This window comes from Fringilla coelebs (genome assembly GCF_963513975.1).
Source record: "Fringilla coelebs genome assembly, chromosome: 4".
In the NCBI taxonomy this organism is placed as follows: Eukaryota; Metazoa; Chordata; class Aves; order Passeriformes; family Fringillidae; genus Fringilla; species Fringilla coelebs.
The window spans coordinates 21,177,995-21,250,083 of record NC_140032.1 but is presented as its reverse complement, the minus strand read 5'-3'; positions in this window follow the sequence as shown (position 1 = coordinate 21,250,083).

The window sequence follows — 72,089 nt, the reverse complement described above, 5'->3', positions numbered from 1 at the left end:
TCAGTGCAAAAATAAACCAACATCAAAATAGCTGTCATGTTTGTTACTCAAATTATGTAAGTCAACTGACAATTGCTGAAGCCATCATTTATGTCAACAGCTATGAAATGCTACTGTAGTAGGTGGTTAGAAACCACTGGTATTGTTAAACATTAAGAATCCCTTAGGCAGCTGTTAAAGAGATGTTGAAATAATTCACTAAATTTAATACTAATATTCTGTTGCTATCTAAACAACTATGTTAAGTGTTTTTAAAAAATAATTTGATATCTTAGTTACAGCATCTTTTACATCTCTATGTTGGATTTGGATTTAAATCCCAATTCATACTTTTGCTAGATAGAAAACTTCTAGAGTGTTTGCAAGTGGCTTTCCCACTTGTTTTGACCAGGAAGCAGCCAAGAAAGATGACAGTCAGCTTGTTTTCTCTGTGGCAGCTGCTGTTAAAATATTTAGCTCTGTACTTGTATCATGAGAAAAAAAGAGCAACAACCGAATAGAAAAACTAGGAAGAGTTTAGTAATGAAGAATTTTGATAAATAAACTGCATTAAAGCTTTTTATTTGCTGAATCTTTCAGAAGAACTGATTTTTCATAAAGAGAAAATGTCATTCATCTGTTGGATTACGGTCTCAGCTCACCAAAACAATCTAATTTCAAGCTGTGGCCCTTAGCTTAACAGGGAAAGTCGTGGTATGGGGGTTAAGGCAGTAGAAAGAAAATAAAAGCATAGCAAATATCCTATAAAATCTAAAAATATCCTATAAAGTCTAAAATTAGTCTGTAAGATACTGGATGAAAGGAAAAGAAGAAAAGGAAGTGAAAATTTTCATGCTCCCATTTTAATATAGGGAAAAAAAATCAAAACATAAACATTATTTCCTCTTTGAAAAAAATATTGTAAATTATTTCTCTTTTGTGAATTTCATGTGAAAATTGTCAATAACATAAAAAAGTGTCAAGAAAAGGATTGTAACACTGATTAGAACCCTTGCTACTACTTATTTATGTTGGTATAGAACAGAAGATTAAACTGGAACATATGTTTCATTTCTCCCTTTACAAAATTATTTTTCTACGTTGCCTCTCAGGCTTATCTCAAAATCTTTGAGCCTTCACAAATTAGTGTAACAGTCTGCACATGAAGCTATGTGTTGCACGAGAAAAAAGCACAATGGGGAACGAAATGGTGCAGCAGATCTGCAAATAGGTTTTCCATGTATGAGATCCCTATGGAATAGTTGGTTGTAGTTACAGAAAAATACAATTACATGACCTGCCTCAGAACTCTGTTTTTGCCACTGCTTTATGAGAAGTAACAAAATTTACATTTTCTTACTCCTTATTGTGCAATTGATGTGAATAATTTAAGATCTAGATTTTGTTGTTGCTTTCTGATTTTGTCTTTCACAGATACTAAAGATTGCTTTTCATTTCCCTTTCTTAATATTATATAGTCTTACTGGGATGGAGCATTTTTGTCCCAAAGCAGTTAAAAATACAAAGTAAAATTGAAAGTTTTGTATTTCAAAAAGGAGGTGCAATCTTTTATTTCTTTTAATTGTTTAAATGACAGTAAATTTACAGAGAACATGTCAAAAGGGATCAAAGTAATTTTCAGATCAGAGAAAAATATTACAGGAAAAGGGTTTTATTGTAGTTATAAACTTAACATATTTAACACCAACAGGTCAAATAAAATAAAAATATGATTCTTTTTTCCAGGATACTTATTCCAGTCAACTTAAAAATTACCTCAACTTGATCTAGTTTTCAGTGAAATCAAAGACAGCATGAGCATGTGTTAGAATGGATTGTGGATATTTTATTTTTTATTTTATTTTATTTTATTTTATTTTATTTTATTTTATTTTATTTTATTTTATTTTATTTTATTTTATTTTATTTTAATTTTGCTATTTATTCCACAGTATTTTTTTAAATTTTAAGGTGGCATGATAGAAATTTTAATTGAAAAAGGGCAGATTAAAAAAAAAAAACAACCTTTCTTTTTGGATCCAGGGTTAAAAAGCCTATGCCCTTTCCTTTCTTTTCCTTTGAGCTTTCCAGTAAATTTTCCCAGGATACTTTCCAAAAAATTGCATTGTTTTTTATCTAATCTTAGAGTTTGACTTTGTTCCTGAGTGACCAAATATGTTTTGGTCATGATTAGGTCTATTTTACAAAGTAACAGGAATGTTCATAATAGAGCTGTTTGCAGAAATATATCTAATATATCTATATCCTAAGATAGATGTCTCTAAATATATCTAATATATCTAATGCATATTTGCACTGCTAACACAACATAATTATTTAGGAATCTAAAACCAAATATCTAATTTGTTTGGGTTTTTTAAAATATCAATAGAATTCTTTAGAGCAGCCCTGTAACTGACTGAAATGTAAGACATTATTGGAACAAATATTTTATTTAAGTTTTTAGTCATAGAATCCCAAGATGGAGTACAGTTTTGGAATTTATTATTCAGGCCCTTTCTGAGCCTTCAGAGAAATCTTGTCATGTATTATAAGGTGTCATATCTTGTCATGTCTGTAAGACATAATGCTTCATCTGAAATACCTTTGGTTCTATAGTGCTTTTGGAAACATTGCTTTACATAACATGGCTTCTTAGCAGTCAGGGTATAGAATTTATCCATTTTAAATTATTTTTCATTATCTACTGAGAGAATCCTTTCACTTCATTTTCTCACTTCTTAAAAATTTTTAATCTTTTTTGAACCCATTATTTTTACTTTATCATTTTGAATTACAGAAACACATTCTGAAGTTCCTGCCTGGCTTGGGAAATACAATTCTATCAGAAGTTTGATGGATCTTGTTACTGCTCAAGGACACTCATCTAAAAGGAAAAAAAAAATTGGCCAAAAGATAAATGTTAACCAGTCCAGAGAAAGTATGGAATAGGATTAAAATAGAGATACAAGGGAAAAGATGACTTTGAAAAATTGCTAACTAAATGACAATAATATAATGGCATACTGTTAATTGTCAAAGAAAATGCTTGACTGAAATACAGTTCTAAACTAACTGTGTTATGGATTAATGAACTGTCATAAAACCAAATTTCAATAATTCATTTAAACTTTACAGATTCCCGAAATTTCTGTTGGCTGGGATTGCCTGTTAGGCACGTGTCCTATCTGCTAAACAACTGCTTCAGAATTAATTTCTTGCAGCTTTTACCAAAGAAACTAAAAAAATTTACTCTTCCTTTTTTAATTTTTTTCCTAACTGTAATAATGGAGGATAAACTCCCCTATGTCTGTCTGCAATTTGTTCTCTGTAATGACAGAGATAGTTTTGAATAGATATTTCTTTCCAGTAAAAAGCAAACCAAAATAATGCAAACAAAGAATGTCCATTTTCAAATTCAGAGTAGCTCAAAATGCATTTGCCTGCTGAACAACTCCTTATCCTCAAACTTGAACTCCCTTTTGAACATAAATACTTTCTAGCATGACCCATTTTGCCACTGACATGTCACTTAGCCTCTTTGAAATGACAGTTCCTATATGCCCTTCACACTGCAGTTATTGCAAGGCTCTTTTATTTTATTCAGAGCCCCCATCATTGTTTTGATTCCTTTTTATCACTACTGGCCATCCCTGTCAAAGCTTCCTAGGACTAAAAGTAATCTTAGGAGGACTGGCAGAAGTAAGACTGAAGTCTCATAAAATTTTGTTCTTCACTTTAAAGTATTTGATCATTTGCTTGGGATGCATGATTACCTAAAATTCTTCATGCAAATAAAGACTGAATTCACAGAGGATCTGGCATTTTAAAATTTACTGGTAAGACATTTTTATAGAGAACATACAGAAATGGATGAAGAAGCAGAAAAAATATTTTCTAGAATTTTAATTCTGTTGCAGATATTTCTACTGTCATGTAAATAGATAAAGCATTCAGGTATTTGGGTATATATGGGTATATATGGGTGTGCATGCAAATACTTTCCTTTTACATACTTAAAGATTTTTAACTGTCTCGATATGAGTGCTAGAGTACATATAGTATCAGGAGCATCTTTGTACTTCAAAACTTCCTAGTCTGATGCAAAAATTTTAGAGAACACCTGATACTGTATCCATCCAAGGAGCTCAAGCCCATTTCCATAGTATAAGAAGTAATCCTAATTATGATATTAATCCTTAGTAGGAACAAAACCAGTTCAAAGTGCAGGATATAAAGTCACATGCTAACAACACAAACCAAAAAAAAAAAAAAAAAAAAAAAAAGAAAAAAAAAAAAAAAAGAAAAATGGACTCAAAATAATGGATTTTAATTTTGCTAGTGATCATAGAATGCTAGAATGCTTTGGGTGGGAATCAACCTTAAAGACCATCCACTTCCAATCAACCTGCCAGAGAAGAGGACACCTTTTACTAGACCAGATTGCTCAAAGCCCTGTCCAACCTGGCCTTGGACATTTCCAGTGATTTTACTGCTACTCTCCCTACTACACACACACGTACACACCAAAGCAAAAAAATTTTTCTACTCTGAAAGCCAGTGAGAACTTGATCAATTTCAAGTATAGTATATGTGTAATTCAAGAGTGCATGCTTACCCAAATGTGTGAATAAATATAAACTGTGTTCTTTGAAAGGAAATGCTTTTTAAATGTAAAGAACTCAGGTCAATGAAACAAGCCAGAGAACTTTAGTGCATCTAAGTACTTATTCTAATTTAGATATGAAACATTAGATTTACTAGGAAATACTTCTCAAAGTTGTTAATATTTTGTTAAAATATATTACATCTTTCCAGCAAAATGCTATGAAGTAGTTGGATACTGTGTCTAACTTTTAATGAGACAACAGGTCTTTAATCTTGCTGCCAGTAAAAGATGCAGACTTGTAAGTAGCATTTTTTATTTTTAGCTTTTTTTCCCCTTACAATTACTCATAGATTTCTTACCTTCTGCTACCATCATGTTAGAACAAAGATGTGAGGAAAAAAAAAATTGAATGTGACATCTCTTCATCTGTTTGGAACTAATAATGCCTTCACAGCAAACAGTTGTTTTGGTACATGCTGGATACTGATGTAAAATAACAGTGGATGAAAACATATGGAATAGTTACCTAATTTGTGTGTGTATTTCCTGACATAATTGGGTCATTCTTGCAAGTTTTTCGGAATAAATTAATTCAGAGGGAAACAGTCAGATTATTTTAAAATAAGAATGCTTGCTCTATAAACCAGGAAATAAAAATAGAATGGTTTTTTTCTTTGAATAAAATTGTCACAGTTGAATGCTACTTTAGTCTTTTTATTACTATCATTTTATTAACTTTCTATGCACTAGAAATATATTCAGTTTTCGGTAGAAAGAAGTACAACATATTCCATAAAAACTAGCCAAAACCCCCTATTTAGGTTGAAATTTTATGGATCAGGAGTGTAAACGTTCACGTTGGCAGGGAGACCTGCTCACAGGGTTTCACCATACAAGCTACCCCTTTAACAACTGAAGTCTGCTTGTTGTGCTCCTGCTCACCAGCTCTACAGAGGTGTCCACCTCAGCAGATATCTAATAACCAATCTGCCTTAATCAGCAGTGCAAAAAATATACCTGCTATTGGAAAAGAAACACTGAAGGTTCTTCCCTCTCAAGGTGTTGTTGACAAAGACCTGTGTCCACGAGGTGGGAACAATTGCACAGACACTGCCATGCTGATGACCCTACTCAGCACATGTGAACATGTGAACCTAGACAAAAGATTTATGCACAGTATAACTATGTCCACTGGTTCTTAATACCATCAGGATTCAGGTGGCTTTGAATAACTAGAAGACTTGAGGAGACTGTAAAAACTTTGGTTTGCATTAAGAAATGTAATGCTCTGCTCTGAAGCCAAGGAAGGAAATGTTTAACTTTCCCCAAAGGGAGGTCACATTTACCAGATAACGTAGGCATATAGTAAGTATATGTTCTTAAGGGTGAAAACAACATTTTATCAAATATAAAATTATTCTTTACTCCACATTTATGCAAGTTAAAACATTTGTAAAATGAAGAGACAATATCATAGTTTTCTTAATTGCTAAACTTGTTAAATTAATTTGCAGTTCTAGCTAGCAAACAAACAAAAAGGTAAAAAACCTGATTCTTTTCTGGTTTTTTTAAAATTTTATTAGTTAAACATGGTAAAACTTGCAATAAATGCATTATAAATAGGGTAAGGATATTATTAGTAACTACCAGAGAGTTGAAAGAAATAGCTCAGTCTAAAAACCTGAGATCATTGTCTAAAGGAAAAAAAAAGAAATAGCTTTGAATACCTTGAAATGTCAAAATGAAGCTAAAGAATATTGAGAACTGTCTTTGCTATTTATGACCAAGTAAATAGTGAATGCATAAAGACACATTAGGAAATGCACTAAGACCCATTATTTTCTGATGCTATCAGTGTTCTAAGTATTCTGCATTTTTTTTCTGAAGTGAACAAATAGTTTAACTTGTGTCACTTAGTTTGGGATTTCATAACCATGTTGTTATAAAATAATGGGAGATAATGTTCAGGGACAACGAAAAAGAGTCATCATTCTACTCTTTGCAAATAAATATGTTTGTGTGTGGATATATATGCATATATTAGTTAGGGAATACTAAATCTGTATTTGAAGTGTTCAGAAAACTAATAAATAATTTCCAGTTTTAAATTTTTAAAAGTGACTTCAGTAAATTATTTTATTATTAACACTTTTCATGATAGTGTTTGTCTTACATGTTTTTAATTATTGTCACTATGTGTTGAAAACTATTAATCCCCATAACCATATTTGAGTACATATTCAAATGTAATACTATTCTTACAATGCCCTCAGCCTACCTTACCATAGAAAAACTGAAACAAACCCTTGGATCACAAATAAATCCTCCTGAACATCAGTCATTTTGTAGAAAAGTTCTACTTTCCAATGTTTGAATCAATTTTTCTCCCTATTAAGAAAGACTTTCCTGAAATGTTTGAGAATAAGTGTCTAGTTACTTATATTTTCTGAGGGAGGAAGAAAATGAAGAGTATTCATAATATTTCGCTGTGCAATAAAGATCTTTTTATCCTTACAGGTATGTCAGACCAAAAGAAAAAATATAAATAGACATAGAGGGGAAACAAGAAACCCTGAAAAAACTTGAAACAACACCCCAGAGATAGGAGAAGTTTAGTACCTACTACTTGTATGTTTGATTGGAATAAGATTCCAGATATTGTGGTAACTAGGTTGCAAAATATGGAGCAGAATTGTGCTATCATTCTTTCCTACATGGGAAAATTCCTGAGCTCTTCATTAAAAGTGGCACTGCACCCTTCATTAATAATTACACACAGCATGTTCTTTAAGAAAAGGTTTTTGTCAGTTGCTGTAGTGGGTGAAAGGCTTTTTGGCTCAGGTGGGAGTGCCAAGGTACCTTCCCCAGGGGGCAGTTTTAGGATGGGGATCATGCACAGTCCTCTGGTGGAAGGCCCCAGAAATGAGCCTCAGGGTGCTTCTGTGGTCACTTTGTGTGGCTGGTGATAGCTGAGCCAAGCAACTGTGCTCTTGAAGAACTCACAGAGACTGACCATGGACATGAATGTGAAAGTCACATAATGGCAATTTCCATCCTAGGTATTTATCACAACACATCATTCAACACAGAATTATAAAGACCCTTATTTTCTGTCTTGAGAAGATCAGGATACACAGATAAGAGAAGTTCCATTACTGCATTTTTTTAATACTGTGTGCACAGACCAAAGCCAGTGTGAATATGTTTGGTTATTTCAGAATTGGAATATGCTTCTTCATGGGTTCAATTTCATCTATGGATTTTTTGAGTCTCTAGTGCTTTCTGGACACTTCTGAAGAGTGTGTGTGTATGAAGAAAGACAGAAATATATATATGAAGAGCTGTTTTACCATGACTACACTTCACCTAAATACTTACAAGTTTTATTTCTTCAATCCTGTATAAAAAATGTAAAATGACAAAAAATTTCCAAAGCTGCAATGAGTTATACTCTAAGTAACATATACAGCTTCCTTGTGACACAAAGGAAGAAATAAAAATTGAAACATGAAGGACACCAGACATTTTGTAAGTATATTCAAGGAATTAATGTCTCTAGGGTTAAAAGATATCAGCAAACTGTAAAAGTGAAGTACCTCAGTGGTTATTTGAACCTTTTATTTCATATATGATGGGAAGAGTTATGATATATTGAAAGTGTTGAATTTAGAAGGGAAGTTAAAATTAGCCCTAGGCTATGCCTAGAGCTTGTAATATCATAGACACACCTTTGGAGCAACCACAGAGTTTCTAGACCTCAGAACTGTGAAGAAAGTTTTCTAAGTGTTAAATGACTACAATACAGCATTATAGTGGGTCAGCTGCAGACTGAGAGCCTGAGGCTGGGTTTATATTACAAAGTTTTGCTGCCAGAGCTATATCAGCCTGTGCTACAACAGCAGCAACAAAGAAAACAGCAGAAACCCTCTGTGACACCTGTAGGCTGGCAAGTCCTCCATGTAGCTCTGTCCACAGAAGAGAATTTATGGCTGCCCACAGCAATGCATTGCAAGGCATGTAAGAAGGTAGAAGTGATATAGTTTAGTGGCAGGAATGTAGTGATGATTGTTAGATTGTAAACATGTAGAAAAATCTAGATTGGTGTAGACAAAGGGCAACCTGCCCCCCTGGGACCCACTTAAGCTTCGCTGCCCACAGAGTTTGCAAAGTTCACTCTGAAAACAGTTTCTAATTGGGAAGTGCAGCTTTTCCCAGCTCCTGTAGTTGCCAGTCCAGACACCTGCCTGAAGCAGCTTTTCCGAAGCAAAGTCTCTGCATTCAGTAAGTGCTGCCAGGCCAAAGAGGGAGTCTGCTCAGGTGCCCTGACCCTCTAAAGGGACAGGCACCTCCCAGCTGCCCCGCGATTCCAGTTCTGATCCCACCCATGAGTGTTTTTGAGACAGTAACAATTTCGGAGCACAGATAGGTATGGAATACAATAACATTTTGGGTTACCCAGGATACCCTGAGATCTGGTTTGCCCCTACAATAGCATATATTTCTAAAATGAATTTTGCTAAAACCATCTCAGAGTTGACTCAAGCTATTCTCCAAATGAAAACTCTGAAATTTTTATTTCCCAGTATTTGATAAATTTGGAGATAATTATAGGCGAACTCCATGTATTTATTTTTTATAAAATTTTATGTATTTTTCAATACACCCTGAGCTTAATTACACACTTCATTTTACCTATTTTACATTAATTGAGCTATAAGCTAAGCAAAGAGTCCCTTATGGTGTGATTAGTTCAATATAACAAAAATTAAAATACATCTCTGACCAATATTAAAATATGTTCTTTTTAATTTGAATTTTAACAATAATATGAATAAACAGCAGATAAGAAAAAAAAGAGGGAGATAAATATTTTCAATTAACTTTATATCTTATTTCTATTTCTAAGAAGTTAAACTATCATTTTCTATTATCATGTAAACTACACGAAATAAAAGCCATAGGCATAATGAAGGAAATAAGGAAATTAATATGACTGATGCTTCCTACAGTATAGAAATTATAGACTTTTTGAAAAACAATTGTGATTTTAAGGGTTGGGGTTTGGAGGGAGTGGGGTGGGGGCACAAAATTTTTTGGAAAAATCACAGGTTTCATTAGATCTTTTAAAATTATTCTTTCTCTATACAGTTGCAGTGACCCTACTCAGAAAATCATTTTACATGAGGAGTTAGTGGTCCACACAGTAGTGAGTCTGGGTAGGCACATGTACATGTATGTCTGGGCCATCAAACATGTAGCTTTTTACTTCAAGATAAGCTCAGATAGCAAATCCTGGTGGGAGAAGCCCATAGGTGTTCCCATTGGGTACCAGTGATTTTGTCACCTGTGTACCTATCTTCCATCAAAGCAGCATTTTCTCATATGGACACTTTACTTGACATTAAAAATTGTTGATAAAATTGTTTTCTACTAAGAAAGTCCCAGAAGGGGTTCTAAGTAGCAAAATGCTGGTGAACCTTTCTGTGGAGAGGATCAGCGCAGCCTTGCTCTGATCAGATGTGCCTTGCCACTTGATGCTATCCACTTCAGGGTTCCCAGAACATGAAGCAACTATCTGTGCTGTTTCTCCTTTTCATTCTATTGTTAATTGTCATAGAAGTTATCAATATCTTTTGGGTTATCTACAATCTGTCATTTTTACTCAGACACTACCGTTAGTGTATTACAGTAATCACAGAGAATTAATTCACCTATAACATACTTTTCTGCAACCAAAACAAATAAGAAAATGTGGTTAGTACATTTTACTGTACAAGTAAGATATAGAATAAAAAACATGGCCTTAAAATTGAGTTTACACTTTTAATGAATCTTATGATAAGTGATTTAAAGCACATTGATAGTCATCATCATCATCATTCTTACTTTCTCAATAATTGAAGGAAGAGAAAATCCAATTCTTGGTTTAGCAGCTATGGGAAAATCTCCTATCTTCAAAAATATGTTTTCTGGTCATACTCACTCTCTGAAGAACTCCATCTCAGTATCACTTCGAGGCACTTAAAATGGTATTTTTCTTACTGTCTTCTAGTTTCCAGTCAGAAGATTTTTTTAGCCTTATTTTTCATGATATAAGAAACATGAAAAGTGAGATAGTAGAAATGTCATTTTTGTCTGGATTAAAATAAATGATGAAGATTTAGAATCGGTATTAGAAAAATTGAGATTAGCTGCAGCTCAGAGCATAACTGTATAGCATTAAATATTCTATTGTTTGAGGTTTTTGGGAAAAAAATGCCTCTATGTACCTTTGGTCAGAGGCATAGATATGGTCCTTGTTCAGGGAATGGAGGAGATCTAGATAAAAGAAAGGGTTTTTTGCCTACTTTGTAATGAATTTTGTTGAATTATCTACCAATTTAAGAATGCTATAAGTAAAGATGGGCAATGCGTAGCACATTTTTATGAATACCTATACATCTATATGAACATGCACTTCTGTTTACTGGTAAATTATTAACTCAATAAATTAGATGGATACCTGTAATTTACATGCCTAATAACAGCCTAATTTCAGAGTTTGTGGATAAAGGTACAATGACCAAGGGGAAATCTAGAATTATTTCTCTAATTGTTTTGTGAGCATGGTCCTCTTTTTTTTTTTGTAATGTCGACTCTACTATATTGACACTAATTATTCAAGAACATCATGTACATATCAGAACAGACACTAAGACACATTTTACTCACATCAAAAAAAGTGGCCCCAATTATAATAGCCATTTTTTATTAATGTATTCTGTAAACCATGACAAATCCAAAAAATTGTGATAAAACAGAAGACTTTCCTGGGAGAGGAGAAAAGAATAAATATGTGATTTTTAATTTAAAGAAGGCTTTAACACTGTCTTTAAATATGGCCCAGGTGAAATCACTCCACATTTTCAGTAATTTTCAATCATTTTCAATTAAAAAAAAAAGAAAAGAGCAGAAGAAGTTATATGAAATTTAAGGGATCATAAAATGAGCCACTTTTGTAAATCTAGTCACATTTTATGATGGGTTAGTAAATAAACTGTTGTGTCCTCTAGTGTTGATTTAAAAAAAAAAGTTTGAGGTTTTCCTCAAATATAAAACTTTCTCAAAAGATGAAGAAATTAGAGAGCATAATTCTTGAGAAAAAAATTAGAAAATATGATGCATGATGAAAAGGTAAAGAAGATGTTGACCTAGGGGGAAAAAAAGCATGGTGAAATATTTTGACAATGTAAAGAGTTAATGTAAAGAAAGTAATCAATCATTTGTCATACCCACTGTGTGGGTAGCACATGAGGAAATTGTTTTGTTTTCAAACCCATAAAATTAATGTTAAAAATTTCAACTGTAAGGAATGTTTAGTGATCTAGGGAGGCTGGGAAATTGCCCTTGTGAGATATTTTACAAAGCATGCCAGACAAACATCTACCATTGATTTCTTTATATAAAGTACTGAAATAGTTCCCACAGGACACTTCTCATCAGAAAATATATAAACATTAAGATCTTTCTTTATGTTGTTGTAGTTGTAGTTTGTTTCACACCACGAGGATGGGTATTCATCACTTCCATATCCTTTGGCAGTGAGAAGAATTTCTTGGAAATCCGTAATGAAAATGTATTGGCTTCATGCTGATCTCTTGTTTTCAGTGAAAGTTGCCTACCCAATTGATTATTCTGTAAAATATGTTCTTCCCCTTGAGTGTGCTTGAAAATAAAATGGTCATACAGCCATCCATATAGGAAGATTTTAGAAGAGTCAGTGCCTATGTATACAATCTGGTGATAAAGCCTTGAAAAGAAATTCCAAGCAGATAAACAGTGACAAACCCCCAAAAGTCAGAAATGGCAAAATGAGTTTGATGTCAAATAAGGCTAGAAAATTATAAAATTTCACCAAAATTCTCTAGAAACTGTAGGCTAGTTTTGAAACCCTACAGCAATGGCCAGGGCAATGAAGTAGTGAAGCATCCCTAGGATTTGAATGTTAAGTGAAGAAATCTTGTTAACAACTAATTGTTTGAAGAGGTTCAAGCAGAAGCTGTATTAGGGTATAAGGTTAAATAATAACTTGGTGATAGCTAAGAAGATGAAAATATAGCCCGGAATAACCTCAGAAGACTATACAACAAAACCACAAACCCAGGAGAATTTGTATATATATGTATGCCTGTATAATGAACTGGACCAAGATCAGCACATGCACACTAGGAATTTTGTCATAGGCATGGTCAAGTGTGAGTGACTAATCACCTCTGATATTATGATTCTTTCGTTGTTACCTTTTTGTGTAAAAGAATATGCTTGTTTCCTAGGAGGTGGGCAAGCTGTATTAGATGCCTGGCATCCTGTTCCATAATAAAATAAAATATTTTTTCTTGGTGAGTTGATCAGCTCTTACAAGCCAGGTGGAAGAATCCCACTTTAGGAGTAACAAGTTGAAAACAGATCATAAATTTGTCAGTAGCACCTCCCATTTCGCTGATACCTGTCAGGCTCTAGCCTCTTGTGTCCTTATTTCCATGCCTTACAGCACAGCACCTTGGCTGCAGAAGGTAGATCATTACCTTCCCTGCTGAGTTCGGGAAAGACTTGGTCAACTGCCAGGCACCTCTGTGTGTTGGATGAAGGGATGAGAGTGAGTAAAGGACTCTTTATTCTGGCAGCTGGAGTGGGTCTGCAGCTTTGGCAGTTTATATATTCAAGAGGCGCGGACCAGGGAGCCTGGCTAGGGTAGCAGACGAGCTACTGGGGTGTCTGAGACCAGCTACTGGAGATATAGATATATAGATATAGATATAGATATAGATATAGATATAGATATAGATATAGATATAGATATAGATATACACATACACAAATACAGTTGTTGGGGTTTTTTTTAATACTGAAATCCTGTATCATGAAGCAGAGATCCGCAAACTCCCTAGACACTTTTTACATAAACCAACAGAGCAGGAAAACATTCTATACCACAAAATTAACTAAACTTGAAAATTTTTATTATCAAATTCTGTGTATCATTGTAGAGAAATGCGTTAATTTCTAAACTACTTACTATGCCATTGTTTTTTTCTTGAAATTGAAAGACTATGATGTTTATCAACATGCAATGCTGTTTGTTCATTATGTTGATTTTTATTACAGGATCCCACAATTTGAAATAATTATGAAAGAAACAACAGAAACAGATTTTTGATTGTTCATTGTTTGTGGCATCTGTAGGAAATATGTCGGCTTGACATCAACTGTTAACAAGCTTTATTTAAAATTTAGGGGAAAACAGTTGTAAATTATAAACATTGTCTATAATAGAGCTTTGTAGTTTACATAATTATATTCTGTGAAAGAAGGGAGGCAAGCTTGGTCTGACTTCATTTTTCCATTAGAAAAGATTCAACTGTCTTCATCCCATGATACCAGCTGCACTGTGCTTTGTATGAGATCACTGTGCTTAATTTCAATAGCCTGCAGAAAGAGTTTGTTTTTTCAGTCCTGTCTTTTGCAGATGTGCCAAGGGAAAGATAATTTTGGTTTCTCTAATCATATGCAGAAAGCTAGCCCTGTTCTTAAGCTTTACTTTCCATGGTGCTTCCAGAATAGCCTGTACAGAAATCATAGTTTCAAGTTGAAGTACATTTTAAGTCAGTCTGTTTCCCAAAAGGATTCTCCTAAAGTACTTAAAATTTGTACTAAATATGAATACTTTTTTTTACTCATGGGTATACTAAGTGCTATTTGAAAAGAATGTGTGTGTGAAGATTTTGCAAATATAAGACCAACATTTGAAGTAAATGTATTAAAGGGTAATGGTAGGAACATAAAATTTGATTCAACAAAGCTTTTAGATACAACACCCCTTGCACCTTCATCAAGAATTTTCATTGGGGCGCGAAATGCAGGTATACAGCAAATACAACAGAAAAAAATATTCTTTTTCAAGATAAATTTTCGTCTTGCTGTTCTAACTTAAACTAAATGCTCATGAAGAAGTCTATGAATTTGAAACCATTTAACTCCCTTTAATTATCTGAAGGCGTAGTGTATGTATTTCCCTCTTTACAAATCCTTAAAAATAAGCCCATAGTTTTATTTCATGTTTCCATTAGGCAAGGGATAGTACTTAAAGTAATGTCTCTTGGAACTGAAATTCTGTCTTGTGAATGTTAAAGAAGGTTTAAACTTCTGTCCTGGCAAGACAGATGCTCAATTAAATAATTTTTTGCTCACAAACTTTACTCATCTTAACTGAAAATCAACTTTGGATGAGTTATTTCCTAAACTTTGGGGAACATTGGCAGTGTTAATTAATTAACTAAATTGCCCAATTGTCAAATCATTTAAGATATTTGAAGTGTAAAACTATCACATGTCATTTGAATAAATTAATAATCAGTAACAATGTTAAATGTATTAAGATAAAATAATCCCTGTGATTTTTTTCTGTATGGCAAATGAATATTTCTGTTTGTATATTTCTTTATATAAAGGCAAATTCATTACCGTTTTTATTAACAACAATCAGACTTTTAGTGCATATGCATGCGCTTGGAAATATTTTGAAATTATCTGATTAAGATAAGGAAAACAGATTAGATTAAAGAAAGGGACAGCAATTGAGCCAGCCAATTTTATTGTGGGGATCAGAAAGCAAGACTGACCTGCACCTAGTGGGAAAAATCTCCTAAGAATTCACAAATATGAATAGGAGCAGTAAATGCAGCTATATACAAAATACACTAGAATCTTAAAATTATTATGTGAAAATACTACATTAGCTTGTGCAACATCAATAACAAAGTAAGCTCTCTAATCTTTAAATATTATTTGTGCCTTGAAATGAAGGAGCAGAAAAATAATTAGACCATTTTTAATGTTAATCCTTTTTTAGAAGATTAGAAAGTAAAACTAGCCAAGCAGATCCTAACTATTTCTGAGAGCAAGCCTTTAATCACATTATAATATAGCTGAACACAGCTTGGTCAGGTGCTTATTTAATTATAATTAAATGCTTGCAACACACGTGACAGTGACAATATCCCTATTCCTAGACATCAACCCTAGGATATGTGTCTATTGATGATTCCACACGGAAGATGTTGGGAAGTGTCATGAACATAGTCTCCAATGGATTATATCTGAGAAAAGAGATTGCAAAGAAAAAGGAAAAAAAGTTCAAAACAACCCTAGTACTGTATTACAACTGATTGGGAAAAGTGCTGGAGTACAGTCTGAGACACCTACAGACTTTATTGGTACATAGATCTATCACTGAGAAAATTTCTCTAAATTGAAATCTTCTATGCATTTTAGATTATTATTCAAAAGTTCAAAGCCCTAGTCCAGTTTAGGTAGACCTATAGAGATGCCACATTTACTGCTAAATTTTCCACCATTCTATGATATAGCACCTTTCATTTTTATTCAGAAAAAAGATTGAAGTATCTTAGTTTAATCCAAGTTTTAAGTATGAATATTTGAAATTCTGCATATGATTCTCTTCCAGCTTCAGTAATAACCTAGAGATGTTTTTATAAATCATTTTACTTCTCCCCAAGGACTAAACTGTTCCTGTGTCACAAGATCTTTGATTTCAGTGGGTTTGATAGTGACATAAATAAATTTAGTAAAACAGCTAAGAAATGGCACAAAATCTGGCAGATCAGACAAATGTATGTGTAAGCAGACTATATATATCAGCTGTAATCCATATACAGAGCTGTTTGAATCAGCTGTCTATTCACCATTGCTCAATGCACCTAAGACATGCCAAATTGCCTAACGGTGTAGACAGCTCTTTCACAAAAGTCTGAGCAGAACTTCCTGCAGGCTAGCAGATGTGTCAAAGGCCTCTCTGAAGGGTGACATCTGGTAGACACTGATCTACAACAGTTCAACAGATACTATTGAATTCTGGACAGCCCCTAATTACCATGTGACTGACACTGTAAATACTGTGTGTGCCTTCTTCAGATAAACAAGGAAGGGGAAAGTTCCATTCCCAGGAAGGCAAACTTTCTTTTCATATTTCTGAATTGACTCACTACAGCATCAGTTTATACTGTTCTACAGTTTAGACTGTTCTACCTACCTTAGAACAGTATGAATTGTTCTAAGGTAGGTAGTCTGCAATCTTTACCAGGCTTGGCATCTTCTGTTACATCACATATGTAAGCTCCCAGAAGGCTTTCTCCCAGAATTTTCTCTAAAGGTATTGTCTGGGCAACAATAGGCTCTTTGGTGTCTCTTGGGAAGGAATCTTCAGTTAGAGAGCTTCCAACATCCTGTTCTGGTGACAGTAGTTGTAAAGCAGGTGGTTGTCAGAACAGCTTTATGTGGCTGGTCTTTCCTGGTTCCAGCCTGATGCTAACTCTCATTCTGCAACCCCAAGGCATCTTATCTTTTAGTTACATAGTGGCATTTCAGGAAGAAAGGGAGGATTCCTCCTCCTATGAGCAGAGAGGAGAGTTCAGTCTCCTTTGTCTCATAAGCAGTTGAGTCTGTCACCACATGCAAGCTTACCACCCTTTTGAAAAGTCTGAAGTCAGGGTTCTCACTCAGCTTCTGACATTTGTGGATTTGACAGGTGGATCACTTGGTAGATAAGGAAATGGCAGGATGGCTGTACTCAAAAGAGCTGCAGTCTGTGTCTTGATATCTGGGAGGATGTCAGTGACACATAGTGTTCCTCAGAGGCCTGACTGGGACAAGAGTTACTTAAATTTTTGTCAGGGACATGGGCAGTGGGATTCAGTGCACTCCTCAGCAAGTCTGTGGACGACACCAACCTCTGTGGTGAGGTTGCTCCTCTAGAGGGAAGGGAAGGGAGGGGAGTGATACCATCCAGAGGTACCTTGACAGGCTAGATAGGTAGGCTCATGAAAAACTCATGAAGTTAGTAAGGCCAAGTAGTGCAAGATCTTGCACCTGCGTTAGAACATGCCCGAGCACAAGTACAGATGGGGCAATGAGTGCATTGAGAGCAGCCCTGCAGAGGACTTGGGGATATTAGTGGCTAAAAAATTGTAAATGGGCTGGCAATACGTGCTAGCAGCTCAGAAGACTGACTGTATCCTGAGCTGCTTCAAAGGGAGCATGGCCAGCAGGTTGAGAGAGGTGATTTTTCCCCTTTACTCCCTTCTCATGATGACACCTGGAATACTTGATCCAGCTCTGAGGTCCATAACACAAGAAGGGTATGAACAAGGTTAGAACCAGTCCAGAAGAAAGCCACTAGATCAGTAGAAGACTGATCTCCTGTCAAACCTCTGATAAGAGAGTACCTCTCCTATCAAACCTCTAGGTTTTGTTCAGCCTAAAGAGAGGGTCTGGGGACACTCTCTAGAACCTTTCAGAACCTAAAGGGAGCCTAGAAGAAAGCTGGAGAAGGACCTTTTACAAGGCCATGTAGGGATGAGAAAAGGGTGATGGCCTTAAACTGAAAGAGGGGAGGTTTTGACGGTATATTAGGGAGAAATTCTTCACTGTGAGGATGGTGAGGCACTGAAATAGGTTGTCCAGAGAAGCTGTGGATGTCTCATCCCTTGAAATGTGCCTAAGCCTAAGTCTCAGGGAACAACCTCAGCTTTGCATGTCCTGATTCTCAAGAGGGTCTTCAACCCCACTGCTATGGTTACAAACCAAGGAGGTAGATCTTCAGTGTTGAATATTCAATACCAATTTTTTATGGAATTGTGAGCATGGTGGTGTTGGGGGCCAGGGAGGTGCAGGTTTTGACAGAGAACACCAAGACACAGGAAGTGGATTTTTTTTTTTTGGTTTCCCCCATTTGCAGACGGGGAGTGGTAGTATGTCTTTTAAAAACAGGGAGCAGAAACACAGGGAGCTATTCTTGCTCTTCCTGGCTGCAAGGCCCCAAAAAGCTTTCTTGATGAAGCTATTAGAAGAACTTATGTTTTTTGGTATAATCTAAGTTAGAAAGAAATATTCTTAAGAGGTCAAAACAATATCTTGCCTTTTTTCCGAGGGGAGCATATGCAGTTACTTGGGAACAGAAGCCATCCTTTTTTGTTTGTGCCTTTTTTGGTTAAAAAACACCCTCTTTTTTACAATTTTCTCTTTATTGCTGTATTTATTGCTATCTTCTTTAGTAAATTGCAATTCTGATATTTTTTCTTCTTGTAGTTTGTTTTTCTTTCTTTTTTCCCTACACAATTATGGAGGAGGGAGGGGGACATTCAAGCAGACTTAACCTTTTCCCCACTGAGGTTTTTATTCATTTGTACACACATAGCATCTTCTGGAGGGAAAACTCAGCCAAATGTGAGCAGGCCAGGAAGTTCCTGAAGTGCACTGTTGAGAAATTTCTCCTCCAGGCACTTAGTTTTGCATTTTCTGCACACTTGATGAAAATGCCCCCTACTGCAATGTCCAGGTCCCTACTGAAGAGCTGAGCAGTATTGGACCAGTACTCACTCCTGGGATATACCACTATTTACTTGTTTCCAACTGGACTTTTTGAAACTGTTCACAACACTGGAGGTGCTGCCAAACAGTTCATTTTCCATTCACCTCACTGTCCACTAACCTGAGCAGTACTTTCTCAGCATAGCTAAAATTCCTAGTTATAAAAAGGAGAAATAGAGTACTGACATGGTTATCTTCATTCTTCTGAAGCAGTTACAGAATTTGGATTTCATATTTAGAAGAGCTTTCTTTTCTCTTTTTCTTGACTAAAGGATTCTCTTCAGTAAGTGTTTTCTCTCAGAGAGTTCTAGTTTTGGAGTCAATCCATGATGAGTTGTCAATTATTTGATTTGACAATACCATATATATGAGAAAAAAATATCATTTACACAAGTCTAAAAATAATAACCTTGGGTATTATTCTGTACTTATAAATCAAGAGCTATAGTATAACCTTGTAGCAAGCATGAATAATGATTTAGCCTTTTTTTTCTACCCCATGTTTTCTAGAAGTGTGGTCTCTTGTCCTTTGGTTTGTCATTTAGTAAAAGGACAAATAACCAAAGACATAAAGCTCTTATACCTGGATCTCATAGGAGAAGAAAGAGCTTTCTAAAAGTCTGTAGCATTTTTGGGTGTATTTTTAAAAAAAAATAGACTTTATTCTTTGACACTTTTCAGCTAGTTACATTTTCACACATTTCAAGACTTATCACTTTTTTATATTTTCAGTTTTTATTCTAATGAGTGTTAGATAAATGATTAACCTGTTAAAAAAAGAAAAAGAAAAAAACAGGTTTACTTGGGGTAAATGATAGTCTAGAGCATTTTCAAAGGGTTGTCTGAATCCTCATTCTGCAGATCTATTATGACAGACTGATGTCAGTACCTCACATTTGGCTCAGAGGTACATGTAAGCAAAAAAAAGGAAACCAATCTGGCTTCAGACTGACTGTTTCAATCACCAGCTGGCTAAGAATACTAAACTATACATTTCCCAGGGAAAGATTATAGACTAGAAAGCCCTAATCCCCATACCACCTCCAGATTCTCATGAATTAATGCATTAGTTTATAAATAAATTACATACTCAAACCTCTGCCTAAACTATGTTCAGTCATTTCCTTGCATCCCTATGGGTAGCTGAGTGTTCACTCAGATTTCTTTAATTACTAGTTGACATCAGAAGGAACATTGAACTTTCTCTCTTGCCTCCCCCCATATGTATACTACACAATGATATATTTTTAGTAAGACCAAAAGAATGGTAATGAATGAGCTACATTTTTGCTATTTCCTGAAATAACACTTATTAATTATTGAGATGTAAATGTTAAAGTTTCATATTCTTATGGCAAATAGATAATGATACTTAGGATAAGTTTTAAAAGGCATTTTTCTTTTTTTCTCTAATTTTTTAGGGGCCAGTAGTGCAATATTTTCTGCTATTTTTCATGCTTTACACTATCTGCTAATTGAGGACAAATCTGCCAATATCCAGTTACTCAATTCTCTGGAAGAGTTAATAGAATAGGCAGCCTATGATATCAGCAGGCACCATTTCATTCACTGAATGTCATAGAAAAGAGTAACAAGACAAATTCTTTGTACCCATTTGTATTGTCAGGGTCTGGAAGAGATTTGATGATTTAAACAACAGTTTTACTGTGGCTCTCAGACTGAGAAAGAAATTTCAGGTTCTGTGGAAAAGTAGAATTTCATGTGTTTTCCTTTTATTAACATTACCACATGACTTAGGCACCTCTACATGGTTGGTGGTTTTTTGAGGCATCAAATTATGTATTTACCAGGTAGGCAGAACAAGAAAATAATAACTGAATAAAGGTTCTATTCTTTTCCAAGAAAGCTCAAGAACTGCTTCTGTTTTTTGGGGTTTTTTTTTAGTAGAATAAATGAATAGAAAAAAAGTACTAAGAACTTCATATAATGTCTTAGATTATCCAGCCAGTTTCATTTTGAACCACAAATAACTATATTCTTTTGGATGAGTCTGAAGAAAGTAAGTCAGTGAATACTTAAAGAGATGGGAGTGTTTTTTCAGAAAAAAAGTAAAATAGATATTAACAACTGCATTCAGGCTTCCAATCTAGAAAATTAAGATGACCTCAGGACTGGATCACCTCTCCTATGAAGGCAAGCTGAGAGAATTGGGGTTGTTCAAGGTGCAGAAGGCTCTGTGGAGACCTTACAACAGCTTTCCAGTACTACCTAGAGGGGGCTTTAGGAATGGGGCCTACAGAATAGTTAGAAAGCTCATGTTAATTTTTGCTGTAAAGTACAAATTCTGTCAATTCATGCTGTATAGGATGTACCTTAGACAATTTCCTCATCATTACTACCTCAAAAATACTTTATTATAATACATTCAAGAAAGGTTGCGTCTAGTTAAAGTAGTTTATTGTTTGGGTCTCTCAAGTGGATAATAATATCATCTGCCATTATTGCATTCGTAATTCATTATCGTTATGTAGAGTCTGTGCAGAATTTTTAAGTAAGGGATTAAAAAATACAACTGCTATAGAATGATAGGTTTTAAACTTTGCACATAACACAAAATAAGCGGATAACTATACAAATATCATAAAATAATTTTTGTGGGTGTTTTTCTTTTGTACAATTGTAATGACTTAATTATAATGTAAGAAATCAAAAGTCTATGCTGATAAATATATTAGCAATAAAACATTAAGATCTATACATGTATAAATTCTGCTGAAAATTTATAATGAAGATAACTGTGTATTGATTATGAAAAGACTCCTCCTCTGCTATTATTTAATTATATTAAAGTAAATAGAAAAAAATCTTGGTGAGATCAATGATATTAGAGACTGTTTTGTTAGAGAAAAACTGTTAGATATAATTCATGTAGTGCTTTACGAAAATACTTACCCTTAAATGTAGCAACTTTCCTGTGGCAAGAATCTCCCCCCAATCCATATGTTGTGCCATTTGACCACTGAGAAAAGCTTCTTATTTGTTATAGCTGAAAGCATTTTAAATGGACAGAAAATAAGTTGGTCAGAACTCCTTGGAGGAGGAATACAGCCATATCTTGAGCTTACAGTTGTCTGCAGCAAAGTGCCTATAAGCTACCGTGAAAACTCTAAATTACTAATCTTCAGAAAGCTAAAGCCCTTGGCTCCAATCACTTCACCTAGTTAGTGAAATTTTATAAAGCAAAAATTTAATTTATAATCTATTTTCCCTCTGTTAGACTCTTTCACTTTTTTTTAAGTGAGTGAGTGATGAGTTTTCATGCAAACATCTCTGTCAAAATAATAAATTAGAGATGGCACATCCCCTCAACCATAGGTAGGTAACCTTAGGACAGGAAGATTTTTGGATGGGACTTATGCTCTCAGTAAATACGTATGATGTTCATGCATGGTTTTGATTTCCACACACTTAGCCATCTGTTAAAATGACACCTTACCTGTTAACAAGCTAGTCATATTGTGCTCAATATATATGGAAATCAAGTAGAGATAGTGGGAGGTGGAACACCTCAATAAAGAAGAAAACTGGCTGCTTCCACTAGAAGTCTCTCCATTTAAACTGTACTGTGTCATACTCATCTATAAATCTCTGAACACCTTAAAAATAGTAATTGAATAAAACACCCATCTCTGTGGGCTTTGTTTTATTGAAAAATATTTTATCATATCACTTATTTTGTATATGTTCTGTGTTTTTGAACAGCATTTAGAATTTATAATGTCTTCAGTCAATATCAATAGCTTTCTTATGTGCATTGATGTCTTAACAGGACTTGTGCATTTGACATCAAATAAGTAATATACTTAAAATTCTGTTTGTATTTTGACTTAAGGAAATCTTATCAACATTTACATATCAAATTTCAAATCACATTATTCTGTAGAATTTTTAATATTAAAGAAAGAAAGGAAAAAAATCAATAATTAATGACTTTACACCTCTTTTTACCATTTGCTGACAAGACAGTGATTTCTCTTGTGAGATTCATGTTTCACCATGTTAAAATCCAGTCATGATCTAGAGACTTGACTACTGACATTCTTAAAAGCTAAATATGCAAATGCAAACCTAAAAAAAATGTGGAGGGTTTAAGATGTAATAGTCTATGTATCTGGGTATCCACAAAGGGTTATCCTATAATCTGGAAATTTTCAAATTTGATTAGATAAGCCCTTTGTGATATGATTTGCCTTGGAAGTTATTCCTAAAAGGCATCCATAGGCCCCTTTCTGACTTTAATTTTTTCTATGAAGAACTGTGAGAAGATAATGTTAGAATAACCCTGATAACCTTAAATTTACTTTTCTGTTGTTATTGCTACTGGTTGTGTTTGAATACTTTTTATTATGAGGGAGACACACCCCTTAATAATTATATTACACTAATTATTAAAGCTTAGCACTTCACCTAGGAACTTGTTTGTTCAGGGCATCAGAATCAACCAGTAATCACACAAAATCTCTGTACTTTGGATGCCTTCAGCTTTCAAACAGCTCTAAACATTAAAGTGCAAGAAAGCAGTAAACTACACAGAATTTCAGTTTTTTTCAGTTTACTGAACATTTAAGGAGCAAAAAATGTAATTAAATTCACCTTGTAGATGCATCTTATGAGAAGAAAATATGAGCATGAATATGTAAGGAAACATAAACTATCTTCTGCTTGGAAGAAAGGGGACTGGCTAGATAAAAATTTTCAAATAGTTATTGTGTGGAAACAACAAGAGGGAAAGATTGAAAAACATATATGTAAAGGCATAAGAAGGTTCAAGATAAAGAAGGACTATAAACACAATTTTGGAATTAATACCTGTGCTACACATCAATAGCTGGGATCCACTTTCAGATTTATATTTTACTTCATTTATTGAAAAGAAAAAGAAGCATTTAATATATCTCCTGTATTTCTGAAATCTACTCATCCATGGTCACAAATATATTTCTTTAAAAATATACTAATATGAAGAGAACTTGCTTGTCATGGTACCATCCTGAACATTTTGTGAGGTAATAATGATTGTGAACTTCTTTTCAATGAAAAAATCTACACTAGAGATGTATGAAATCAGAAGTTCAGAGATGCTAAAAGGTTAAAGGACAGGAATAAACCTTTGACTAAAGGTTTTATTTAACGGTTTGTCTTAACAAACTGTGTGTTTGGTGCAATACTGATATGTAAGCAGATGATGAAATGATAGATTACTAAAATTACTAAAATATTTCTATCCATTAACACATATTTGCATCCAGCACATATAATTTTATAGTATTTGATAAATTTCCCTTGTAATTTTCATTCTTCACAGAATTTGAGAACTGTATTTTTAACACTGTGCTAAAGAAAGGGTGAAAAAATATTCATTTGGTAACTTGTGTTTCTCAGCTATATAGATTTAAGGAATTTTTGATCTCTTTCAGATAAAAAAATAAAGTATTTTGCATTCTGAATATAATGTATTTTACTAAAAACAATGTGTCACTACTAACTCATTTCTCAGTGCTAACCTTTTGTCTTTCATTATTTTGACAACAGTCTGGACCTAGAAAATATTTTATTGAAAAGCATTAGAATTGCCACAATGATTTGTTCTGCATTTTTTTTTTTTGAGTCAGTAATAACCCATAACAAAATGCTTTTGAATATATTTCTCACTTGTATTTCAATGTAAAGGATGTTTTTTAGCTATCTATTTTGACTTGCATTTATTATATAGAACATCACATTGACTTTCAAAGTCATGTGATACTGTCTCTTCTCCTAGATTAAAAACTTTCACATTACCTGACTGCTATAAAAAAAAATATTACCCATTCCAAAGACTAGAAATTCTTGCAAATTCTTAACAATGTTATTTAGAAATAGCTTTCAATAGTTTCCAATGGAGAACATCAACAGTAAAATGTTTTTAAACATAGAGACTGTAGAGTTATCTTGTAGAATAAATCACCTCCTTTTTTATTTTTCAGTCCTCATGTCTTTCACATCTCCACATCATTTTCTTTTAGGACTGGTTTTAAAATATATTTATCCTAAGATAATAAACATGAGATGGCTCTATATGATGCAATTTTTCTATAATGTTTTATTAGTTTCTTTTAAAGTCTTTGTATAAATATTAGTCCTTTTAATTAAATATTATTCTAGTAAAAATATTGAATTATACTTTTAAAGTATTATTTCTAGAATTGTAAAATCAGCAACCAGAAACAAGCAGACAGCATATTCACATCAGTATTCATTATTATTGTGTCTTTTTTCTCTTATTTGCTATACCCACAGCCTTTTCGAGCAGAGATCACTCTTTCCCCATGTCATTTCTATATGCAAAATAATGGAGTGTGAGTACCTACCTGGACTTCCTAGGCAAGAGTTCAATTAAGATTAATTTCAATGTTATTATCAACTCATTAATACAATATTATTAATTTTAACAATTTCTATTGTTTATCAAAATATTGACTTTTTTATTATTGCTATTAATGATAAGCAACATCAGCAAAACCAATGCTGAAGTAGTAAACATACTACTTGACTTTCTCTGTGTGAAATATTTGGGATTGGACCAAATGATTTCTTATTTTAGGTAAATTTTTAGAAATTTTCAAGTCCATCGTTCTTGTAATTCAAAAATAATAACCACTGAACAGTATATTTTTTTCTTAAATCTATTGATTAAACCTGAGAAAAGACAGATACTTTTTTTTGGCACTTTTTGTCTTGTTTAAATAAACACATTTACTACCTGTGAGTTCATTGGGTTAAAGCAGAGCAGGAAATAGAAAGGTTTCCCCATACAGGGGCAATAAAAACCTCTTCTATTTAAGAAATTTAAAACAGATTAAAAAGAATCAATACAAAACTTCAAGCCATATGATGAATGTGATCTGTTTTAATTTTCTTGAGGAGATGAAATATCATACATATAAATCATTAACAAACTGAGACATTAATTCATAGTAGAATAAACTAAATCAAATTACAGTAAAATTAGTACAACATATTTCCTTCAAATTATTTTCAGATAACAGTTTTGTGTAACCTGAGAACTGTAGTTGAAAGATGAAAATAAAATTACTACAACAGTTACACTTTTTTATCTAAGAAAAAAATTTGATTGTAAATCTAATGTCTTCATTAGACATTAGAGAAACATAAACAGAAACTAAGCCAAGTTCAACAATAGAAGTACCCTTGAAAATGTGCATACTTCAATGTCAGAGAAAAAGTAAACATATAAATTAAATATTTACAGGGAACATTCTGGAAAACAAAGCAATTTTATGAAAGCTATGTGACAGACATCTACAGCTAAACAGTTTAATTTATATAGTAATTGCATTTCATGAATTGAAAAGACTATTGATTTCAACTTTATTATTTACTTCTTTTTTAATTATACAGGCAACCCATCTGATGCGTTAATTTATCTGAAACTGGAAGGATTTCTCTTGCTGATTTAATTCTGCAAAAAAATGACTTCCTGAGTGATAATAATTATGGATGTCTTTTGTCTTTAAGATGCTGATTATTGCTCTCCTGCCTTCTTTCCTGTCTCATCTATTTCCATATTGCTTGCAAGGAATTTATCCTACTGCTCTAGATGTGTCAGGCTAATGTTGGGAGAGAGTCAAAGTCCATTACTTTCTATTAAATTGAGATAATTGCCCTGTTGTCCTGTACTAAACTGTAATGAGTGTCCTGTCTCCTCCAATACGGGGAACCAAAGCTCGAGCCTGAAAATCTAAGAAAAAGCACATTGTGCCTTTGCTTTACACACAGTCTTTCTCCATCTGTTTCCCTGTCTTGTGAGGGTTGACAGAACCTGAAAGAGTAGCTTTGTGGCTTCAGTCTTTTTTGCAGATTGGAGTTATGGCAGGTAAAATCAATGTTGGTCCTGCTGAGGAGAGTGAAGAGAAAAAGAGCAGAAGAAAGTACTCAGGAATGTAGGCTAAACAGATTGGGCCAAAAGTACAATGAATATATGCCCAAAAGGAAGTTTAGCTGGTATTAAAGGAAGAAAACAATATCAGGAAATTTGATGGTTAAATGATATCAGGAAATTTATTCAGAACTATAGAGCAATTGGACTATATGAATTGTTTATCTAGAGAGGAAGTTTACCTATCTTCAAAGAACCAGCCTAGAGAAGAACTATGTATGGATATTCTTATCAGTTATAGGAAAGTCAGAGAAGAGTAATTATTAATTTGAGGGATGAAGGACAAAGTTCTTTTCAAGGTTATTGCTTATCTCTGTGGCAAGCTGAACTGTTATTTTTCGAAGATTGTGACAGCCTTCTCTGGATCTAACAAAACTTCCAACTAGACAGCTGCTCAGAGATCCTTCTTTTTCTTTTTCTTTTTCTTTTTCTTTTTCTTTTTCTTTTTCTTTTTCTTTTTCTTTTTCTTTTTCTTTTTCTTTTTCTTTTTCTTTTTCTTTTTCTTTTTCTTTTTCTTTTTTCTTTTTTTCTTTTTCTTTTTTTCTTTTTCCTTTCTCTTTCTTTTTCTTTTTTTTTTCTTTTTCTTTTTCTTTTTCTTTTTCTTTTTCTTTTTCTTTTTCTTTTTCTTTTTCTTTTTCTTTTTCTTTTTCTTTTTCTTTTTCTTTTTCTTTTTCTTTTTCTTTTTCTTTTTCTTTTTTTTTTCTTTTTCTTTTTTAGATATACACTCTCTTTAAAAAGACCTGTTCATAATAATACTGTTATACTAGCTCAGTTAGTTGGAGCATGACACTAATAGCACCAAGAGAGTGGGTTTGATCTCTCTATGGCCCATTCACTTAAGAGCTGGACTCAAGGATAGCTGTGAGTCCCTTCCAACTCCAAGATTCTGTGATCATCACTCAAGAAACCACAATGCAGGACTAGTTCAGCTCAGGTTTTCACCTGTTAGCATTGTTCTGAATGTGAGCTCATTACCCAGTGTGCAGTGCCAATTCACACACCAAGGTGAGGCATTTCTATTTTTTTAATCTAGTTTGCACAAAGCAGGGAGCACGAGGTAACCCACAAAAGGTTGGCTCCCTGATCATCCAAAATTTATACTATTTATACATTTTGACAAACAAAAGCATCAGCACTTATTGGTTAGAGAGTATATAATGAGTCAGTAGTCTTGGTCTACCACACCAATTACTTTTTCACCAGGTAGGTACTGCTTAGTTCTGCTGACTTCATTCCTGGTGGCCATTGTCCAAACAGCCCATTCATCTTGGGATTGCCTTCCCTATTCCTTAAAAGACTAGCCAAGCATGAAACATTCACAGTGCAATTGCTTAATCATAGCTGTCCAGCTACAGCTACTGATTAACAACTAAAAAAAATTGAAAAGTTTGATTCAGATCTTGAGGAACTCAAATTTTGAGAGGTTAAATATAAAGTGTGATGGGTAAAAGCCATAATAGTATGTGTAAATTACTGTGCTTCCTAAAGCTAGAAATCAGTCTGAATCCAGCAATGGTTTGTAGGTCTTGAGCTAATGAGGAGATATTATAAAAGAAGTAGCCAAACCTAGACATGGAAAAAGGAGTAATTTTGTAGAAAAGGTATCTGACCCATAACCTACTAAGCAACAACACAGTCCCTTACAATTAGTATTGAATTTGTCATCCAGTATAATAGAAACATTCTGTGCAGCATTTAAGTGTATATTTAACATTAAATTTTCCCTTGATTACAGATCAACTTAAATAAATGGTTAATGTTTTCTTGCATGGTTTCCCTAGGCCTACAAACCAAACTGTGCAAGATATTTCAGGAAATCCAGTATGTTAGAATGCGTTAAAATATTGCATTACACCTTTGCAGAAGAATATCCTCTGAATAGGGCTCCTGATATAAATCAGTATATGTTTTACTAATGCACCAATATTTATTTCATATTTACATGAAAAATTGAGCTTCTATTTTGCTGTATTTTAATCATAAAAATTAGATACAATAAATAAAACCAATATTTTTATTTCCTCTTTTTTTTTGTAAAGTTCTCAAACCTTTTCAATACATGAAGAGAATATTTGTGATTGTTCTTTCCAATTTCTATTTTAAAGCAATGCCTATGAAAATGACTGAATCTACCAGAAGAACTTCTGAGCTTTTTGTTCCAGTCTATTTCAGTGATCAGCCTGATTGCAAAGGGTAAGCAAATAAATGCTGCCATGAATTTTGCACCCCCAAAGAGCTCTTCAAATCACAGAAGAACTAATCAATGAAAACATTTTAGAGGCTTTATGAGTTTCACTCTTTAAAAACTTAAATTTTCACCCACTTTTCTTATTTAAGAAATTTTGAGGGGAGAGAGGTAGGGAATCAAACTGCATTTTAAAAGTTGTTTGCATCATAATAACAGTTTCTCAACAGTAATCTCATATTCTCTCATTGCCTTCTAATTACTACTTAGCAAGCAGATTAAGTTCCATTGTGTTCCAAAGTAGCTTCAACTTGCTGTATTGCTTATCAGTATAACCAGCTGTTCAGTGGTAGATTTGGTGATGACGGCATTTTTAATTGCTTTTTTCGTTTGGCTAAGTAAGTTCAGATGGTCACTAATTAGTTCTGTCATGCTGAGGTAGTTTTGTTATGAACAATGCAATCAGTGTTTCATTGAAAAGACAATTTTCCTGAGATCAACGCTGCTTAATTATCCCTAGGAATCTGTCCTCAGTTTCTTTTTTTGTTATCACTGTCATGAGTAAGGTGATATGAATTAAACTGAACTGCCACTTAAAAGAAAGCATCTACTAGTGCACATAATGATTTCACATTTTCCTCTGCTCAAAAGCAATCAACTGAAACAGTCATAAAGACTTATTCTTTATTAAGGTCTATGCCTCGCTTTAGGGCAGCCCAAGTTATTTCAAAATTATAAAGCATTGAAGCAGTTTATGATATTCACACTTGTGTCTGTATATCTCTTATATAAAGCATCATGAGATGACATGCTTTTTCTTAGGTATTTTCATCTTATTTTATGTAAGAAAATAGTCTCCCTGAAATACCAGAAGAAAGTACTAATGGCTCTTTTCTTCAAGATGCATAAAAAGAAATAAAAAATCAACTAATGCTGTTGAAAAATCATGAATATTTGTTATTTTTCAGTGTTGTTTTTATTAAAAATCTAGTGTTGATTTTTTTTTTTATTATATAGGAGTGAATTTGTATCTTATAGTAAAAAAACTCAGTTGGAGACTAAAGGTTCAATGGGACTCCTAGCAGAAATTTTACTTGCACATTTTTAAATACCTGGCTTTTCTTTTTCCTATTCTTTATTAGAGATCCTCATTAACAGATATTTTATTATTCCTTATGGTTGTGAATGCAAATGCATTACTTGTAATGTATCATTTCTGCAGCCAAGGTACCTAAAATTTTTTGTAAACTTCTCTGAAACACCAAGAAAGTACCTAAAATTGGCTGTACAGATTGCAGCATTTGTATAGCAGGATTTTTAAAAATTAATTTAATTCCTTAGCAGTTTGTGTAACTTTAAGATGGAACAGTGTCTCTTGACATTCTCACAAAGTTGTGTCTCCTTCAGTTTTATGTTTATAAATATGTGGAAATGCTTTATGGTATTTCGATAAGACAATTTATGTGTTTGGGCTAACAACTCTTTCTGTTGACTGTGGGATCAAATCACTAGAGGATAATTGATGAAAGATATGAAAAAAATTGAGCTAAAAATTACATCCTGCAGGAAATAGGTTGAAAGGAAGGCTGGGAAAAATATACTGTCATGATTTGCTTGGGGAATATTCATCTGCATTTAGTCATTTTGCGTTCAGTATGTCATGGAAACTCCATAAGAGAAATTTCCATCTGAAGACTCAGATGTGGAGGTAGGACAGAAAGCACGGCAATAATTATGCAGCACTGAAGAACGACTACACCAGCAGCGCAGAAAAATGGGTTTATACCTGCTCATTGAGAAAAAAACCCAGAAAAATCCAGTTGTACAGGTTCCACAGCATTATTCTAACATTAGTCACTGAATCATAAGTTCTTGTTTTCCATCAACTCCTATTTACAGCTCAAGAATATTGACATCCAATTTATTAAGTATAGAATACATTTATGCTTGTAAAAGTAATCAAAAAACCTCTTAACATTTGTTCGATGTAAATATTTGATTACTCAACATTTGTCTGATTGTACAATAATTGTTCCCTGTAGACAAAAATGATGGAAGTATAATTCAGGAGTACTAATACCAAACAGATAGCAGGAATAGAAAGACATTAAAGGTACCTGAAGACAGTTCTTATCAAAATATTCTTTATATATATTACATATATATATAACATATTTAACTATATGGAAAAAAATTGAGAAAGTAAGTTTCACATAAATTATTTCTAAATTCAGATCATTAAATAAGTGAACTTTAAGGGACACAATTACTTCAGGATTGCTAAGCTTTTACTTTGACTGAGAAGAATGTTAAAACTTGGAATATATCTTTGAGTACTATAAGACTGTGATGCTCTGTCTTTGTAAAGATATATCAGTTGTAAAATTAAACTTCTTCTAAATAAGGTTAAATTTTCAGTCGACATTAACCCTAATCAGTATACAGCTTCTTTGTGGTCCTGAAGTTGCTATACAATGAGAGAAATGTGATTTTTCTGAAATAATAAACCACAGGATCAGAGTATGTTAAGGGGTTGGATGGGACCTTAATGATCATCTAGTTCCAATGCCTTCTGCCATAGGCAGGGACATCTACCACTAGATCAGGTTGCTCAAGGTGTTGTCCAGCCTTGCCTTGAGTGCTGCCAGGGTTGGGGTGCCCACAGCCTCCCTGGGCAATTTGTTCCAGTGTCTAACCACCCTCATAGTAAAGAATTTCTTCTGGATATCTGACTTTAATTTCCCATCTTTCAGTTTGCCTGCATTACTCCTTGCCCTATCACTGTAGTTCCCAACAAAGAGTCCCTCTCCAGCTTCTCTGCATGCCCCTCCAGATCCTGGGAGGCTGCTGTGAGATCTCTGTACAACCTGCAGTTCTACAGGCTGAAGCACCCCAACTTTCTCAGCCTGCCTTCCTAGGGGAGGTGCCCAACTTCATGGCCCTTCTCTGAACTTTCTTCAAGAGGTCCATGTCTTGGTATGGAATCAGACCTTATATTTTCTTTGGAAAAGAAAATGGATATATAAATTAACAATGGGAATCTTATATTCCTAAAAACCAGTTTAATATTGTAGGTTTGTTTTTTAGGGAATTTTCTCCCATCTGAAAGGAAAACGCTGTAAGGGGAAGGGGTTGTCTGGGAGATGGACGGGGGAATTGAAAAAATAAAGGATATAGCCAACCACTCTCACATACCATGGTAATGGCTTGGACAGGGGAAACTAGAATTTGAGAGTCATCCCTGGGGGATAGGGGAGCAGTTCAGGAGTTGTGATGTAGATAACGTGAGAAGCGTTTGGGAGTGGGCTCCAGGACTTTTGCCTGGGGATGGGGGGCTGCTTGCCAGTCCCTTTTTGGGTTCCTCCCTTTTTCTTGTGGAGGAGGATGGTCCTGTGTTATGGAGGGCATTTGGCTGCTCAGGGGATGTTGCTGCACTTCAGCTCCCCGCCCTGGGTCTTCCTGTCTCCACTGCTCCTGCTTGCTGCTCCGGGGATATTGCTGCAGTTTAGCTTACTGCCCAGAATGTTACCGAGCCCAGCTGCTGGCTCTTCTGCCTGTGAGTTTGGCAAACACAAGCCGCCTCCTGGCCTCACCTGAGCTCCCACCAGCACCTCAGGAGGCTTTCTGAGCCCATGTTGGAGCACCCCTGAGGCCACAGGGGAACAAACCATCATAGCCCCTCTGCCTCAGTGGGAGCCACTGCTGCTCCACACCAGCCAACAGCAGCCCTTGCAGGCTGTGATTGTAACTACACCAATGGGAAATTACTTGAAGGGCAAGAAAAGGCTGTTACTGGGTTTTCTGGTTTGTTATTTTGTTTGTTTTTCTTTGTTTTTGAGTTTTTGCTGATGTTTCTGTTGCTGTTATTTTTCAGTCTCTATGTATATATATATGTATATACTCCAGTAAAGAACTGTTATTCCTTTTCCCATATCTTTGCCTGATAGCCCCGTAATTTCAAATTTGGAGGGAGGGGTCATCTCTTCCATTCCAGGAAGGTTCCCACCTTCCTTGGCAGACACCTATGACAGATAACAATACCAGCCTTTTATCCAAAACCAGCGACACAGGAAGGTTTTTTAGAGAGTTGGTTGTCTCAGAGTGTGATCTCAATCTCTTTACAACTAATTCATGCAACTGCTTAGAGCTAGGCAAGAGTAAATTTTTAGAATGCTATTTTTACACTAAAATTTAAGCAGGGTTAAAATATTAACTCACATATTGTTCTGCAATTATCTATACCTTGTAATTAATTTAATTGACACTTCCTTTGAATGTGTTTGCTTTTGCCATCTGGCATTTTCACAGAAAATTGTAGGCACACTTCAGGGCACATAAATCACATGTACCATTCCCAATGGGTACTTTGAATGTGGCAGTCTATCTTAGAGTAAAACAAAGTTTAGTTACCTTTCTATGAACCAGGTACTTCTGCTTGGACTCAGAATCACTAAACATTTCTTCTCAGTAACACATGCTTTGCCTGAATTCTATACTAATTCTATAGTAAGGAGTATAGAGAAGCACATTGGTCACTTAGTCTTCAAAGCATGAAGACAATAATTTGCGCTTTTAGAACATGGCAGGTTTTTTAAAAACATTCTTCATGACAAAAGCATTAGGACTGACTACACAAGATATTTGTCAGGTGAGGAGCAGGCAAATGTACCTGATGATCCCTTTAATCTTGAAACATTCTGTGATTCTATGACATATTGCTGGGATTATTTTCCCTACAAAAATCTCAATTTTTTAATGGGTATTAGGAAATTTAAATTACTTAACTTCTAAGTAACTTCTGATTTTTGCAGGAGGTCAAAGTAGATCATCACAATGATGCTTCCTCACCCTATAATTTACAAATATATAAGGAATGAATATTAATAAGTGTAATATTAAAATCATGGTTCAAGAGTTTTAGTGATCTTACAAATCATAAAACATTCATAAATCTAGCTATGAAAATAGCTGTTAATGTCTGAAATCAGCCATTAGTTTCTGAAGCAAGTGGAAAGCCCATACTGGTGCTTCTTAAAGTATGTAAATGCTTGGTCTTAGATTTGTGTTCCCTATCCCAGATGAATGAGGAACAGACTTGTTTAAATGTTTGTCTTTCACACTTTCCAATATTTAGCAGCTTAACATTGTGTTAGAACAATGGAAAAAGTGTCACAGTACATAAAACAGAGTTTATAAGTGAAATTTACTGTAGAGAGATTTGCAAGCAAATGCACTGAGCAGAGAAGTAATTTACTTGCCCTAACCTCTAAATTTCATATTTTATGTTTGAAAGTGTTGTTCAGATTAGCGAGCAGTGGTGATGTGCTATTATGTCTTACATTTGATCTTGGTATGACAACAAATATCAATGATGATACTTCTAAATATTTTTTGAAGTGCACCACAATACCCACATAAAAATTCCAGACCCCTTCTGCTTTTTCTGACATTTGTGTTAACACTATTCTGCTAATAGGTCTACACTGGCATTTGAACATAATCATTTCAAACCAAATTAAGTAATGGATGAGTTTGATTATTTTTCAAGGAAAGTGAATTCAAGAGAGAATAAGAAGTATATTTATTTATTATGCATACTCTAATTCTCAAAGACATACACATTTGAGAATTTGGAACCTACAAACAGACTATAAATGTGCTATGAACTGTTACTGTATATATTAGGAACAGAAATGAACCTTTAAGGTCCAGAAAACATACAGTTGTATTTAGTGTACCTGTTGTCTACAATAATTACTTCTTAAGGAAATATGAAATGCTTTGAGAAATGGCTGATATGTAGGAGCTTGACTTCGTGGCATAAAACATTTTACAGCACAGTGATAAAGTTAGTAGTAAATAGTAAAATTACTTAGTAGTAGGATAAGAAAAATATTTTATAATTGTATTTTCATTCTTACCTTGTCATCGCACCTGATGTCATTGATAGAGCAAATATGTCACTCATATTTGCTTTCTAGACTGTAATATAAATTTTATCTTAGCTATAAAATAGAAACATTACGAATAGGACTGTGGTGGGTCAACATTTTCTGGACTTCAGGTGTCAAGTAAGATGTCCTCCCTCTCACCTCATCAGCAGGACAGGGGAAAAAAATAAGATTAAAAACTTTCAGGTCAAGATAAAGGCATTTTAATAAAGAGAAGCAAAGGCTGCACACAGAAACAAATTATACCAAAAATATTTATTCTGTACTTCTTAGCAAGTAATGTCCAGCTACTTCCTGGGGAGTAGGACCTCAGTATGCATTGCAGTTACAATCTTCATTCTGTGCAAACGCTGCTAAGCCAAAGTGAAGACATTGGTGTGAACCATCTGAGCTACACAGTACCACTCTATAAGGACTTATAAATATAAATATAGGACATCATTTACAAAAGCAAATTAAATATATTCCTACATTTTCAAACATTTTAATCAATCTATTATTATAATCACTGAGTGTCTAGTATTATCAAATTAATAATCTAATCTAATAATAACTACTGTAGAAGATTATTTTACTTTGGAGAAAGAACAATTAAATATTATTTTTCACCTTCATTACTATTTTTAAATTAAAACACTGGGTTTTGCATAGCTGCTAAGTCACAACTACAATGAAAACAGATATTTTATCATTTTTAGTGGCGCCATAACTGACTGACTGACTTCAGTCCTCCTCCAACATTCTTCTAATTATCTATCTGCATCATCATTTATTTTGAGTAGTTCTCTTGGCAGGTAAACTCTGTTTGAAAATCACTGCTTGTGAAAATAAATCAGCAAAGACAGCAAGATATAGACCCCCTCATTACCATGATATTGATTTCAAGTGAGCATTTATCTTGTTAGTGTTCTTTTAATTGGAATTAGCATCATTACAATCCTGATCAATTACTGTATTGTAATTTCAAATTCTGTGCTCTCCATCTGCCCAATTAACGTGAAAGTGTGTTTTGTTTTGTTTTTCTAATCTTAGAGCTAAGTTGAAGCAGATGCTTAGTTTCTAGAAATTAATCCATCAAACATTTTCAGTATGTGTTATTTCAAATATTAAAATCAGTTCTGATGTACTGCAGTCACATTTTGTCATGGCTTGATATTTAGTAGGAATAATTGAAAATAATTTTTAGAGATGAGCAATTCCAAGATTTCTATAGTATATAATTTATTGTTTTTATTTAGTTGTATGTTATGGATGGTCACTCCAAGCACTGCACAGGATCAGGAGTTATTTTGGAGAATCTTAGTTGATGCTTTCACCATTTGAGAAATCATGCATTCAATGGATCCTCAGGAAACACCTGATTCTTTAGAGCTCTGAGTCACATTGCATGCAGTTTTTGAGTTTAAGGATGTTTTCATACAGTGAGAAATATCTATTGTTAAACACTACACATTTCAACTGATGGGGCTACAGTGGTTCATGACATCCTGACACATTTTCCAGATTGATTTTCCTGCTTTCCTTCACTTACTTTTCACTTGTTTCATCCGTACATATCAAGTGCTGATTCAAATATTTGATGTATTCATTCAGACAAGTATAACTTTCAGATGAAATTATATTCCCAAAGTGATTTTTTATTTCCCCCTGACGGTCTGAAACCCATATTTTCTCTTTTTTGATCTCAAAGTGCATACATTACAAAAAGGGCAGAGTACAATGGAAGTATTAATGCATTCCAAAGGTAACTCCAAAAAACTATGGCGAGAATTTTTAACAACAGAAACAAAGTCACGCTGGCTGTCAGCTCAAGAAGAAGAATAAACAGCATCCAGTTGAGGAAAATGTTGGCATCTTTTTTGGAATTCCTGAAAATTCACAGTGATTTTCAAGCAAAATCTCTTTGCAGAGTTTTTGGCCATCTTATAGCTAATTTTCCTTTTTAAAGCCAATGCTGTGTTTAGTAGACAGAACAAAGAGTCACTTTCTGTACTTTCACAATTGCTATCGATGGTTATGATCTGCTCCAGAAGGCCAGGGTAACTCAGGGTCTTGTGAACAGATCCCTTGGGGCAGATTAGAGTGAAATAACACAGAATTATTTGTATTTATAAAAACATATACATAGGTAGGTAGCTTAGTAGGTAGGTAGGTAGGTAGGTAGGTAGGTAGGTAGGTAGGTAGGTAGGTAGGTAGGTTAGGTAGGTTAGGTAGGTAGGTAGGTATTTAGGGTTTCTGTTAGAACAATTTAGTTACAGTGGAAAGGAGGTATTGATCATTATTAATAGTAATATGTAATAGTAATATGAGCATGAAAATAACACTTAAGAAAATGTATAAGAAAAAGAAAGAGAAAGAATAAATAAGAGTAGAAAGATATCACTACATGTGGAACCCATGATGAGACTTGATTGTTGCAATTTAGATGTCCATTGGTTGAAATGATGGTCACAGTCTTGATTGGCTGGGGGTGGATGAAGCCCAGGGAACACAAGTTCAGTGGTTGATGTGTGTTTAGATTCACATAGGAACACCCAGGTACCCTGGAGGGAGTTTTACACTGTCTGTTGCAACACTGTGGGCTGTGCTGGTGGAAGGCCCCAGAAATAAGTTTTGTGGATATTTTTGTCGTCTTTGGTGGTTTATGACACCTTCTAAGACATGACAGCTGTCTTATGTCAGTGTAATTGAGCCAATTATGCCCCGTCAGAAGGGATGTGTAATGTGATACCTTCCTTTCAGGAGGAAGTTTTACAAGTGAGCCAGTTGTGTAAGGGAAGACATTGGCATGACAGGAATTATCCCACCACACATCATCTGCCTCTTATCCACCTCTTCCCTTTGGCTCAAACTCCAGCTTGTTGCTAAATCAGCCTTGATTTTTTGTGGTCATCCTCAGGTGCCCATGCCCTCTGCACCTGAGCTTTGTTGGCAAAGCTGATGGCCCATTGTTTGAGTCATTTACCATTAACTTTACAGCCTCTCAAGGATCCCAGTCAGAATATTATTTTTTCTAGTCATTCAGTACATATCAAGACAAGGAGTTTGTTTTAGTCCTATGGACCTACAATGGAAACTCCATCTATCCTAGCTAAGTTTGGTGTCATAATTAAAAAAAAAAAAAAACTAGAAGCATGGCATCTGGGCTTGTTTCTAAGGGAAATGGGAGAAAAGTTGTTTTATATTTATGCTGAGAATTCCTTTCCTCTGAAGTACAGGCTTTATTTTATGTGTTGCAGATCCACAAAATATGCTAAGACACTGGTTGAATAGTCAGCTAATTGGCTAAATAGGTTTAAAATGTTAAAATAAACTAAATATGTATGTGAAATGTATGTGAAAATGCATAGAATACAGACACATCTGAAAATATCTTTATCTTGGTGCAAAGAATTAAATAATATTGTGAATAATACTGATCTTAAATACTCTCACAATACCTGCATTTCCCATCCTCCACCAAGTCTATCCTAATTCCATTGGGTACACTGTTTGGTTTTAGTTACTAATACTGGATGAGAAACTAGAGATTATTGACCAAACATTTTTACAAATGTGCCATCTTTGCATGTTGCCATATTTTCTCCTTATATTTTTTTTACTTTGCTTTATGTTATAAATCTCTTACTCTAATCTCTTGCAATTATGAACTATACTTCACTAAAAGTTTTGAAAATCCTAACTCCTATCGGCAGTAAGGGCATTAATATAATTCTAAATAATAGTTTCAGAGGTTTTTGAAATATTTAAGTAAAGTTTTATGATGATAAAAATAAAATATGTCTAGAAAAATAGTATTTTATGCACCAGTTAAATTACTTCCCCTCAAATGCACAAGAAGGGGCTTTACAAAATAAATATATATACACAGAATAATATATATTCATACCAGAAACATTGCTGGTTTTCAACTTATGGAACTATATTTAAGACTATCCAATTGGAAATGTGAAATAACATTTTAGCAAATGTGAAAATACAGAATTTTCTTTAATGTTTGCGAAACTGGAGATGATTTTCAAGACTTTCAATTGGTTTTGAAACATTGTGTCAAAATATTTTCATTTCATTAGTCATAAAGATATTGTGTTCAAGAATCAGCAGTGAGGATTATTTTCAAAAAATAACACATTTCAAACTTTAAATGCAATAATTGTTTTAATTAATAACTTTCAAACATTAAGTTCAGTAATTTGTTTTCCTTTTTTAAAAAATCCCCTTCCTCAGTAGATATTCTAAATCCAATTTTAGCATATTTAAAATATTTTGCTCCCTCTGTGGTTTAAAAACTAATATATATTAAGCATGTATATAGATGTATATAATATATAATCAAATAGATTTAATTTATTCAGCTTTAATAAATATATATATGTACTTAGAACGAAATCCAAAAAAACAATGAGAACTTAGATGTGCATGAATATAATCTGAATTTTATGAAGTTGAGAAGCTAAAGTTTCATGCAAATGATCAAATTGTTACTAAGGAGACAATTCTGCACACCAGTGTCTGTTTTAAAAGTTACAGTTTTCAATTAGCAATTTTTTTCTAACCTTTATGTTATTCCATAACAACTCCATCACATCTTATACAGGGTTTGCCAGAGTGCAAAAAAAGCAATGAAATGGTTTTGGATTTTTTATGTAGCACACAGTTTGACTAGTAGAGACAAACAAAGGATTCATATGAGCTGCTTAACATAAAATTCCTTTTCTTTATTTTTTGAGATATTTTTCCCCTTTTTAAGTTTATAAGTTGAAGCACAGTCATTAAACAATAAAATATTTTAGGATTCACAGAACTGCATTTGAAGCTGTTCTTTCAAATTTTGCACTGACTTTTGGAAGATATTTTGTAACCTGTTTTTATTCCATGAACATTTTTCTATATCAGCTAGACATCAAAGCATTTGAACTGATGCTCCAAAACAAGTTTTTTCTTCCATCTTCGCTTCTCTTCTCAATCTGTCATTTGCATTTTAAGTCTACTTTAGATATCCTAGTTTTGGCAAATATAGCCTCAGAATTAATGAAACTGACAAAAGTAGTGTACATAATGTGAAATTTCATGTCCCCTTGAATTCATTTTTGTGAAAGTTAAGGCATTTTTCAAATATGATCTTGAAGTGGAAATTTCAGGCAAATTTCTTAGCGCAACAAAAATAACACATCTAAACCACATTTGACTTCAAGAAGAAAATCTTTATTAATACTGTCCTAGAATTTCTCATGACATAATTAAAGTTCTAGAATGTTGAAGGCTAAATAAATCTCACTGGTGTTTGGAGGTGTGCATATTTTTATTTCTTTGTAGTTACTAATGGTTCTCTTAAAGAAACGTACAAAAGAAAAAGAAATAGCTCTAACAATCCTAAATTAATCAATATGGAAACACATGTGGAGCTTTTGTAAATTGATAAAAAGTTGTATGTTGCAAAGATGAACAGAAAGTATATATACATCATTATGAAACAAATTTAAACAATATATTTTCTCTTGGCAATTATGCCAGATCTCTGAAAGCAGATAAATATATGTGCAATGGGGCATGTTTGTCTTTCCTTTTTTTATTCCTTTTTTTGTCTGTGCATGCAGGTATCAAAAATGATTGCCACTCTTCATCATAGTAAAGCTGGTGTTTATGATTGCAACTTTCATGGAAATGTGTATGGTCTCTTAATTTGTCTCACCATAATTTGTGTAACAAGGCTAAGAGGCTCAAGAATCAAGTTTGGAGCCATAAGATATCCTATATTTAGCATTACACAGATCTGGAAATATTTTTAACCCTGGTTCAATATGTTTTTGGGCATATAGCTACACCCATATAGTCAAGGAATGGCCACTGAGGTTTAAAATAATTTTGGAGATACTAAAGTATTAGCTGTACCAAATAAACCGTAGAGTCTTTTAAAGTGAAAATAAATCACACATTCTGAGGAAAATGGGGGAAAAAATATTTGTTTCTCAGTTTATTTTATTTAATATTTTAAACCCCAGAATGTTAAAAAACAACTGAAACCATTCCGGATTGAAAGACACTTAATCAAATTCTCAGATTTCCTGATAAGAAGTGAAGTGCTTTTATGAATAGAACTGTTAAGGTCTACTCCTAATGCAGAGGAGCAGCACTCACAATTTAATCAGTTTCCACTAAGAAGTAAAAATCTTCTATGGTTTGAATCTGTGCTTTTGATATTGTTTGCATAAATAAGTAGTGATTTGCAGCAGCAGAGTAATTTTTAGTTTCCCATCTTCTTGTTGTTAAGACCTCCTTACTTCTTTCCTTATCTTCCTAGTATGCACAGTAAAATCTCATCTCACTTTTCTTTATTATCCCTTGGTTATATCCAGAGCAAATATCTTAGGGGGGGGGGAAATCTCACAACATTCTAATTTACTATGGCAATATATACAATTATTTTGGTTCTGTCTAAAGGGAAGGCGATATTATTTTCACTACAGTGTATTGGCAACGTCAAGCCAGTTTGGTGTTTTACTTCTGTCATGGTCTGCTCATGCTGTCTTTCTGATGAATCTGAATTCTCATGATCTGGCCTGGTATTGCTTTATACTGCAAAAGTTCTGTCATAGAGGATGATCAGGGAAGGGTTACTACAGGGAAGTCATCTTATGACTGCCCAGGAGCCACGATCCATCGGGCTGGGTTGAGAAAGAGGAGTTAACTGAGTCACCTAGGAAGTTAAATCACTCATTAAAGGCTGCAATGAGCTTTAGAAGCAGATTTTCTTCAGTCAGATCTCCATTGCTACCATGGCCCACTCTAGTCACAGAACTGGTACTTTATTTCTAATCGAGAAGCAATTAAAAAGATAGGTAGGAAGAATTACCTTATTTCTTGATATTCAGCAGGGAAAAAATTAGTATTAATTCTGCATTACAGTTATTGATGAAGGGCACAGAAAAATGTAATGTAAAAAGAAAATTGCTATAATATGAAAAAAATTAATTAAGTAGATTTCATAAGTTTGCTTGAAAAAAATTTCAAGATGGTAACTCAGTCTCTTCATTTTTCTCACACAAGATAGACAAATTTAGGCAGATATTTGTGTTAAAAATACAAACTGGGCAAGAAGACTTCCTTCAAACAGAGCTAAAGGATAAGATTACTGAAGACAGTGACATACTCCCTAACCAGTTACATTTTTATTTAGTAGAAATAAAAATGGCAGATTATTTTTACATCCCTTAATTTTTTAACCTAATACTAATTGTTTTTTTGCAACAAAGATTTGCCCCAAAAGCATGAGATGGTGAAAGTACAGAATGCATTTATTATTTTCACATAACAGGTATGCTCATTTGTCTTATTCAAACTCAAGCCCAATACTCTACATACCATTTAGAAGATGTCATTTAAAAAATTGGTTGATGTTAGTATTTACTCAAAGTCAATTTAGGAATAAGCATAGTTTTGTGACTGGAAATACCTAAAGTGCGGAGAGTTTGTATTTGTTTTCTTTTCTTTCCTGTTTTATAAGGAAATTAAAAGTGCAAGACTGTTTAAAAACTGTCCATGTCCATAAATGTTTAACATCCCTACTAGTGCAGAAACCCCTCTATAAAAGGCTTTCCATCCACTTTTGTTATTTTCAAATATTTATTTTCTTTTTAAGGAGATAGCTATACCTACAAAAAACAGGGCTTGAAAAGCATCTGTTGAATCCACTTATCAGGCAAACATCAGGCTTAAGGGTATATTTAGCAATGCAAATTTGTTTTTTCATTTGGTTTAAGAGAAGAGAGTTTTAGCATAGGTCATGATTATTTATTATTTTAGTTATGTAGCACTTCAAAAATAAATTTTATGAGACTAAGATATCAGAAATCGCAAATGAGCACAGACATTTCCTTAATAATCTTCTAAATTATATGCAATAATGGGAATATTCTGTATATGTTATTATATTATATATTACCTGAGAAATTATTTTGTTAGGGAAATATCCCAAAACATTAAATGGATTTGAAAGTGTTTGAATATTTTTAGATTCAGAAAAAATTGCATTTTTGGTATTCCAAATGTGATGCAATTATGCATTATATTTGAGAAAGGACCAAAAATCTGAGCAGTGGTCATTGTTTTATCCCTATTCATGGAAAAGCAGTGTTGGTTTTGCCAAAATTTCCAATAAGTCAAGACCTATTTTATTCCTGAAAATATTTTAAATCATAGAATCTTTACAGTTGGTAAAGGCTTCCAAGGTCATCAAACCCAACAGCTAATGTAGCAGCATCATGTTCACCACTGAATCATGTCTCCAAGTGCTACATCCACAAGCTTTTTGAACACTTCCAAAGCTGGTGATTCCCTAGGCAGCTTGTTCCAAATAAAATGTCAAAAAATGTTTCTCCCTTGCTTCATAACACAGCATTGATTTAAATATTCCAAATTAGTAAACAGATTAAGCAGCAAACAAGATATTAAAACAGTTTCAAATCCACATTAGTTGTTAACAATACCTTTGTTCATTATTGTACTTCAAAGTTATAATAAAATGTTTTGTAAAATTAAAAAATGAAAATGTTTTTGTAAGAGGACAGTTACCAAAGATTTCAAAATTATACCTACCCTGAAGACTCCTGAGTGGAGTACTTTGGGTGGACAGATTAACAGCATTCTGGTATGTGTTGCCAGACAAAATGAAGCCAGAGGGATCTAAATTTAGTAAGCAAATGGGACCAGCATTTGCTAAATTTACTTAAATTAATGGAGAGATATATGTCAATGCCAATGACTGTCGAATGACACTTATTGAGTTATGAAGGTGATTTTTTTGTCATTGAATGTCTGCTAAGATAATTGAAAGTGTTTTAATTTAGCTATCTTTATAGGATTTTGAGTCAATATATAATTTTCAGTAGTAATAAGATTTGGGTGTCTGGTGTTGATTTAAGCAAAACCAAAGCTACAATTGTATCCATAATTTCTAGTTATTAATTTAGGTTATTTGTATAATGACTTTCTCTAAATTGTCTCTAGTGTTTCTTACAGATTTTTTTTTATTTAAATTGGGCTAGTCCGAGTTGGAAATATGTAACTATATATGCTTGATTTATCATTTTGCTGTTTTAGATCACATAAATCTAAAAATAACTAGTACATGAGGCAAAAGCTAGTGCATAATTAATCTTTGTTGGTAGGTTGTTGCTGTTTTTCGTCACAAAATACTAAAAACTTGATAGCAGAAGACAGAGAAGGGAAAAATATAAAACTCATATTTTTCTGAGTTGCTTCAGAAGAATAAATTTGTCTAATTTTCACTGTCTAGTTTATGGTCTATTCATACTAAAATTATTTTTCTATTCATATTTTATAATTTTTTTTCATAATTTGTCACATTTCTGTCATTTTTGGAAAGGTTATGTTGGTGAAGGTTAAGGAACTGGCACCCTGTTTTCCCTTTAACACTTTTTCCCTGACATAATGAACATCTTTTCTCCACTTTTGCTGTAGTCAGCACTGGCTGGGATCTAATAAAGCAAGGTCTTTAACAGCTCAAAATTGTCCATGACATTGTCTTGTCAATTGTATTAGACCTTGAATGGTACAGACTATGAAAATCTTTCAAAGACATTTTGACAGAGTGGCAGAATGTTTATAAAACTAGCAAAATTTTATTTCACTTTAAGATACATAAACTATAATGAAAACTACTTGCCATACTATTGGATCATATGTTCTACAATATTTATTTCCAAGGTTAATGCTTGTTGACTTTGCAGTATAATGTGCATTGACAGTGAGGATTCATTGCCATACAAAAGCTTAAAGATCCTCTTATAGCAGTTTTAGATCAGCAGCTTTTTGTATGCTTTTTCTATACTTTCTGAGCAATAAAGTGTGTTCTTATATTCATGAGCACAGTATTTGTCAGCTAAGTTCTGTAAAGCCTAAGGACGTGTATAAATTTAAATGCATTGACATGAGAAGAAATTTTTTGAGTGTGCCATAGCAAAAGTATATAAAATATATTTTTAGACTATGTATGCATTGCTTGTGCAAGAACACAATTAAAATTAATAATATTCCAAATTTTCAAGAGAAAATATTATGTTGAGAATTATGGGAGAAAAGGAAGATTTTCCAAACTTACTGCTAAAATTTCAAATTAATATCCATTTGGAATAACCATGACCAAGCTACTCATGTTCCTAAAACACGATATGAGTTTCTGTAAATTAAACACTGGATTCAATAATATCAAGTCAATTTTCATCAGTGGATGTTCATGATTTAAATTTTTTTACTTCATGTAAATGTGAATTTGGACATTTATCAGAGAGAGAAATTCACTCAGATTTTATTCTAGAGTAGGAATTTCTTCTGCTGTTGAAAACACTGTCTATTGTACAGGACAAAAGAAAAGCAGTTTCTAAGTTTAATTTTCATTTATTCTGGAAGGGAAAGATTAAAAAAATGTATCTTGGCTTGCTTTGTGTTTTTGCAGGAATATTATATGAAGAAGGGAAGAGATGCAGTTATCAATAGTAAAACTGAAATAATTTGTTTGAAGGAAACCAAAAGGGACAATGTCCAATAAAGACAAACATACCAATCATCTCCATCATCATCATCATCATCATCACTATGAAATTTGGGAAAGAAATTATGTCTGATCCTTCATTCTAGAAGGCTGCATAAACTTTTATGCAGATAAATTATACCCTAACTTAGTTAAAATAATATTTTCAAAGGAGTATATTTTCTTAGAAGTCTAAACAAAGCTATAAAATATTTAGAATGTGTCCAGGCTGTTAAGGCATGAGTTTGAAGATCGTAGTAATACAGGAAATATGATGCCATTTTGTGCCCAATGGTATGATACTCTTTCATTCCTTGTCACTAAATATACTTGAAAATATCATGAAATCCAGCATCACAACCAGACTCCCGCAGAAGGGTGTGCTGGGAATTTTAACATTTTTTTGCAATATTTACATGTGGCTGGAATCTAAAAGAGCAGAATTTCTTATCCATTTATTAAAGGCCACCATTATTCCCATTCATTCCATTTAACATGGAAGCTTACCTCATGGGAGTTTTGCCAACAAAATTATTGGTAAATTTTATTAAGTATCCCTTAGATTTCCTTTCTGTTGCCTAAAAACTAACCTTTCACTTATAAATGAGAGAACATACTTTTAAAAAATAAATATTAAATGTATATCAAAAATAAAGTTAAAAAAAAATCCTCAGTCATGAAGTAATTTTGTTAATTTTAGGGATTTTATCTACTCAAAATCAGGATTAAGAATGGTATATTCCAATAGTTGCATTTCTATAACCTCAGGACAGACAACCATCTGGTACTTCCTGGCTAAACTTGTGTCCTTCACAAACACAGTTTGTGATTATAGATGGTCTCTTAGATGTTTGTACTCATGTCCATCTGTTCAGATGGCATTATGCCTACATGCAAGTCAGTCTTTTCACTAATTCACTGGTGCCGGACATCGGCGAGCTTAGATTGGCCATCTGGATAAAATTGCAGTTGCCATATTTTTTAGCTGCAGATAGCTGCCTCAGTGTCATCAGTTTCATGATGGACTGACATACTGCTGGACATATAATTACAGAGTGATGAAATTACACCTTCGAATCAGTCCATTAATACTCATGAAATTGTCAAAAGCAGTAATAAATCCCTCTAAAGCAGGGTAATCTGGTGATCAAAATATTTCACTTACTCCTATAATCCACTCAACACCACGAGAAGTTGTTAATAGCTGGAATCAAGTGTAGGCCAAATGAGAAGTATTTTGAAAGAATGCTTGTACTTGGCCTGGCTGGGATGAAGTTATGAAGTTGTTTCTTTGCAGGAGTCCATACAGTGCCCACTTTGCATTTGCTGCTCACTGTCAGTAACCACCATTGTTTTGGTCACTCCTGTGCCTGCAGAGCATCAAGACTTTCTTTCTTCTCTTCCTCCCTCCAAGCGAGTGTGCTGGGTAAGAGCTTGGGAGGGAGTACAGCTGGGACAGATGAGCTGAGCTGACTCGAGGGGTGCGTACGAACATACATCGTGGTCAGCAATAAAAACTCAGGGAAAGGAGGAAGAGATCTTTGCTGTTCTGGTGGTTGTGACTGTCATGTCCTGCTTCCTAGGACGTGAGATTACTTCCTGCCTATGGGAAGGAATAATCTAATTTCTAACCTTGTTTTTCTTGCACATGCAGCTTTTGCTTTTCTTATTATTAAATTGTCTCTATCTTGATTCATCAGGGTTTTCACCTTCCTTCTATCTTTTCTTTCCATCTACTGAGAGAGAGGAATGTGTGAAAATCAGGGTAGTTTTCTGGCTGCTGGCTGGGGTCAACCTAGCCCAATTCTGGAATAATATTTACAAGCAGAAATTTACTTTGGAAAATATAAAGACTATTAAAATCCACAAATGTCAGGAGACCATGTCTGATTCAGGAAAGTTAACACATCCAATAAAACACTGTGTTATTTCAGAAAACAACTGATTTTTGACCTGCAATGATTCTTCTGAAGATGTGGACCTTTGGTTTTCAGCAGCAGAACAGGAATAACTAACACGAAATATCAAAACTGCTAATGCAGAATTTGTGTAGTTCTTTAATTACCAGAGTGAAGAATAAATATATTTATACCTTCAAGCACAAGTGACTTACATTTTATATTCTTGGAGTTGTGATTGAATACATATAGATATAAATCTACTCTTTCTCCTTCTATCCAGCACATTTTTTCCTATTATTTTGTGATAAATTGAAAGATGAGGTATATGCATGATTGAAAAGAGACTTTTTGAATGAGATAAATTAGTACCTTTCACCCCTAAATATGTCTGTTAAATGCATGGCATTAATGCCCATTTGTGTTATATTCTTGACTCTGGTGTGTTAACTCAGTCAGTGCAGCCTTCATAAGGAATATCTGGATGAATTTTGGTGCTCTTGCAGTATCACTCCATGCTTGCGACATCTTCTACACATTTTCTTGTGGAAAAGGATCTTTGGGTTTAGGAACTATTTAAACATTTGTGACACATATGTCCTTCATCCATTTTTAGTAAAATTCTGAAGTGTCACATTTTACTACAAATGGATGAAGGAAATTATTACTAATGTGGCACTCATTGCAATGTTTAAGTGGAATGACCTAAACTGTACCAGAAAAGAGTTTGAAACACATTTGAAAGAAAAGAAGAAAGGAAGGAAGACATTATAATTGAGTTTCTGCTGCTCTGTGAATCATTTTTACAAGCAACTGCTGAAATTTATTCCATCTTTTAATCAGTTAACTCCAAATATATGATTATAAAAACAATGTTTTATGACAGAGAAACATCTGGATTTATGTAGAGAATGAGTTGTAAGTAAGAGAGATTGTGATGGTATTAAAACCAAAAAACACATTTGGAAAATGGACTGTTAGAGTAAGGGTTAATGGATATTAGCTTGCATTAAAATATCATAATTCATAAAAGTTTTGTCATGTTCTGAATAAAAAGGTATATCCAGGCTGAAGCACGCCTAATATTATTAACAGTAGAGCATGTTGCAGCAGTAATAAACCTCCACTAAAACCATGCACCAAAAATATCTGTCTATTCAAGTATTCAGAGAACTCCATTAACCTTCAAAGTTGCAGATACCTTCAGGTGTCTATAAATTAATTTATTTTTCTGGCAAAGATGAAAAATGGAAACATATCCAAGGTTCTACTGTATGGAAATGGCAAAGTGTTCTCAAGTTATTATTTCAGTGACAGGTGATTTTTTTTTTGGCAGAAAACACTTTCTTCCACAAGAATTCTGCAAGCATATAAATGATTGTCAAAATTTGCTTGGTGTCCAAGATGATGGGTCAGCAAATAGACTTTCTAGTGACAGAAGGAATTAAACATGGGTTCATTAAAGGATGGGAATGGAAGGCCAGAAGTACATGATGAAATGGTACTAAAGGAGAAAACACACATAACTGAAGGCTGCAAGGGGATTTTGACGTGACTGCTTAGAAGGGTATGTGTTGAAAGACTTGTCTGGATTGTCTGTATATTAATGGACAGAATTTGGATAACAAACAGCAACTGTAAGTGCAGGGCGATGACAATGTCAGAAAAACAAAAATTTGGTGAGATAATACACAATTGACACCTTGTCATTGGTAATTAAATGTGATTAAAGGATTATCAGGACAATTCTAATTTAAAGTTTTCTGTAGATGATAAAATAGGCTGAAGGTCTTATCTGCACTGTCCTGGAATGTAACACATATCATTTATAATTGAATTTATCACAGCAGGTTTGAAAAGTATGGGTGGAACAGTGATGGGTTTGGTTTACAAAAAATCTGCTTTGTAAAACACTGCTTTGAATAATTTCATGTTATTTTTGATGCATTCAATTCTTGGCCACATTTTTCCTAGTACTGGGATATCTGTTAAAAAGTTATTATCTAAAATGTTCATATTGATATATTAAATGTTCATACTGATTACTAAAAGTTATAATTTTACAAAAAAAATTAATTATTTACAAGCATTTAAATATAGATATTAGCTTGCATTTTTTTTAATTTCTATGAAATTATGCACCCTTTACAAAATAATAGAATTCCAGAGGATTAATGTCCCAGAAAGAAGGAAAACTGTTGATTCTTAAATAAACTCTGCTTTTTATACCAAAGCAACTTCATTGACTTCAATATATTTTATATTTGCAAAACATAAAAGAGGGTTTTCCTACATTTTTCTTGAATTATAAAAGGTAATTTAAGGCTGATAATGAAAATTCTCATGTTCTCTTTCTTTTTTCTCCCTTTCCAAAATTTCTTTCTGAAGCATAAATTCTTTCATCATTTTACAGAAGGTAAGCCTTTGTTGATAAAAATCTGTGCTCTAAATGCAATAGTAATTTCCATAAGTATTTTCCTGTGAGGTTCTTGTACACTTCAATTTTGGTGTATTACATAGCAAAGACAGAGTTGCAAATACTGTACTTAGCTGCAACTGGATACTTTTCTTACCCTTTTGTGCATATAAAACTTTCTCAGACTCAGTGACCTTAATACAGAAGTTGTCAGATCATAGTTTTTGCTTTCCTGTAATCCTTTTCTTTCTCAACACATTTGAATGGTAAGGGCAAACTTGAGTGTATGGAGAAAAGATACATGTGTGTTTGAAGGTGCTGTGCAGTTAATCCAAGTGAAGGAAGAAGTTATTATTTTCTAAGTATCAGCCATTTCTAGAAAGTGATTTATTCAGGCTAAGCTTCCTTCCAATCAGGGGAATTTCAAGCTCAATCAGTTTAGTTTAGAATTATGGGTGAGTTATTAAATACCCATACAACTAAAACAGAGGGACATGAATCAAAGTCCAAGAAGGTGCAAAAAGCAGATGTAGTATTCTCCTGCCCAGATACAGGCAAACGGCCTGATTTGAACAAAGCAGATACAAAAAGTTGGGGAGAGCACAGGTAGGGAGTTAAATATTGTTCTGTCTTCATCATAATTTCAATCTGTGTTTCACCAAAGTGTGTATTTCCTCAAGATAAAATTCGGTACAGTGAGGTAAGTAGAAACTCTCTTGGTAGGGCAGAAATTAATTCATTATGTTTGATTTCCTTTAAGCATTTAAACAGTTTGATTGCTTGCCTGAAATGATTTTGTATTTAATGAAAAAATTCAAGTTTGTTATTTTGTTTTCCACAGCACTGCAGCAAAGTCAGTGGACAGCTTTCCACTGATGTCAATAGTCCTTGCAAGCAATATCAATGACCTGGTCATCCAGGCCATTTCACACATGAACGCATATTGCCTTCAAGGGGAGTTCTGCATATGGAAATATTTGAGAATTGAGTTTGAAATTGAAAAATTGCTTCAGATTTCCAGCATATATATTTTAATATAATCACAGAATAAATTGAGTTGGAAATGACCCACAAGGATCATCAAGTACAGCTCCCACTCCTGCACAGCCCCATTTCAGAGTCACACCATGTGCCTGAGAGCGTTATCCAAACACTTGAACTCTGTCACACTTGGTGCTGTGACCACTTCCATGGGGAGTCTGTTCCCTCTGGGTGAAGAACCTTTTTTTCTAATATCCAGCCTAAACTTAGGTGTTGAAAAGAGACATTAGCTGTGTTTAAGAATTAATAAAAATATGTTTATTATGAAGAGATAGTATGTAAACTGCTAATATTAAAAGATTTCACCAAAAATGGAAATGGTTCAGTTTCTGGTGAAGCAGTAATGTACTGTTAGAAATTACAACTTTTTATTGCCCCAGCACATTTTTTTTTAATATTTTTTCTTTGTTTTGTTCACTCTTTATGTGTTGTACCTTTTTGCATCACACTATTTGACTAGAATAAGTATTCAAAGATATAATAGTTCAAATTCTTCGTTGATTTTTCACTTATTTTTTACATAAGGCTACATGTCAGATGCTTCAGATGATTTGCAAGATTCCCTGTGTTAAGTCCTGCTGAAAGTCATTACAGGGGATGCTTGTCCTTACAACATAAACAAAGGGAGAAAATAAAAACAAGAGCATGAGGAATTAAGTTCAATGACCAAGGTCACTAAGAACTTGCCTGGGACAAAAAAAGAAGCTAGATTTCCAGCTTGATATTTTATCATTGAATCACAATTGAGTCACCATTGTTCATTACAGGTTTTTTTAAACAGATTCTTATGATATGGTAGAAATAATTTTGTTTACAAGAGCAGAATTCTCACCCACCCACAACATCAATGTGAAGACTATTTCAAATCCTCTGCACCCTGACATATCCTTGAAAATGTATAATTTTTTGGAAAAAGTGTCCCTAATGCAGTTACATAGCTATCAAACCTTTCCCTTCTAGAGAAAGAGCTCTTTTCTTTAAATCTTGGCTGTTCTTGTAGCATTTTAGGGTGATATCAGGGTCCCAGCTGAGTATATCTTTCTTTGATGATTTAAAGCCAACTAATCATTAAATCAACCATTCTAAGGCACCTCATGGACAATGTCTTTTTAGGACTCAGTCTTGCAAATCTGAGTAGAGTGGCCAGTATGGCAGAGTAAGCAAAGAATATTCATTTAAGTAGTCATATTATAAGTTTTTTTCATTGAATTTGAAGGCTGGTACAAGCACAAGTAGAAACATCCTAAAAATATTTTTTTAATGTTTAGATCACAGTTTCTGATCTTCACTGTGCTTCATTTTTAAGACCAAAGTTTCTAGGGGACAATCTAAACCTTTGAAGCAGATATATTTGGAAATCTTTTTAGGCTTCTCAGTTTTTTATTTTTAATTTTCATTCTGATTTTTAGATTTATGTTCAGAAGTTCATTCCCTGTTAATAGCACAATTGTCATTGTTAATTGTGAAAGAAGAAAACACACCTTACTCCAGTCATTTAAATGTTACAAAAACGGGATTAAGCATCAGAGTAACTGGGGCAGAAACTCTAATACCTATTAAAATGTGCCTGCATTTGATTTTAGTTTTTGATATTCATCCAAAAACACCAAAACAAATTTAAAAAAAAAAGTTTGTTTTTCATAGATACTAATATCTAGATATGACTATTAATGACTGAAAATGGTTTTCAGGTCTGGGTTATGAAGGTCTCTACTATTTTATTTGTTTATAGATATATGCTTGTGGAGGGTGGAAACTCATGAAAAATGTTAATTTAAATCAATAAAGAAAGAAAATAACAAGCTGGAAAAGATGGCAAACAAGAAAATTTAGAAACATTGATAAAGTGTCAACACCAATCAGCATCAAGATCAAGTCTTCACAAAGTTACAGTGTCCTTGTTTTGGTTGATTTACATCAAGCTGCTTGAAACTGTTTACTTACCTTGAAGATATAAAGATGAAGGATTCAGCTAAACTTGGTTAAAGTTGATTCTGTGAGCTCCAGGGATACTAAAGATTTCAAGCTACTTGCTCACACTGCTAAGCCATCACCCTCCAGGAAAGGTTAAATACTCTATTATTGAAGTATCTGTCTAACTACTCACTTCTTTTAAAATTCAATTTTATACCTGAAGAAAAAGCTTTCTGCTAATCATTATAAGTATCCCAGTCTTTTTCAATTCTCCTCAGTTCAGCTAATTGAGAATGTCCCCTTATTTTACAGTTTTTGTCAGAAACTAAAATGAGAGTAAAGAAAAAGGCAGGTAACCTCGATCTCTATTCCTCAATATATTAAATTTATGTCATGAATTTTGATTACACAATACTCACTCTCTCTCTCTGTGTTTATATATATATATATATGTATATAGATATATCAAAAAAAGGAGAAAAAACCAGCACAAGATGCTTGGAGAGGTTAGTGCAGTCTGAATATGATTTAAAATATAAAAAAAAAGGTGAAGAGGAAGACAGGAAATATCATTTTAAAAATAGATGTGTGGTAATAGAGAAGGAGCTTAGTATTTCTACTGCACACCACTCATTCCATATTTTCAGATTTCGTGAGCTTCATGAACATTTCTGAAGTTCACCACTTCAAACATATATTTTCCTGTCTTCTATATCTTTTAAATGCTGCAGTTCTAGAGGAGATTCAAGTCCTCAAACATAGATTATTAGCAACACAAATAATTTAGCACATCCAATTCTATTAAGAAAATAAAAGGTCTTTGCTCACCTGCAGTCAGGGAAAAAAGATTGCTGAAGAGTGGTATCTATGCTTCCACACAAGTATAAATAGAATTCAGACATTTTTCCCTTGCTGTAGTGTAATGTTCTGTCAGTTTGACCAGAGTACCATTCTCAGCCTGCCATCTAAAGAGCAGCTGATTTAATTATACTCCCTGAATGTAAGTTCAGAATTGAAAACAAAGTCTATTAGCTAAGTTTGATCTAGATACATATGCCATTTTTAATGTCTTTGAAAACAGTTTATGCAGATATTGTTTCCTTCTCTGTTTATTTGAGACTCTGAAGTGCTGGTCTCTTTTGTTAAGGGTTAATTAAACAGACCATGTGGGAAATGAGTGAACTAGAGATCCATTAAAACTGTTAATTGGATAGCAGATAATTGTTCACAGTTACGACTTTGTTTTGACATCAAATTTTCAACATTTTACAGTAGGTGGAATTACTACTCCCTGCCTCATGGGACTTGTAATTTATGGCATTCTCCTGTGGTTGAAAAGAAACCTGGTGGAGAAAGAAAACAACTTTACATTCAGAGTGTGGATTCAGATTGATTTTTTAATTTTTTTTTTTTTTTTAATGTTGGTCAAGGATAAGTTTGCACAACCTGGGAAAATACTTAAGGAACTCAAAACTGTCTTAGTGGGATTTTTCCTGTTCTCAGATTATAGAAGAAAGAGGGGGTTTGGCAAAATATAGAAGGTAACAAGTGGTCAAAAAACAAAACTACCCATGTTTTCCCCCTCATGTATTTATCCTGACAACATTGATTTGACAAATACTGAGCTCTAAGTTTAGAGTACTTTCTTCTGAGTAGACAAAAGAAATATCTTTAGGAATCAATCTAGGGGTTCAAAATAAAAACAACAAAAAACCATATACATCACAAAACAAAAACCAAGGAAACATAGTCATAGATGAAGAGACAATAGAATATTAAGGGGAAAGACTGAAAATGATAAAAACAAATAAGGAAGACATTTTATACAGTAAATTTGGAATTTGAGATTAGATGTGTCTATCCTAGTTTGAGAAATAAAATGGAGAATTAGAAATTATGATTCAAGATATAAAGAGACTTTACAAAAAATACTAATAACAGTAACTACAGTTGGACCAGAGTTGTTGAAGGCTCAATTCTTTAGGAAGGAGAGAAATAAGGGGAAATGTAATATGCATGAAAGAAGTGTCTCAGAAGAAAAAAAAAAGGTAACAATAAGAGAATAAAAACTATGTGCAACACCTATAATGTGACTGTAAAAACTTGAAATTTCCAAGGTGGAAAATCTGCTGTAGATCTCCAGTATTGACAGTAAATAATAATATCTGTGGGAGAAATATCTGTATGAAAATTCAAAACTTTTATTTCCTGTAGAAAGTACCATCTGATTGATAGATAGTTGTTCAGGAAAACAATCTTTAACAGCTTTTTCTGTAAAACTACCAGCAGACAAGTGCAAGGCTTACTATTTTAACTTTAGTGGTGAGCACCTGATGAAAACACTACTCACTTATACCAAAGCTGAAAACCATAGTGATCGTGATAATGAAATTCTCATTTTAGTGCAAAATAACAGTCCACTTCTGTTAGCAGTGTTGCAGAAAGGAAAACTTAGATGACTCTAGGAAACTAGAGTAATTACTCTAGGAAACTAGCAAGGCTGACAGGAATTGAGAATGATTAACATGATAGCTTTTGAAAATGGTAGAAGAGGTCAAAATTTTTTTCCCTTTTTAAAATTAAAGGAGATATGGACTTTGAGGGTATGTTATATATTCATCATATATTTTTATCTGTCAACTTCTTTAAATTCTTTTTTTTTTGTCTTAATCCTTTCAAAATGCATGTATTTCAACATAAAGGAAGGAGGACAAATTGTTTTTTGATTTCGCTAAAATTGTGTTTCTGAAATTTGATGATAAATCTTCCTTTACTTTTCACCAGTCATAAACAACTGAAATAACTATGACATTGCCATACCTTAGAGTAAATTGCTATAGATAAGAAACAAAAATAAAGAAGATGTATGTATAGAAAAAAGGTAGAAAGCAGATTTCTTGCTTTCTAGAATCTTCCAGATATAGTTTTATGGAATTAAGATTTTGACACTAAGGAAAATATCAGTAGTTGGGGTTTTTTCTTAATCTTTTTTCTTTAAAAATCTCCTTGTTTCTTATATTTCTGGATGGTTGGGGGTCTCTTACATAGGTTAAAAATTATTAGTTATTTCCTTGTGATTCAAAAAAAATTGGTTTCATAACTCAGATGGCCTCTCTTAATCTCATGTTCTACATCAAAAAAGGTGTTTTGCTAAAGCCTAAAATTCACACTCCTCAAAGCAATGCACTATGAAATTGTTTCATTTTGATAGTAATTTATAAGTTACATTAAAAATTCCTGAATTTAAGTCATCTGAATAGCTATAAGAAATTATTATAAGAAAGAGGAGCCAGTGTTTTAATTCAGGTGTTACTTCATGTTGTTTTGAAATTGTTTTTTTAAAATTATTTTACAGTCAGAACAGGAAAACTTCCTGTCTCAGATGAAGCAGGAAGAGCAAATGCTGCAAAGTAAGTGCTCATGCAATATCAAAATGTAGCTAACATTCAAAAGTGAATCTTATGAAAATGCAGAACAATTTTATTTTAGATCTTAAAAAGAGTGCCAGGCATGCATAAACCATGATTCTTATGAAGTATTTAAATATTAAAAAGTCAAAATCCTTCATTTGACAGTGTCTGACCTTTAAGCTTATCTGCTTTTAAAATACATCTTACCTATCTACCAAAACTTTAATCACCTTCTCATTTCAGATATTGAAAGAAAGATTCCATTTAAATCAAGCAAAGGTCATTCTTCTTTGAAATATAGATTACTAACCTTCAGTTTTTAAAAAAGAGAAGACTGGAGAACAAACTCAGGAGAAACAGCTTTCTCTCCACACTAAGATAGTGCTGTGTCAGCAGTGGAAAGGATTAAACATAATTATGTGTAACTCCCAGAGACCATAAGGTCCAGACAAGAAATAAAATGCAATTGAGTTTCAAAATGTATGAACTTCATATAGTTCCAAAATGAAGAAATGAGATGTTATGTTATCTACTCTTTTTGAACTACTTAAACAGTGGTTAAGTTAGAATGGCACCAGAAGAATCAAGAGATAAAACCAAATGTGTAATCTGTCTGAGACGATTGAGATTAATATGAAGTTTTTTTGCCTCTGTCTGATTATTTACAAGCTAAGTAAATTATCAGTTTCTCTTACCTGTTAAATATATAATGTCTTTTACTAAAATATTGCATTGTATTCTAATGCTTGTCCTCAAGTATTCAAAATTTGAATATTTAAGATAGAATCACAATATCATTTCTAAGTCTCCAAATGACTGAACATTTCATAGGGAAAAATAACTTCTACTATCTGGTCTTCTAAAATAAAATATAGCAGAAGAGCTACCTCCAGGTTTTACCCACATATGAAAATCTGAGTTGGTAGCTTATTTGATCTCATATAGGTCAGCCTTAAATTATTTTGAACATAAAAATATCTAATATTAACCTATTTAGAATTACAATATATTTTAAATAACAATTGGCTTTCGGTTTAATTTTTTAGAAAATGTCTCCTTTTCAGAGTCATGGAATTAAGTTGGAAAAAATCTTAGAGATCATCGAGTCCCGCCTGGGGCCCAACACCACCTTGTCAAGCAGACCATGGCACTAAATGCTTTATCCAGTCTTTCCTTAAATTTCAGGGACAGCGACTCCACCACCTCCCTGAGAAGCCCATTCCAATATCTAATCAACCTTTCTGTGAAGAATTTCCTCCAATGTCCAACCTAAACATCCCCTTGTGTAGCTTTCAACTGTGTCCTCACCCTGTTACTTGCTGCCTGGGAGACGCAGCTGACCCGCACATGACCACAGCCTCCTTCCAGGCAGTGGCAGAGAGTGATAAGGTCACTCCTGGGCTTTATAGAAGGTCTTCTCCAGGCTTAACAGCCCCAGCTCCTCAGCCACTTCACCATGCTCCAGCCTCTTCACCAGTGTTTTTGCCCTTCTCCAGACCTGCTCCAGCAGCTCAGCGTCCTTTCTGAGTCAAGGTGCCCAGAACAGGGTGCAGTACTCAAGGTGTGGCCTCAGCAGTGCTGCTGCTGGGGAAGAATCCCTTCCCTATTCCTGTTGGCCTCAGAATTCTTGATATAGGCCAGGATGCCATTGGCCTGCTTGGCCACCTGGGTACAGCTGGCTCCTCTTCAGCTATCCATCTGCCAGCACCTCCACATGCTCTTCTGCTGGGCAGCTTTCCAGCCCCTCTGCCCCCAGCCTGTAGCGCTGCATGGGGTTATTTTGGCAAAAGTGTAGGACCTGCCACTTGATCTTGTTGAGACTCAAGCTGTTGATCTAGTCACATCTATGTAGCCTGGCCAGATCCCTTTGATTTTCTCATAGAGTTTACAACTCTGATAACCTTTGGTACTTTTTAAATAGAATTGATTAGATTCTTGTAATGCTGGGGCACCTAAAAATACACATTATATCTTCAAATATGTAGGTTTTGATATTTTGCAAGTTTAAAAAAGTCAGTGCAGAAAGGTCTGTAAAATTAATAAAGCTATCAGTAATAGACTATTAATGGACATTTTTAGACAAGAATGGCAATTTTTACAGGTATTTTTGCATTGGTATTATTAAGTATTTTCAAATTATGACCCATATAAAGCAATATATCTTTGACTAACTGCATAGACAAAATAAGTAACCACAAAAACATTCTCAATTTTCAAGGCAGATTTTAGCTGAAAAAGAAGAAAACCTTTAAAACCTTCTTTCAGAGAAAAGTTTTTGTTCATTATTGTGATTAATAGTTCACTGCCATTGCCCTCTGGTAAGCATGACTTAAAATATGCGCTCCGTATTGTTTAGAGTTAAACTATTTCAATATAAGTACATTGGCATTACTTTTTATCCAATGTTTATCAGATCAAACATCAGTTAAGACCCCATGACCATAAACTGGTATCTTTACAATTCAGTGTTAGGGATGGTCTAGGCACTGGGTATACATATATGTAAAAATATATATGTGCATGTGTACATATGCATGTATGTATGAATCCCAAGAAATAAATCTGAACATTCTAAAATTTCCCAGACTCAGAACAAATTAGTTGATCAACATATTAATACTGGAACTTGCTCAAATGCTGCTTTGCAGTCAGTGATCAGCTGTGCATATGCACACAAAATTTTGGAAATAAGGACTGAATATTATGTCCTATTATGTGAATACAAATATACTGCAATTTAATTATGGGACTTGTATGCGTAACCTTAATTTTGCCATTTTATGTCTTGAATGTAAAGTATACAAGCTTATTGCTTTTTGCTTTGCATATTGTTTTAATAACATATTTAAATAGGAAAAAATGTAAGTATTTGGTGCATGAAATTTTTTCAGCTTGCAGATTGCCTCATATTTAATCATCCAAAATTCACAAGAAATATGAAAATATTTAGTAAATAGAGCCATTAACTTAACAGAAAGCAAACCTTTATCACGCTACAGAGCTTATGAAGCTCTCAGGATGTAGAATTCCTTAACACTGAAGCATTTTAGACTACTAATACATTGGTAAAATGGGGATTTTAGTCAATCACGGTAGCTGAATCAAAAGTATTTTGAAATTACTTGGGTTTAAGTCTTTTTCTTATTTACTAGTCAGTATATTTTTCTTTTATTTTAAAGAATAATTTATTTAAAAAGATGTGGCTTTGCCTCTCTCAGCAAAACCTAAAATTTGTCATACTTTTGAAGAGTTTTCCCTAGTTGTAGGTAATAATGTACTCTGATTTTTAAATATATATGAACTATGAGCTACTCTAAAAGTGTAATTTTATTATTATCTAAGTAGGTAAAGAAAAAAGGTAACAATATAGCCTGATGTAGATCTAGATGTCACTCATATAAAATTCTCGATTAAAAGCACAGTTAATAAATATGAGAGTAGATCACACAGGGAAAAATATAAACCATGTGTTGTTGATGTATTGAAAGTGTGACACAACGTCTCCTTCAGTATCTACATATCGGTTATTGCTAGCTAAAGGGCTGAAAATAATCAGTATTTATACACTGGCTGAGTCGGGTTTACCCTAACCAACAAACACCCATCCATGTCCTCCCTCCCTCCCTCCCTCCCTTGTACTGCAGGTTGAGAAAACAAATGTATGGGGAAGGCAAGAAGACTCATGGCTCAGAAAAAAGCTTAACAGCAAAAACTGTGTGCAGAAGTAAAGCAAAACAAGGACACCCTCCACCACTCCCCATCAGCAGGCAGATGTGCCCCTTTCTGGAAGGCAGGGCCTTTTATAACACAGGTAACAGTTGCTTGGGAGCACAATCACCTTAACCATGAATGTCTTCTCTTCCTCCTTCTTTCCCTGAGCTTTTATTGCTGAGCTTGATATCATGGAACATCCCTTTGGTCGATTTGGGTCAGTTATCCTGGAGACACTTCCTCCCAACCTCTGTCTGACCTCAGCCTGCTTGCTGAAAAGAGTGGTGGGGGTGAAAGCCAGAGCTGTGCAAGAAATGATCTAAACACCCAGGGGTATTTATCAATGCTATCTTAGACACAGATCCAAAGTGCCTCATCACAAAGGCTGCAATAAAGAAAATCAAATCCATTCCAGGCAGACCTAGTACTAATGAGTGAGGTGGGAAAGGGCAGAAACATTTTTCCCTATATGCTTCAAGTCAATGATCTATGTCATTTCAAGGGAGTTTAACTCAGCAGGATGAATCTTCTGAACCATCTTTGTCTATTTAATCTCAGCCTAATCACAGCTAATAAGCAAACTACTTCCACAGGGCTCTAGCTACTTCAATCTGTCAGTCAGCATTGGTTATCAAGTGAGTAATGCTGAGTACACCATGTTCCAATCATGGCCTAGCACCCCAAATGTAAAGAATGATAAAGTAGCTGGCTTTATAAGCTTTTAGCTTTTACTAGGCACAGATAGAGAATGTCAGCAAAATGTTTTATATGGGCATCTCAAATTATCTGAAAAAGTAAACAATCTATTTCCACGTTAAACAAGAAATTGCAAAATGCTTAGGAGTCAAGAGATCTGAGTTCTGATTATATTGATGAGAACTTTCTAAGACTGACTTTCTGTATCATTGGTCAAAGCATTCAGTTCTGTCAGAATTTACATTATGGGAATACCCAATGAAATATTTTACCTCATTATGAGAAAATTATTATTTAAGGAAGTCAAAGTTATAATTATCCAAGGTAAACATCTTTTCTATTGTACCGATGTTTTTGTTATAATATTAAAATCTGGCTACCTTGGATACATATTTTATATATATTTATATATATATATATATATATGTGTGTGTGTGTGTGTGTGTGTGTGTGTATACACATTATACATATAAAAAATAAAATACATCCAAATAAAATTTGGATGCAGTGACCATAGAATTTGGAACCTTGAAAGCAGGGAGCAGGACAAAATGGAAGATTTCAGGAGTTTCAGCAGCCTTTAACCACTTCAAAGACCCATTTGGAAGATTCTGTGGGGAACTTCTCAGAAGTTCAAGAAAGGGAAACTGAAAGTTCTGGATCTGGGGGGGAATAATCCCAGATGATGGCACACACTTGGGGGCAAATTGTCTGAAAAGCCACTTTGCTCAAAGACCTGTGGATCCTAGTGGACAAAAAATCTTTCATGAGCCAGCAATATAGCCTTGCAGAAAAACATTTTCACAAAAGCAGTGCCAACACCTCAAGGAAGGTGACACTTGTCCTTTATTCAGCATGGTGAGGCCTTATCAGGAGACCTGTTTCCAGTTTCAGGCTCCACATTAAAGGAAAAAGTATAGACTTCCTGAAACAAGCCCAGCAAAGGCTAGAAAGATGATGACAGTACTGGAGTACCTCATATATGAGGAAAAGCTGAAAGAACTGGGATTGTTTAGCCTGGAGAAGGCTCAGGGGGAATCTCATCAATGTATGCATATATCTGCAGGGAACATATGGAGTCAGACTCATTTCATCATCACAGTGACAAGACAAGAAGCAATGGACACCAAGTGAAAGACTGGATGTCCATGCTGAACATCAAAGAACAGTTTCTTACCATTAGAGTGAGTGACAGCTGGCAAAGGTTTCGGAGGGAGGTTGGAGAGTCTCCATGCTTGGAGTTTGAGTTCCCTGGCTGATCTGCTATAGCTGATTTTGCTTAAACTGGGCAGCAGACCAGATGACATTCAAAGGTTCCTCCAGGTGTAATATTTTGTGATTCTGTGAAATAATTCTGTTGAATGCTGTTTGTGAGGTTACATGAATAATTTCAATCAAATCATATCACTACACTCTTTTCAGTACACAAAGTATTCTTGTTCTCTTTATTTCTCATTGAAATTATTCTCCTAATAAAAATTTAATAGGAAAAAATTTAAAATGGAGTTTCAGTTAACAGAAAAGGTAAAAATATTTGTGCTTTGGTCCTTTAAATCTGAGTCAGAAAGTCATTAATTGAAAAAGATATTAAATAGAAAAGAAATTAATTTCCAGTTCTGTAGTAAAGTAATATTTTCAAAGTTACAATTTATAAAGACTATTTTCTTCAGAAATTATGTCTCTTTCTGAAGGAATGATTGTAAATACTTACTTCCCTGTTTTTCTTCATAAATTTTTCTGAGATACAGAACTTCTGAACTGGTAATGTAACTTAACAGTAAGTACCTTGAGATGTGAGAAAGATGGGATATATTAGGTGACTGCTCATTACATCACCTCTACAAGCAGCTTGTAACGGAGTTTTTGAAGGAGAGAATTACACTAATCCCAATAAAAAGAACAGGAGAAAAAGAGTAATAGTGCCACATATCAGTAGGCTAGCATCATATTCAAGTGATACCCTATGTGAATGCAAAGTGATAAACAGTATTTTCTTCAAGCACCAGGTATCTGAATTGCATTCTTCCTTCTCATTTACATAAAATAGTCTTCATTTTGCTGTAATAGTTGTGATTATAATGTAATTTTACAGTGACTGGAAAGGATACCCATCATTTTCCATATTATCAAGCAATAATGTGAAACTTGCCTTGTAATGATGCCAAAATATAAATGGGCACCTATGTCAGAAGTCTATTGAATTGAGTGTGGAACATAAAGAACTGCCCAGAGAATCAAAAGTTCTTAATTTCAAACTCAAAAAGCAAATCAAAAGCAAAATAATTGAAAACAGCCAGGTATGAAGTGAATGAAAAGTTCCATTAAATAGAAGAATTTTAATCCATTCCTGAATGTGTCTGAGCAACATGCAAGCATTGACAAAATATTGTAAGAAAGAGCTGAGAATTGTGACAGAACTACTACAGAATAAGACTGAAATCTTGACTAAAGACATTTGCCACAACCACAGCAGAAATCAGCTTTATTCCACTGTTTTAGCAACAGATGACTGCACAACAAGTCAATAAAAGTTCCAGAATACAGACAAGAACAAGCCAACTAAAAGTTAAATAAATAAATTTATTCTTCTAGAAAATAGAGGTCTTACCAATGAGCACATGCATAGTGAAAAAAGTTTACCCTTCCAAGCCAAGCTTGTCATCTAAGATTTGAGAAAATCCCCAAATTAATTACAAACTGAGCTACATAATCCTAGTTTTCTCTGCCTAGAATCAAGAAAAAAAATGAACATATTTGGTGGTACTGGGGGAAGGTGGGGAGTTGTTTTCTTTTATATTTGTTAATATTCCATGTAAACTCTTTGCTTTGGGGAGTGCATGACCTCGTTGCTGGACTTTTTCTGTTCCCTGTATCTTTTCTCAACCAAAACAGAAAGCTTCTCAGTTACTGAAATTACTAGGGATGCAACTCTCTATTTCACAAATTGTGTACTTTAACATTTGTCACAAAATCAGCTAAGGGACTCAGAAAAACAGTATTGGAAGCAAATTAACTCCTGCAGCCAAGTTTCTATAGGACTACAAATTGAAGGGCAGACCCATAAAAATATTTGAGGGCAAGTCTGCCATCCAGAGGGACCCAACTAGGCCAAAGGAATGAGCCACAAGGATTGCAAGTGGATTACAAGCTGGGTGTGAGCCAGCCCTGGCTGTTGGTGCCACCCTGGCACTAAGGAAAGTCAAGAGCAACCCAGGCTGCAGTAATAGGAACACAGGCAGTAGATCAAGGCAAGTCCCCTACCACTTGTGAGACCACATTTAGATCCTTGCATACAGTTTTGGGGGCCCTAACAGAGAAAATACACTTACAAACACGGGTGCATTTGGTGGAAGGACACCATGCGAGCCAGGTGCTGGAGAACCTGCCCTTTTAGGAGAAGCTACTGAAGCTGGGCTTGTTCAGCCTGGAGAAAAGGCAACAGCAGGATCTAACAGCAGCCCTCCAGCTAGGGAGAATGTTATTAGGACCTTACCAAGACAGAGAGAAGGTCTTTACATTAGTGCAAGGTCAGAAAATTGGAAATAACAGTCATGCACTGGAACAAGGGAAATTGAGCCTGGGTATAGAGAGAAACTTATCTCCATGAGAACAGTCAGGCACTAGAAGAGGCTTCCCAGAGATATGTGCAACCTTTATCTTTGAAGGTTTTTGAGACCTTCAAAGACAGATCAAACCCTAATTCTGACCTCACAGATGAGTTTTGGGTTTTGGGAATTCTGAGACCCTGTCCAAGTTGAATTTTCTCATGAACCTATCTTATTTCCAGCATTTGGCCTGGAAGGAATTGAAGGAACAGATCCTTCTAGTGATTCTTTGCATCATCTCAGTGAGATGAATTGCAATATCATTGCAGAATAAAATATAGCCATTCATCATATTGCTGAGGTTGTATGACAGGCTGTTCTTCTTTCTGATTGGTGGAATAAAATTAGGGGTAATTTAATACCACAGAGCCTGGATAAAACTCTACCACATGGAAATGCAATTCCAAATTCCCCATCGAGTTCAATGGAATATTCTTTTATTTTTCACATCTAAATTATTATAGTTCAGGTAGAGTCCAACTGAGAAACCTAAATATGAGAACGATTCTAACCTGTACTTCCCCACAGTTTATGTATGCAAGATGTTCATTGCAAATGACCTTAAAAAACATTAAAAATATTTTATTTTTAATGGAAAAGCTTTTAAAAAGCAATTATTAAAATAGTGGGGGGGTTTTGTTCTGCAAATAGGTTACTTCCTTCATTCCTGTATTTTTGTAAAATTATGTAACTGTTCTCCATTCTATATTTAAAAAAAACCCCACAATAAATGCAGACAGAATATTTTCTACTTTAGGTGTCATTCTTGAAGCCAAGTGATTTGAGAAAACCTGTGTAAGATTTTAGGTACTATTTGTAAACACTCAAATTTTCCAAAAAATATTTTAGTACTTTTATAACTTTGAAGCTCATGCAGTTATTTTATGACCTAAAACATTTTGCATGTTGTTCATGACAGAGCTGTCTATGTCAGAGTTAATGCTTATTTTCACCTAAATACAGTTTGTAACACAATCATGACAAACAGATAAAACAACAATCACAGAACAAATAGCAAGCATAATCTACTTTCTTCTCAAAACTTCATTATGATTATTCAATCATTGCAAAAAATATGTGATGTCTCTATCTAGTTTACAATTACATCATTAGGCAAATGAGAAAGTTTACATATTAAAATAATTCATGTTATTAATAGTTCTATTACTCAGTCCATTTATAACAGTGTTCAAATGACGTAAAATATTTTTTGAAAAAAATTTTATTTTCAGAAATTTTCTTTGAGAGAATGGATTGACTGAACTGTTAGCAGCAGTTCCTGAGTTCCATTTATACCTTCAAGCTCTTACCTGTCTTTAAAAGAGATGGGAAGATTTCAATTGCAATGGTGTTTTTGACTAGTACTGAATATCTAATAAAATACTTAAAAGCCTATGCTATGAATAAATCTAAATTCTGATAATATTATTTTTCTCTTTTTTCTGCTGTGTTTTGATTGAGAATAATGATAAAAAATATTTTTAAAGTATTTAAATGTTATTAAAAATAATTTTTAAAAAAACCAACTAAACTCCAGGTCACCAGTACCTGGAAAGCTGAAACGACTTAAGATTAAAAGGTGTTCGATGGTCATGATCATTATCATCATTACTGTTTAAAAATAAGAGAAGGGTGCCATGGGATAGGACAAGCATTTCACATAACTATAGATATCAAGAAAGATTCTTCCTCAAAGATAAAAGGACATATTTTACAAATTTATATTAATATATAAATACTTTTAACATAAAGACTAATTCTGTTAAAACCTGTAGTTTCAAAGACTTTCAGACAATATACTATTATACTGTTGAAGACAAAACCACCGAGATTTTCTGTTCTCTTTCACCACTTTCCAGTTCACCCAACTGTCTCTATTACCATCTTGCCCATGCTCATTCACTCATTCACAGAAAAAAATCAAGTCCAAGCCCTCCAAATCATTTGGGTATGGAAGACATGATTGTGGCCTTTCAATAATTCAAGGTGGCTTATAAGGAACATGGGGACACACTCTATAGCAGGACCTGTAGTGATGGGGTATTAGTTTTAAACTAAAAGAGGGTAGGTTTAGACTCCTAAGGGGGAAAATATCAATAATGAGGGTGGCGAATCTCAGGAGCAGTTATATTTCTTCAACTTGTACAAAACATAACTTGAAAATTCTGAATAAAGTCAAATGTTTTGCGAAATGTTTTTTTGGAGAAAAAAAGAACCAAAGACCACCAAAGAAGGAAATAACAGAAATTCTGTATTATCTTTCTCCTTACTGTCTTCTTTCACATATTTATATTTCTATTTGCTGTCTGGTATTTTCATTGGGACCCAAGGATTCTGATTCCAGATGTTAGACAAAAAAAAGACACACAAAAGCCTAATTCTCCTTTTATGTTAATCAGTGCAGTGAATGTTCTCACATTAAATGATGCATTTGCTACCTATGCAGCACTCCCATTTAGATAAGTGTTGCATTTGTCCCTAGATGTAACAGATTGAATTAGTTTTGCTTTACATAATTTTGCAACATATACACAGCAAAAATCTTTCTTCCTGCTAGCAAGTCTTCCAAATATTGATATCACAAACACTGGTGCAATACAAATACACATCTTCACAGTTCACTGAAATCACATCAAATATTCCTGTGAATTTAAAGTGCAAAGGCATCATAAAAGAAAAAAGATAAATACATGTCCCCACACCCCTTTCTGGAAACACAAAGGAAAAAAGCTATTTGACTTTGGTAGTTCTTACCCTGAAAATCTGCAGGTAATGCTTCAACACTTTATTTTTTATTAATCTTTTGCCCAGCACTCTACCAGGTAATTATGACTCCAGAGAATTCATGTTATTTTAGTACTCAGTTCATAAGAAAGTGTTCTAAGGATCTATAGATCTTTAAACAGCAGTAGAGTACAGAAAAGATACCTGATTCAGAAAGATGCAGAGCACAAATTCAACCAAATGCTTTCAAACTCTTGGCCTTCAGAAGTTAAATCTGAGAATAGGAAAAAACAAACAAACAAAACAAAACAAAACAACCTCCCCATTCTTTTAGTAGTAAAAAGTTTTAGACCATCACTATTAACAATTACACATATTTTATATTAATGTGAAGAGTGAATTGTAGAAAACATTCACAATTTTCTGGATTTTAAAAACTTCTGTACTCTATATCAATCTATAAGCCTTAAATTGATAATAATAAATGTGTGAACAAAACTAAAGAAAAACATAATCAGGGTACAATTTTCCTTATAATAAAGTATGATTCACTTAAGCAGTCTAGCATGCAGTTTAGCCAAGTCTGTGAATGAGTGCCTTTGACCAACCTGTGGGTGTCACTGATGACAGAAAGGAGTGAAGAGAGAATCTCAAAAAGCCACCTCAGCTTCCTGAGATGTTTCATTTAGTATATGATGAATGATGTAAAAATTGTAACATCTATCTTGATGGAATGCATATATACATGCTTACATGCATACCTACTTAGAGTTCAGTCTTCCCTTTCTAATACTTGGAAAGCTGCCATTTCACAGCTGAGACTCACAGCATATGCAGTAATCATATTCTTTGTGGTATGAATGGCTTTTAGCTGTAAAAAAAGATATTTTCCATTGATGTTTCTTACATTATCATCTTCATATGCACCAGGTACAAAGAGACGCATTCGCAAACAGGTCTCTCCATTGACCATGAGACCAATGATCTGATTTGGATTTCTTGGCCACTCTAATAACCAACTCTCAGACGTTATTCTCTCCAGTATCCAACACAGATTTATAAACATTTAAATACATTGGCTCCTAGGCCTCTTATCTTATTTTTCAGTCACCATGGTGTGGTTGTTACTAGCGAATATGCACTGATATCTACCTATACAGTGTGAGCATACTCTGATCTCTGGCACCACAGACACACAAGGCTCTGACCTGTGGTCTGTTACCTGACAGATGCCCATACATGCATCTGCATACACAAAAGAGATCCCTTGATCCAGACAAACAGTTAATAGTGGAGGGCAGATTGCAATGAAAGGTGCAGGCATGGCCAGACAAGTATCCTGATCAGCAACATTTACATGCAGCCCAGTCCCTTTTATCTCCTTGTGTTTCACCACCTGTATTCCTCCCCAAACCACTTTGGTCTCTCCTTTTCCCCACCTTTGGCGTATCTTCTAAACCTCCTACAATAAATCTTACACAATCCCAGGACGGCCTTGCTTGCATCTCATAAAATATCTCACACTGCCAGGAAACGACCATCCTCATTTTGAAAAGAGACCCTGAGACCTGCTCCCTTTGACTCACCCTGTGGGTCTCATTTCCAGCCCATGGGGAACTTGGCTCCAAATGTGACTGACACACCAATTGCTCTGATTTGGTTTTTGGGTTTCCTTAACCTGCTATCGTTCTTTTGCATTTGTAGCATTTGGGTTTTGGGGGTTTTGTTGGAGTTTTATGATGTTGTTGTTTATGTGTACAAGTCTTCAATCACACAAGCAAACAGGAATATTTTATTTTATGAACATTATTTTGAATAAGCCTACTGAGGTAGTTTCATTTGTAAGCTATTTAAATTTGATCACAAGTATCATACATTAAAAAGATTCAAAACTAGTAAAAGAATTTGAATTAATGACAAAAAACCTCAATGGAACTGTATCATGGTTTCTTTGTTCTTAATTTTCATTCTCTAAAGAAAAATCCCAAACAACCAAACATTTTAGCGATTGAGTCATTGAATAACATTCTTACATAAATTACAGCATTAAAATTCTGACAATACACAAGGAATTTGGGCACGCAAATAGTCACAGAGATTTCAGTAGTAATAATATGCTTAATAAATAAAAGTGAAGTGCATGTATCTTCTAGTAAATTTTTCTATTGCATTACTAAATATTTTCCAGTGTGTCATATCACATACAAGTTTTTTACTGATGCTCTAGATTAATAACTCTCTGAAAGGGTGAACAGAAAGATTTACTCTCATATATTTTGGATCATTAATACAAAAAAGGTGACCATTATATGCTATATCTATAGAATATAATATCCTTTAAAAATGTCCTTTAAAGTCATCTCTATGGGCCACATAGCATCTGCAAGAAACCCTAGCTATTAACTATGAAGGCTGTTGATGTCAAAAGACGATTCCAATAACAGCTCTTTTTTAAAAGCCATTTATCTGAGTTGTCCTTTCATAAATTCAAGACTTAAAAACTGAATTTTTGCAAATACATTTTCCTCCTCTTTTTTCATTGTAATCTTCAAAGAAACAAATAAGAACTCTAACAATGCAGAAACAGAAAAATATTGACAACAAACAGAGGCAGCAAAGGTTACTGTACTGAATACAATATTAGCTAAATATAATAGAAACTGGCAAACCAATTTTAATCCAGTAAGGAGCAAACTGGTGCCTTTCATATTGATGATTCCTTTTTTTATTCCGTATTGAGTTATACTTATTTGAAAACCCCCTTTTCATTTGAACACTTTGGATAATGGTCTGTTTTTTAATTCCTACCTGATCCTATTTCCTGGAGTTAAGCTACTAGTGTTTAGGGTGTGTGTCTGGTACTTGTGTACCCCAGGGAATGTAATTTTTGCTGCTTCTTGTGAAGAAGACAAGGCTTAACAGTGACTTAACAGCACAGCAGAAGGACTGGAGCACCCAGAGGGACATTCCCATGGATAGATAGCAAGAAGCTTTAGTTTAACCATTCTGATGGCAGTAACAACAGTCTTCTACAACACCATTAGAGCATCATCTAGACTGAAAATATTCTTTGCTCTGTAGATGAGGTGCGTTCTCTTTCCCTGAACGATGGTTTTGAATGCAACGCCAGTAACAATCTAAGGATCCTAAACAATAGAAGAATTCTCAATCCTAGAAGAAGGAAAAGATTGATGAAAAAAAGATGCTGCCTCAAAAGGCCCCTTTTTTTTTTTTTTAATGTGTGGGGCAGAAAAATACAGGACAAAATAAAAATTAAAACCCAAAGAATTTTTAAAAATTGCATCTCATACATTTCATCTTGATGAAAAGCATTAGCTAGGGACCTTTCTGTGAGCTGATTCTGCTGTTTCAGCACAGCAATGAAGTCTTAAATTGGCAGAAGGAAAGTCTATCACCATAGTGCTACTTAAAAAAGCTGGTCTCGGAAATGAGCACAGCTCTAGAAAACAGTTCTTTTCTTTTTTAAAAATTGCAATTATTGTGGTTGTTTTCTCAAAAGATCATATTTCACATAGAATTCCAACTCTATTACAAATAGTTTGCAAAGAGCAAAATGGTAAAATTATTTGAAAGGTTGCATGCAAAATAAAAAAATGTATCTCTCAAAACGTTTTCTTCCCAATCTACCCCATTTATTGGTTACAATACCAGATCAAATTACTATTTTTAGAAAGGTGTTTTCTTGTTTTATAGCTAATGAGTTGCAAATTTTCTACTGGGCTTTATCATCTTTACTAACTTTTTGCTGTAATGTATTATGGTTTTTTTCCCTCAGCAGACCTACAACAATGTCTGTGTCAGAATTGCAAAAATTTACCTATAACCCTGCTTTTTAGAAACAGTAAAGGGTCAAATCACAGTTTTTGAGGAGGAAACTGCTTAAAAGGAACAGTGAGACGCAATTTTCCTACTGGAACGTACTTCAGAATCTCTTCTATAGAACACTACACAGAACAGAAATATTTTTTTTTCTTTTCTCATTGATCATTATGCCCCATGCAGCATTTCAAATGCAGTGGACCTCAATGGGTCAGGAAATCTGAAGCTGGTGTTAAGTGGTTGAATCCAGTTCAAGACTAGGTCCTTTCACTATTGACCTCAGTCACTGGACTATGCAAAACTGAAGTATTTCAGCTGTCCAGTGGGAACATTTGTGAGTACTTTTCTATCCCAAAGGAACAAACGTGAAATCTAATTGACTGCAAAAGCAAGTTGAAAAATAATTCAGCAAAAATTTTTAGAACATAAATATGATATATTGTTCAAAGGGCGGCTTTTTTTATTTCCATGTGGCTTAGTTTTGTTGCTTGCAGAAGACATAAAAAAATTACAGATATTTTTAGGTTAGTCTGCTATTTCTGTAAAAAAGCAACTGTAGCACAGCACTAGCATGCTTTAAAAACTGAAATGTAGGATAAAATTGAACATTTGTAGGTATTACAGTCTACAAAAAAAAAGTGCTTCTACTTATTTATACCTTGAAATCTATTTGCTTAGCAAGACTCTGCCAAGAACTATTAATTTTATGTTTTGAATGATTTAAGTGTTTAATGATAAGGTGACAGTTTTGTCAACACATCTGTTGCTTTGTTTCTTTCATTTGCATAACCATTAGGATTGTAAGGAAAAAAAAACCTAGCATAGAAACAAATAATTGCTTATAACAGAATGTTGCTTGTAAGTATAATTAATTTCAGCTGGCCAGTGTCATGTAATGCTTTCTTATAAAAGGTGAGGTATAAAGTGAAGACAGATGTACTATGATGGGAAAAGCAAAACAAAACCACCCCAAAAGAAGAACAGAAAAGTAAAGGAAAAATATTTGAGCTCTACTCTGAGATGTAAACTGGCACACTGTGATCTGGAATTGCAGATCAGACTCTATTAATCTCGATCACTGTGTTTATCATATCCACGTACTACACTAAAAGGATAATTACCATTATTCAGTGTATTAATAATCTACAAAAATATAGAACAGCATGACTACTGAAAG